The following is a 59,969-nucleotide window of genomic DNA, read 5'->3' on the forward strand; positions in this document are numbered from 1 at the left end:
AATATCTGTCAACGAAGACAGACACATAAATAACTGTCAGAATAAAATTAGGTTAGGTGTGCATGAAAATTTAAAAGTCGTAGCGTCGTAGTTCAGAAAAATTAGTGAGGATGATTGAACGGGTACCCCGGGATGAATCTTCTTCGACGGAAGAAGCAGCACCAACAATCGTAGATCAGATGTCCGATTACGAGTACTACGAAGAGGATGAAGAAGACGATCGAACGACCTTCTACGGAACGCTAGATCCGAAGCAATCAGTTTCTAAAATTCCTTGCAGTGTCTGTGGTGCATTGCTGCAATTCGCCGAACCGTGCATTTCCGGGTACCTGCCCAGTAGCTGTTTATGAATAAATCCAAGCAGCAGCTAATGAACCATCTGCGAGATGCCAGATTATATCGAGATTATATCCTCCATCAAGGATATGAAGTCACTCGTCCTGTTGCTGGTTGGTATCATTTTGTTAGACTTCAATTTAATAAAAAAATGTTATTAATTCCTCTTGTAATCCCTTTCAGGTGGATCTCCTCGATCTCCCGTGCTCTATCTGGCCGGGCCTGTCGGAAATTCTTGGACCCAAACGATCGATAATCGTCTTCGCGAACAAAGTCGACTCTCTTCTAAGGGACTGCCCCGGCTATCTGAACAACACTTGGAACAACTTTCCTGGATGCTGGCCGAACCACAACCGAAGAGGAAAAACTACGCAAGCACCAAGCACCGGATCACCCGAATTTGCCACTCTCATTGGTCAGGTTGGTCAAACCTTCTCCGACGATGCATGGTAAGTTCTGATTATTTATGGCTAGATTGATAGTGTTTTATTTTTCGTGGAATAAAAAAAAACATTGTTATAAAATTGTATCCTACTATTTTTATTTCCCTTTAAAATCGCAATTGTAATCAAGCAAACAAATAAAAAAAAATGAAAAACAGCCAGGATTCACAAAAAAAAATACCGATAAACGGTACACAATTTTTCCGAAGGATTGGAAAAATTTGACAGTTGTGGTAAATTGTACTTTGCCGATCTAACGGTAATTGAATGTTTTACCGAGATGTTTGCCGAAGGCTCGGCTGTTGGATTCTCGGCCTTTTTTTTTGCCGGACTTGGCGAAAAAATCTAAGTGTATACACACTTAATCTAGTTCGGTAAAATCTCCAACAGCCGATTATTCGGCATTTACTTTTGCTGATATCTCTGCAAAATATCTTTTTGTTAGCTGATATCTCAGCAAAATGTTATTTGTTAGCTGAGTTTCAGCAATTGTTTTACCATGGACCCAAAGGGTAAGGACCTCCATCACGCGATTTTTTTTGGTTCACCTAGTTGTTTTTTTTAGTGTACCTGGTGCACCCGGTACTAGAGCAAAAGACAGCAATTTGTACCAGAACAGGTGTCAAAAGTGACACAGACAGCACAACTGCCAGCAAAAGCGCCAGCCGTGGCAGTCAGATTGAGGTGTGTCATATCCCTTAGCACGTTTCTTTTTGTTTCGCCATTTTGAGATTTGAACTCGTGACTTTGGCGTGAGAGGCATGGATGCTAAAAAAAAAAAGCGGAACTAGTTTAAATAGTTAATTATCTAATCTAATGGTTCATTAGCTCCAGGGCACATATATTTGGATTGTCCCCAGGAGGATTGTCCGCAGGAGGATTGTTCGAAGAACGATTGTACCCAGGAAGATTGTTCGAATAAGAATTGTCCGCAGGAAGATTGTTCAAAGGAGGATTGTCCACAAGAAGTTTGCTCGGGAGAAGGTTGTTCGAAGGATTGTTCGGAGGAGGATTGTCCGCAAGAAGATTGTTCGGGAGAAGATTGTACGAAGGAGAATTGTCCGCAGGAAGATTGTTCGGAGGAGGATTGTTCGAAGGAGGATTATCAGCAGGATTGTCCGCAGGAATATTGTCCGCTACCGATGAGTCGAGGAGAAAGATTATCCGGAGGAAGAGGATTGTCCGCGGGAGGATTGTTCGAAAGAGGATTGTTCGAAGAAGGATTGTCCGCAGGAGAATTGTCCGCAGGAAGATTGTCGACAGGAAGATTGTTTGGAGGAGGATTGTCCGGAGGAGGATTGTTCGAAGGAGGATTTGTGAAGATCCATTTGCCACTCAGGAATCACCCAGCGCGCTGTTGCCGGAGACACGTCTTACCTCTTCGGGTTCTGGATGTGGAAAGCGCCGTGTCATGGCAATCGTCGTAGTGCGTGGCTGACTGTGTAGAGTTCGCACACACACACACAATCTCATCGAGCCATATGGTCGGGGGACCCAACTTCAGCCCATATTACACTATGGCATATTCAGCCCACACATCCCCCTTTCTCAGAATAAAATGAGAATGCAATCTCTTTCTCTTCTTTTTTTTTATGTACCTTTCAAAGTTATTTTTTTTTTCAAGATTTCGGTACTCTAGATTTTTTAAGCAAAACCAATAACAGTACTTTCCAAAATTCAGATGACTTGTATATAATACTTGAAATTCAAAGCCTCATATGGCTCATACTCTCACAGTAAAATAAATATTGCTCGTTTCTTCGTAATTTCTCGCGCTTCTTCAGCGAAAACGGCGGTAGGAGAGCGAGAAGTTTTTTTTTTTTTTTTTTTTTTGCGCAACACACAGTTAATGAAAGAAGAAATAAAAGTTAGTAGAATTTATTTCACCGCACCACATCTTTATTCGATTGCCACACCAGCTCATTCACCTCATAGACGCAGCGCACCCAGAAATTTTACACTGGGTACACAGAAAAACAAAACTACCCACCGTTTGGGTTTTTTAAACTCAAATTTGAGTTATTTGACCTCTGCCCGTTTCATTTCCTCTCGCTATTGTTGTCAAAAATAGAACGAAAGATTCGACTCAACCGTCTAGTTCCGTACGAGAAGCCAAAATTGAGTAATATGCGATATACCCAAATTTGAGTTAATTGAACTTAATTTTGGGTAGAAAAAATTGAAAATAACTTAGCGATGGGTAATTTTTTTTGCCGTGCTTAAATGCAAACTACTTTGAGCCGGTTTACCCAAATTTGGCTTATCGTACGGAACATGGGAGATGAGTGAAAAGAACTTAATTTTGGGTTGTTTTGAATTTCTGTGTAGCCTAGATTCCCTTTTATTTGCAAACTGTCAAATTTTCCAAAACAAAACAACTCGCGTTGGTCGCGTAAGTGAGTGGGGAGGATTTTGTTTATTCGACGTAAGTTTCAAAATTAAACGAGCCAGATTTGTTTCCATATCAAAAATGGTTGAAATTAGTTATGAAGGAAAAAGTGTATTTTACGTAGATGATTTAATTTAATTGTAGGCGGATCAACAGATTATCTGGTGGTGTTACTATCGATCAATCTAACATAATCGCTCAGATGAGATGGAGCCTTCCTTTCCCGTGCTGTTCGTGTAGCCTCTGGTGCCTTCAATGTCCGCATCGTATCCGTGCTCGTTGTCACTAGCGGTTTCGTTGGGATTGGCCGAGATTGAGTGGTGTCTGCTGGTTTGTTGCTGCGCCAAGAGGACACTCTCTTAGTTTGAGAGACATGCCGTTTCAGTACCTGTCCGTCATCATCATTCAGCGTAAGGCTACCGTTCCTTTCTTGAATTACTGTGTATCGTTTGGGGGCAAACCGCGAGTCTCCTTTAGCGCGTGTGTGTCGTTCGACGATAACTGTGTCTCCGGGTTTTACCTTGCACTTCCGTGCGCCACGTCGGGCATCTTCGCGCCGCTTACCCGATAGCTTCGATTCTCGGTCGGTTTTCTCGAGAAGGTCCTCGTCGAATGATGCTTTTGCGTGCTGTAAAAGAGGAAGACCGCGTTTAACTTTACGGCCAAGCATTACTTCCTCCGGTGGCACTTTCGTAACGCTGTGCGAGGCTGCGTTGTGCGCATTAACGGCTTGACGCAGCTCTTCGGTGAAATTTGTGTTATCGGAGGATGCCGCAACCATCGCTTTGTTAACCACTTTCATACATGATTCCACCAGCCCATTTTGCTGCGGGAATAGGGGAGTAGAATAAACCGTGTGAATTCCCCGTTTCCTGCAGAAAGTTTTATAATCCTCGCTGCTAAACGGTGGCCCATTATCGGTCTTGATGCATTTAGGGTATCCTTCTCTTTCGAACACGCCATCAAGTACTTTCCTAACGGACTCATAGTTGGTGGACTTTACCGGTTTGGCGAAGATGTACCTAGACCGGTAATCGACGATTACGAGGATCGAAATCCCCCCAAACTTTGCGTAGGGACCGTTGAAATCGAGGGCTATCGTTTCCCAAACGGTCTTGGGCATAAAAATCCGTTCCATCGGGGTTGGTTTTTCAGGTTTCCCGTTAATGGCACACGTCCTGCAACCTTCAACCCACTTCTGAACGTCTTTTGAGATTTCGGGCCACCAGACACGCTGTCTTATTATGTTCTTCATTTTAGGTGCTGCCGGATGGCCTTCATGCGCAACCTGAAGGGCCTTCGTCCGGAGGGATTTCGGTATGACAGCGCAACCCGTCTTAATGAGGATGCCATCGTGTATGCTCAGATCGTTTTCCACAGCTTTATACCTTCGCAGATCAGTAGACCATTTACCGGTGTCCAGAGCATTCAACACTTTTTGGAGTTTATCATCTGCTGCGGTAGCGATTCTGATGTCATGTTCGGTTAGAAATTCAACGCAGTTTGCCTCCAGACAAGCGACCTGCCATGGACTGGAATCCTCGTCGAAAGGGGCATCATCACCACAGTACAGCCTTGATGAGGAGTCGGCAATATTGTCTCGACCCCGTACGTATTCCACAGCATAATTGTACGGGCTCAACCGAAGCGCCCAACCATCGGCGCGGGTAAGCGCCCGCTTGGATTCTTCCCGATTGCGATTCAAGATGAACGCCACACCTTGTGCGTCCGTGCGCAGAGTGAAACTTCTCCCGAGGAGGAAGAACGAAAAGTGTTCGACGGCCCAAACCGCGCCGAGTGCCTCACGTTGATTTTGGGCGTATTTCCTCTCGGTAGCAGTGAGGGCTTTCGACGCAAAGCTTATTATTCTTGGTGCGTGTCCGTCGCTCTCTTGGACTAACACGGCGCCCAAAGCCACCGGTGATGCGTCGGTATATAGCACTGTTCTGTCTTTCTCGGAAAAATAGCCTAGTGCTATTGTATTTTCTACGATCTGCTGTTTGATTAGGTTGAATGCTTCTTTTTCTTTCTGTCCCCAAGTCCACGTTTTCGAAGTTGTCGCGGCCCACAGAGGACTTGAATTGTTCGCGAAGTTCTTCAGGTATGGGCTGACGAACGAAGCCAACCCCAGGAAGCTTCTAAGCTCTGAGAGTGTTGCCGGTTCTCTGAAGTTCCGTACGCTGCTGATCTTGTCCTCATCTATGTGGAACCCATCAGCATCCAGCTCGTGCCCCAGGAATTTGATCCTAGTTTGGTCGAACTCGCATTTTGCTGTGTTCAGGGTCAAGTTATTTTCCCTCAAGATATTTAAAACCTTAGCAACGGACCGTCGGAGCTCCTCTAGTGTCTGCGCGAATATTAGTACGTCGTCGATGTACACGATTACATTCCCTGCGTCCTTCAATATACGCGTCATCTCGCGCTGGAACACTTCGGGAGCGCAGTTGACTCCGAACATGAGGCGGGTAAATCTGTACATCCCTTCTTCGGTCAGAAAGGTTGTAAGGTTCCTCGATTCCTTCGACAGCTCAAGATGGTGAAACGCGTTACTCAGATCTAGTTTCGAGAAGCATCGTGCTCCATGGAGCTTGACCTTCATCTCCTCAATAAGAGGGAGCCGGAAATATTCTCGATTGATGGCTCTATTCGGTGCCCTCATGTTCACCACCAATCTGAAATCGGTCTTCCCTTTCGGGACAGCTGACATTCCGCTGATCCAGTTGGGTGCTGCAGTTACCTTTTCGATTATGCCGCGTTTCTCCATTTCACTCAGCCTTTGTCTTGCTGCCTCCCTGTATGCGGCGGGTACGTTATAATACGCATTTCTCACTGGGGCGATCGCTTTGTTCACGCTGAACTTGACCGTGACTCCGGGCATTTTCGGAAACTCACCCTCGTCGCTCAAGGCTTCGCAATTGTTGACAGCTGTACCAACCTGCAGTAACCGCAGGTCACTGGCCGTCGATCGGCCTAAAAGCGACCTATTTCCCTTGCGTATGACGTGAAATGTAGCAGTAACAGATGGCTTAGTAGCAGCCGTTACAGTAATCTTTGCTTGGAAAGAGCATTCCACAACCATTGAATCTTTAGAGCCATAAGCGTGTATTCCCCCTTTGGGTAGTTCAACCATCTTGAGTTTTGCTTTGCCTGAGTCAAATTCTCGCTTCAGATGCTCCCAATCCTGCCCACCGACAATATTGACGTCAGCGCCGGAATCGATTAAGAAACAGATTGGACTCGATGACTCCAAACTACAACTAATCAAAGTGTTCTCCAACGAGAGAGCGTTAACGCACTAAAAAAGGGAAAAGAAAAAGGTACGATTTGGCAAAGATATCATTCGTTTAATTCAATATCGTAATCTAAAATCGATTCAATTCTTCTGTACCTTCCGGTCTTCCATTTCGTCATCTTCGGACAGGTCGTTCTCCGGATCCTCTCGCTTGAATCGGACAGCACGTACTCTCTTGTTCTGGCAGGCCGCCTCAAAGTGGCCGCGTTTACGACAGTAGTTACAATTCTTCCGTAGCGCTGGGCAAACACCCTTCCTGTGGTAAGTCAAATTGCATTTCTCGCATCGCTGGTCTTGGTCTTGTTGCCGACGTTTCATGGATGGTTCGTCATCCCGTTCCTTCAAACTTTTACGCTTCCTGTCGGGCTTCCTGTTGCGTCCGTGGTTCGGGGCGTTTCGGTCGCTTACCTGGAACACATTTTCCTCCGCGGGCGGAACAGTTTCCGCTTCGTAAGCTTCGTCGCGGGTTGCTGCCTGGACGATGATGTTTGGTGCATGTCCGTATCGTCTAGCCATCTTGACTATCTCCTTGTTCCTCAAACCGCGTAGCAGCTGAGCTTGCACCATGCGTTCTTGCTCATCGAGCTTGAAACTGCACAACCTTGCCTTACACATGAGGCGGGCGTGGAAGGCAACCGCGGTCTCATCTTTACCTTGCGTCATGCGGATAAACGCCTCATTTTCGGCTGCCATGTCCGTCATTCCGCGGAAGTAATTCGTTTTGTTCTCAACGAAGGCCTTGAAACAGTTTACGTCATCCAGGTTTGCCGGACACAGTTTGCCGGCACTAACGATCTCTTGTAAGTCCGGTCCCATGGAGAGATACAACAGATTAGTCCTCGTGGCGGGGTCATTCGCGTTACTCAGCGTGGCCGCGATCTCAAAGGTATTGATATACCTGTTCCACTCTTCCCACAGCCTATTGGCAGGGACGCCGCTCGGGAACGGTTTTATATTGTCCCATCGGATTGTTAGCGGTGTTGCTCCGGTGCTGGTTGAAGGGCGTGGAAAATTCCAGGTCGTTTCGGGTTGGCGTGGAGACGATGGTTGGATTGATGACTCCATCCGCGTTACTAGTGTAGTTAATCCGATCAAAGCTCTTTCCATGCGGTCCATACGGTCGCGGTCGTCGTCTTTCGCGGCCGAGCTGGTGCTAGCGACGGTGTTGACCTTCCGGTGACCTTCCGTGTTCTCCTGCGTGGGTGAGTTGGGCTTCTTGTTACCTCGCAAGTCCGGCGCATGACAATCTGACTCCGAGGTTGGGCGGCTTTCATGATTGCTAGAGTCACGCTTGGGAGCCTCGTCTTCGCTTTCATCGTTGGTAGAACTTTGATCGGAATCAACGTCCTCGTCGGCGGAGCTAGAACCAGACGCGTCGTCTTCATCCGGTTTGTTGCCGTCAGAATGGGTTTCAGTTCCAGTTTCGTCAGAGCGTACTTCCTCGAAACAGGCAAGCTCGATGTTGCTACCGTCTGTTTCGGTAGAATCCGCCGTTAGGATATATCGCTTCTTGCATGCCATTTCTTCAATCCTACTGCCTGGATCGGTGTTGACTTTGAAGTTTGCTACGCAGTATCTGTAAGAGACAATGAGATGCGTACGCATGTCAAGATTTTGCCAAAAAAAAGAAAGTGCTTCCTTTAATTTCGAGACCGAGGTTAATGGTTTGACTGTTCTTAGAATCAGTATTTCGGGTTTCGGTCGTGGACGTCCTATTCCGCTACGGACATTATTTACTCGCTTTCCTTTCATTGGTTTTGGTTTGCTTTTCGGTTAGCGATTCCGAAGCGCTCTTTTTCATTTTTTTTTTCAGCGGTAAAGACTCGCTTTTCGATTAGCGGTTTCGATACGATTTTTGTGCTGCGGCTCCGACTCGCTTTTTTCACAGGCGTTAGTGATTCCGACTCGCTTTATTCAGCGGTTTCGATTCGCTTTTAACTCAACGGTTCCAACACGATTTTGTGATTCAGACTCGCTTTCTTTTCAGCGGTTTCGACTCGCTTTTAGGTTAGCGGTTCCAACACGATTTGTTCTGATTTTGACTCACTTTACTCGATCGATTGTGGTTCCGCGACTCACACAGGCATTTGGTAGTTCTCAAAATCGTCTTATTCGTGTAGTGGACGTGCTATTCCGCCGACTTTCCTTTCCCTGAATCCGGACTCTAGAGAACACGTGCCAAACATAACCTCGAATTTCACTATATAACTTTTTCTTTGCCGCTGGGTGATTCCTTGTAGCTTGTGCATGTTTCAATGAGTTCGAACTATTTTCCAAAAGACAGGTTCCAAATTTTTGTTGTACGAATTAGAAAAACCTGGCAGGATATAGCCAATGTGAAGATCCATTTGCCACTCAGGAATCACCCAGCGCGCTGTTGCCGGAGACACGTCTTACCTCTTCGGGTTCTGGATGTGGAAAGCGCCGTGTCATGGCAATCGTCGTAGTGCGTGGCTGACTGTGTAGAGTTCGCACACACACACACAATCTCATCGAGCCATATGGTCGGGGGACCCAACTTCAGCCCATATTACACTATGGCATATTCAGCCCACACAGGATTGTCTGCAGGAAGATTGTTCAGAAGAAGATTGTCCACAGGACTATTGTCCACAGGAAGATAGTTCGGAAGAGGATTGTCCGTAGGAGGATTGTCCGCACGAAGATTATTTGGAGGAAGAGAATTGTCCGCAGCAGTGATGGAAAAGTTCATCAAAGTTCCCTATGACTCGCGAACTTTTCCCTTGGTAAACTTCGTGAAATATCGCGAACTTTTCCAACACTGGTCCGCAGGAAGATTGATCAGAGGAAGATTGTCCACTGGACGATTGTTCGCAGGAAGATAGTTCCAGGAAAGATCTTCAGAGACAATCAATGACGTTCAAGGAAAACGTTGGGGAACGACACTCATCCTGATGCATGTTGCTTCAAAAAAGATATGGCAATACTGTGACGGCATGCGAGCGGAATTGAAAGAATTTTCGGAATAGACAGAAGGATCAACAGGGATATTCAGGATATACTGGAAAATAGACAAAAAATCGAATAAGGATGTATGGAGAAAAAATGTTCTGACTGATGTTCTGGATATATAAGCAGAATTTTATGGATAAATTTGATGGGGATACAGGATGCATCCGAATGTATCGTTACCCCTGGAACATATAAAGAGCTTCAGAGTTCCGGATAATCTTCTTCCTCCACGTACTCCTTGACTCGTCGGTAGCAGACAATTCTCCCTCAAACAATCCTCATGCGGACAATCCTCCTTTGAACAATCTTCCCGCGGACAATCATCTGACTGGCGGGATCTGGTCCATTCGGTCCTCGCTACACAAGGATCATACCTGGGTCCGCCTTGCATGATTTCTAGTTGGACCCCCAACAATTAAGTGATAAAACTGATTCCATTTTGATCAACATCAACAATGACATTAATCCTAGCTCTGAAGTTCAGATTAGGAAAAAAGTTAGGTTAAAACAAACCTCAGCTATTGTTGGTAAACAAACCAACAGCATTGTTGACAGCATTCCCCCATGCACTCAAAAATATAACTACCCACAAATGTAAAAAACCTACTACTGCGTGCACTTCCATTCTATTACCGAGAACCATGATTTTTCGATAAATTCCTTCCACGCTATTGGTCCTGACCTTTGGGTCCATGGTTTTACTGAGTCTCAGCAAAATAAATTGCAGAATTACTCGGCTGTTGGAATGTCGGGGAAAAAATTTAAGTGTGTACACACTGAGATTTTTTTTGCCGAGATGGGCACCACCGAGCAGCTCGGTAATCTATTTTGCTGGATCTCATTGAAAAATCTGCCGAGATTCAGTTAACAATCGGGATTTTTTTTAGATCTCGCGCTTTCCGGTCCTTCAAAGCATTCACCGCCGGCAGGGTCCCATCTGCAGTCAGTGTCGGCTTGACTGCTTCGCGACCTACTAGAAGTTGAATTGACGACTAGACTCAGTGAACTGTACGTCCGGTTATAAGCAGCATTTCCTCCTCCACTTCCAATTTCCCGTCGGAAAGGACATCTTTTTGAAAAATCTTGAAATTTGATGTTAACTTTTCTTCGCTAGTAAACTCGTTGGACCCATAACCTATTTGGAATATGGAGAGAGTCGACAAACAAACTACTCCAGTTGGCAGTTGGAACTAAAATGATAATTTTATTGTTGCCTAACATATTTCTACTATGATTAAATTGTTTTTGGAGATAAACGTGATTAATGTATTGGAAAACCCAACCTCCCATCAATAATCATCATGATTTTTGGGAAAATATACATGCCAAAATTTCGTACATCCTAAAACCCTTAAAATTGCGTTAAGGCCATATTTTCGGAGATAAACGCGATTAAAAATTCGGGAAACCCAATCAACCAAAATAACATGATATTGGGTTTTCTAAGGGGAAAAATACATTCCAAAATTTCGAACATCCAAACATCCCTAAAATCGCGATTAAGGCCATATTTTCGGAGATAACCGCGATTAAATATTTGGAAAACCCTAATAGAGTCACCCTAATAATCACCCAAAAAATCATGATTTTGGATTTTCTAAGGGGAAAATATACATTCCAAAATTTCTAAGATCCAAACACCCATAAAATCACGATAAGGGCATATTTACGTAGATAAACGCGATTAAAGACTTCGAAAATTCAAACACCCTAAAATATCATGATTTTAAAGGGAAACGATTAATTCCCAAATTTCGAACATCCAAACATTTTCGGAGATAAACGCGATTAAATATTTGGAAAACCCAATCACCAAAAAAAAAAATCAATCAACAACTCAAAGGTGCCAGTCGGTCTGAAAGGTTTCTTCGTAGGCATATTTACCTGGCACAAACCAGGCCAGTACCTTCTACTGTCTTCCGTACATCTTCTTCTAGTAACAACAGAACCCCCACGGTGTGAGCTATGAAAATAATTTTTGAAAATATTGCAAAATTCACTTCATTGTTGCGCATTAATGGAAGAAGAAAGCACACCAATATGAGTTCGTATCTTGTCCCTTTCTTCGTCCACCTGAGTTGCATCAATGGAAAAGTGGTGGTGTCGAAATTGAATTGTAATCGGAGATCGAATTAAGCTAGAATTACCACCTTTCTACTCGATTGGATAATGAAGATGGGAAATTGATCGGCAGACGATCGAGACGGGTGTTGTAAAAAGGGTCTAGGACCCCGCTTTCTTGTTTTGCACGGTCTTTATCCGTGTCTAAATTGATTGTGAGTTCGTGTCACCTTTGAATTGGGTAAACCTCGGCTGCATTATTTATTGGCCATAACTTGTCCAAACAGAGCAAGATCGATCGAGCTTATCTCGACGATCGCAGATCCCTTCTTGGGTGGTGTTCGAGGCTGCAGAAGACGAAAGGACACTTTTTCTTCAATCCCGTTATAATTTGGCACCGTTTAGCGATGGGCGAAAAGTGTGCTTCAGCGAGAAATGCTTTCCACAGAATTCGAATGAAAGAAACTTTTGTGGTCTGTTCAGTAAAAATGTGATCATTTCGGAACACCGAAAGGTTTCTCTTTGTACCATCAAATTTGAAAGAATGACATACTTGCAAGTCTTTTGTCACCGTCAAGCGGTGGTTTCAAATGACCGATAGCATGTGATTTTTTTTAAAAATATCACACTACCTGGAGAAGTTTGGCAGAATGATCTTTAATCTTTATATTCGCAGTGGTTGAAAGTCAATATCTGCTTAATATTTATCAAGCTTCTTGAAGTCGTTCCCATATGCAAACCCCAACCGGATCGAAGAAGTAATGACACCCACCGCACGCACAGCCCTGACGGAAAATCCATTTCCTCGATCGAAATCGAACCCCGTCGGGACAATTTTCCCCCGCCGTCGATGATAGGCCATGAAAGGAGAAAAAAAAAATGCAGACTCATTCAGGCGTTCAGTGTGCGATATAAAATGTACAAATGTATTTATGGTCGTTCTGGCCGGTATATGAGTACCAACACGACATGCATAAAGAGAGGGAAAACTCAAAGGGAAAACCCGCGTGACGGGGCCATCGCGCATCGAACCCTCATCTTTTGTGTTAAGGATGAAAAAAAGGGGGAAAATATAAATTGTCTGTTCGCCATCCATGCCATGCCGGCGAAGGCGATGGCGATGGCAGCGTGCGTCGTCGTCGACGTCGTATATGCATAAGTTAGGTTAGAACAACCCCTCCGGGTGAAGAACCAGGAGGGATGACGTGCGATCCAAAAGGAGGCCATAACGAGGCAGTGAAAGTTATTTTAGGGGCAACTGTGGGTTTTTCGCTGCTGCTGATTTGCAATAGAGGGGACTTGTTAGCACTCCTTCCGGTTGCCTTAATCGCGCCATCCTCCCGAGTAACGGCTGGTTTATCTGGGCAACGACGACGACGGCGACGAGACGATACGACGTTACGCTAATGAAATGGAAACAGGGGATTGATGCTGTGAGGGATTCAATTTGTGAAATCCTTTTTAAACTGCTTCGGGGTTTTATACGTTTGGTTATAAGGCACGCAATTCTGGAAGATTCTAACATGAATCCGGGATAAGTCCCGGTGCCAATAAATCGTTCGGCGAATGACAGCTGACTGTACTGTTTGTCGGATACTGGTGGTACTGGATGGTCGGGTTCTTAAATTGAGAAAAAAAGGGGTAGATGCCCCGAAGTGACCCTAACATTGAGCCCATGCCTAGGCTCCAGAATAAAATATGTTACATCAAATTTTCAATAACAACACATAATGGCTGTTTGTGTTGTCTAGATAACGCAATTTATATATATAAAAATGAATTTGTCTGTCTGTCTGTCTGTCTGTCTGTCTGTCTGTCTGTCTGTCTGTCTGTCTGTCTGTCTGTCTGTCTGTCTGTCTGTCTGTCTGTCTGTCTGTCTGTCTGTCTGTCTGTCTGTCTGTCTGTCTGTCTGTCTGTCTGTCTGTCTGTCTGTCTGTCTGTCTGTCTGTCTGTCTGTCTGTCTGTCTGTCTGTCTGTCTGTCTGTCTGTCTGTCTGTCTGTCTGTCTGTCTGTCTGTCTGTCTGTCTGTCTGTCTGTCTGTCTGTCTGTCTGTCTGTCTGTCTGTCTGTCTGTCTGTCTGTCTGTCTGTCTGTCTGTCTGTCTGTCTGTCTGTCTGTCTGTCTGTCTGTCTGTCTGTCTGTCTGTCTGTCTGTCTGTCTGTCTGTCTGTCTGTCTGTCTGTCTGTCTGTCTGTCTGTCTGTCTGTCTGTCTGTCTGTCTGTCTGTCTGTCTGTCTGTCTGTCTGTCTGTCTGTCTGTCTGTCTGTCTGTCTGTCTGTCTGTCTGTCTGTCTGTCTGTCTGTCTGTCTGTCTGTCTGTCTGTCTGTCTGTCTGTCTGTCTGTCTGTCTGTCTGTCTGTCTGTCTGTCTGTCTGTCTGTCTGTCTGTCTGTCTGTCTGTCTGTCTGTCTGTCTGTCTGTCTGTCTGTCTGTCTGTCTGTCTGTCTGTCTGTCTGTCTGTCTGTCTGTCTGTCTGTCTGTCTGTCTGTCTGTCTGTCTGTCTGTCTGTCTGTCTGTCTGTCTGTCTGTCTGTCTGTCTGTCTGTCTGTCTGTCTGTCTGTCTGTCTGTCTGTCTGTCTGTCTGTCTGTCTGTCTGTCTGTCTGTCTGTCTGTCTGTCTGTCTGTCTGTCTGTCTGTCTGTCTGTCTGTCTGTCTGTCTGTCTGTCTGTCTGTCTGTCTGTCTGTCTGTCTGTCTGTCTGTCTGTCTGTCTGTCTGTCTGTCTGTCTGTCTGTCTGTCTGTCTGTCTGTCTGTCTGTCTGTCTGTCTGTCTGTCTGTCTGTCTGTCTGTCTGTCTGTCTGTCTGTCTGTCTGTCTGTCTGTCTGTCTGTCTGTCTGTCTGTCTGTCTGTCTGTCTGTCTGTCTGTCTGTCTGTCTGTCTGTCTGTCTGTCTGTCTGTCTGTCTGTCTGTCTGTCTGTCTGTCTGTCTGTCTGTCTGTCTGTCTGTCTGTCTGTCTGTCTGTCTGTCTGTCTGTCTGTCTGTCTGTCTGTCTGTCTGTCTGTCTGTCTGTCTGTCTGTCTGTCTGTCTGTCTGTCTGTCTGTCTGTCTGTCTGTCTGTCTGTCTGTCTGTCTGTCTGTCTGTCTGTCTGTCTGTCTGTCTGTCTGTCTGTCTGTCTGTCTGTCTGTCTGTCTGTCTGTCTGTCTGTCTGTCTGTCTGTCTGTCTGTCTGTCTGTCTGTCTGTCTGTCTGTCTGTCTGTCTGTCTGTCTGTCTGTCTGTCTGTCTGTCTGTCTGTCTGTCTGTCTGTCTGTCTGTCTGTCTGTCTGTCTGTCTGTCTGTCTGTCTGTCTGTCTGTCTGTCTGTCTGTCTGTCTGTCTGTCTGTCTGTCTGTCTGTCTGTCTGTCTGTCTGTCTGTCTGTCTGTCTGTCTGTCTGTCTGTCTGTCTGTCTGTCTGTCTGTCTGTCTGTCTGTCTGTCTGTCTGTCTGTCTGTCTGTCTGTCTGTCTGTCTGTCTGTCTGTCTGTCTGTCTGTCTGTCTGTCTGTCTGTCTGTCTGTCTGTCTGTCTGTCTGTCTGTCTGTCTGTCTGTCTGTCTGTCTGTCTGTCTGTCTGTCTGTCTGTCTGTCTGTCTGTCTGTCTGTCTGTCTGTCTGTCTGTCTGTCTGTCTGTCTGTCTGTCTGTCTGTCTGTCTGTCTGTCTGTCTGTCTGTCTGTCTGTCTGTCTGTCTGTCTGTCTGTCTGTCTGTCTGTCTGTCTGTCTGTCTGTCTGTCTGTCTGTCTGTCTGTCTGTCTGTCTGTCTGTCTGTCTGTCTGTCTGTCTGTCTGTCTGTCTGTCTGTCTGTCTGTCTGTCTGTCTGTCTGTCTGTCTGTCTGTCTGTCTGTCTGTCTGTCTGTCTGTCTGTCTGTCTGTCTGTCTGTCTGTCTGTCTGTCTGTCTGTCTGTCTGTCTGTCTGTCTGTCTGTCTGTCTGTCTGTCTGTCTGTCTGTCTGTCTGTCTGTCTGTCTGTCTGTCTGTCTGTCTGTCTGTCTGTCTGTCTGTCTGTCTGTCTGTCTGTCTGTCTGTCTGTCTGTCTGTCTGTCTGTCTGTCTGTCTGTCTGTCTGTCTGTCTGTCTGTCTGTCTGTCTGTCTGTCTGTCTGTCTGTCTGTCTGTCTGTCTGTCTGTCTGTCTGTCTGTCTGTCTGTCTGTCTGTCTGTCTGTCTGTCTGTCTGTCTGTCTGTCTGTCTGTCTGTCTGTCTGTCTGTCTGTCTGTCTGTCTGTCTGTCTGTCTGTCTGTCTGTCTGTCTGTCTGTCTGTCTGTCTGTCTGTCTGTCTGTCTGTCTGTCTGTCTGTCTGTCTGTCTGTCTGTCTGTCTGTCTGTCTGTCTGTCTGTCTGTCTGTCTGTCTGTCTGTCTGTCTGTCTGTCTGTCTGTCTGTCTGTCTGTCTGTCTGTCTGTCTGTCTGTCTGTCTGTCTGTCTGTCTGTCTGTCTGTCTGTCTGTCTGTCTGTCTGTCTGTCTGTCTGTCTGTCTGTCTGTCTGTCTGTCTGTCTGTCTGTCTGTCTGTCTGTCTGTCTGTCTGTCTGTCTGTCTGTCTGTCTGTCTGTCTGTCTGTCTGTCTGTCTGTCTGTCTGTCTGTCTGTCTGTCTGTCTGTCTGTCTGTCTGTCTGTCTGTCTGTCTGTCTGTCTGTCTGTCTGTCTGTCTGTCTGTCTGTCTGTCTGTCTGTCTGTCTGTCTGTCTGTCTGTCTGTCTGTCTGTCTGTCTGTCTGTCTGTCTGTCTGTCTGTCTGTCTGTCTGTCTGTCTGTCTGTCTGTCTGTCTGTCTGTCTGTCTGTCTGTCTGTCTGTCTGTCTGTCTGTCTGTATACAGGGGTTTTTGGGGCCATGGTTCGAGACCTCTCCCCCTTCTGTAAGAGAACTAATCAAGCAAATGGAACCAAATTAGGCACGTGGGGGCGAGTGTGGGGGTATAAGGAGATAATCATAGGGGGTACGTACATGCTTTTTTTTAAATCTGCGCATAAACTCAAGCTAATATTGAATCCCGAGCAAGACCGGGCACACTCAGCTAGTGTTCTATAAAAACAATGAAGAACGCCATTTGTTTATTCAATTTTAAGATGCATAGACCAACATAGCAGTATTTCCTTACACGCTCCTTCAATGTTACTCAAAAGTGAGTAAAAATCTACTCTCTTTCGGTAAAAGTGGAACTACTCTAAAGTGAGTAAACCTATTGTTACTCACTTTTGAGTAATGCTAGCATTTGTCAAAATCAGAGTAACTTGTACTCAGTTCTGATTGGCGGTAAAAAAGTATGTCTGAGTAAATGTTACTCAGTTCATATCAAATTGAGCATTTTTCGAAATGAGTAATTAATTAATTTTATATTGATAAAATATGAAAAATTGAAACGATAGAACAAACAATTTTATTAAAATATAAAAGAGGAGACGTACATTTATATTTAAAAAAACAATGTTGTCTTATGAGGCTTCTCTAAATGCAACGACGAGGCTGGTGACCGACGCTCTTCAGTGATGTCTAAAAATGTTGTATGGCATTATCATGGCAATATGAGTGAGCACAGGGATCCCAATGTCCTTCAGAAAACGCTGATGTTCCATCTGCATTTCTATGCTGTCCACTACGTCCGATGTAACATCCCACATCAACATTTCCTAGATAACCTATTGCTTTTTGATAGGATTGAATAATATGCTTTTATTTTCAAATACTTCATTTTTCTTACCTTTCCAATTAACGAAACGAATCCTTATCTACCTCTGCAGCCACTTGATTCATTTCTTTATTCTAAATTTTCAAAACTTCAAAGGGAAATCGGAAGTTTAATCACCAACAAAAATTTTCACTTTTTTTACAAGTATTTGACATAAGCATGGTGAGTAACATTTGTGCAGGATTACTCAGAAATGAGTAAGCAATGTTTTTAGACAAACAGAGGAGAAGTTACTCACTTTGCTCAATCAATGCTACTCAGATTTTGACATTTTGTACAAAAATACCAAACTGAGTAGAAGTTACTCACTTTTGAGTAACATTGAGCGAGCGTGTAATATAAATTTTTCAGAACTCTTTTTCATTTTTTTGAGTAGGGGAAATGGCTCTAATGTTGACCTATGGATCTAAGATTGGGCCCATCGCAAAAAATCTGCTAGTTATCAATTTTATCTAGATGAACGCGTGATTGGGACGGTACTAATGGATATTTTTGGTCGCTATTGAAAATTTAGTCGATTACTAAATTTATGTATGGGCCCAAAATTAGGGGCATTTAGGCCGACATCACATCCATTTCGCCTATATATTATTTTCGATCTCATAGGCTTTCATTTCGATTTTTGAATTTTGTGTACGTATGTGTGTGTGTATTCAATCTAACCCCCACTGGTCGGCAGTGGCATTATGGAAGAAATCTGCTTGCAATAATCTTTGAGGTTACTATTTAAAGCAGCTTTAGTTCGGGACTTAGAATGTGATAGCTCTACTGCAAATCCAGCAACGCATTTCAGAATGCCTGGATTCACGTCCATTCCGAGGTCATTTTTACATGCAATAAGCCCCGCATATAAACATTACCATTATCAATTGAACAATGGCAATGCCAACACCCTTCCAGATTCAAAAACATGATGTTTTCAAATACAGCGCGTATTTAGTAATAGTGGAACAGCATTTTTAATTAACCTATAATTAGATTGATCTTACCGAACTCTCCGCCTATACGGTCAATCACTGGCATTTTTTTTTCAATTTGATGGCTATTATGTCTCTAGCATCTACGCTATGGATAGATGGGCAGATTCCGACTTCGTTCTCCGTCTTCTTCTGCTTGCAATTATACATACGTCGGAGCTGTAGTAAGTTGAAACCACCGAATCTTCAACATGTAACTGCACCGAAGAATTAATCGCAATCGAAATCGGAAAAGTGTCAAAACATAACACTACACAACCCGCCAAACTTTCTTACGAAACGCGGACTAAACTCAGTTTCAAAAGCCATTTGAAAAAGGCCCAAAATTAAAATCAAAACTACGCCGAGTGACAGATACGAGCGAAAAAACGACCGAGAGCAAAGCACACTTCGCTCTTCATCTCGATTTTTGAATTGTGTATTAAGGCTGTGTTCCATTTGATTAATTTTCACTTAAATTTGACAGATGGAAAATTTTCAAATAAACCTGCTATTCCAGCAGACTTATTTCTGACAGACAAGCAATCAACTTTAAAAGACGCTTTCTCGAAAATCGGCCGATCAACAATAGAGGGATTTTCGAACATCTTAATTTATTTTCGAAGTGTCAAATTTAAGTGAAAAATGTCCAAATGGAACACAGCCTAAAAATATTGAACTACCTACAGTGCTGGCAATAATAAAGTAATCACCGCAATTTGTATGCCTCTCCAAAAAACTTCCCAGTACTGTAGCTTTCCAGCATAGGCATCAACATTTTGTCAGCTGGTGAATCAAATTTTAAAGAATTATTGGTACAATTTTGAGCATGAACAGGATTTTCGAACATCGAGAATAACTTTCGAAATGTCACTTTTAACCACGAGTTAAAAACTATGTTCGAAAATCCCTGTGCTGTCGATCGGCCGGTTTTCGAGAAGAACTCAGCCACGGTTGTCAACATTTAACTTCTTGTCTGTCAGAAATAACCACGCTCGGATAGCAGGGTTAATCGATAACTTTCCATCTGTCAAATTTTAACCAAAAGTTAAAATAATCCACCAAATGGTTCAGAGCCTTAGTGTTCTAGATGCACTTCCACAGTTATTAAATGAGAGCATTCGATGCCTGCCACAACGGCGCCGGTGGTGTAGTGGTAAGTGTGATTACCTCTCACCCCAGCAGGCCTGGGTTCAATCCCAGTCGGCGCCGCCGGGATGTTCTGAGGCATAACATCTCTGATCACGCCTTCCTTCGGATGGGAAGTAAAGCCGTTGGTCCCCGATTCATGAGTTGATGGGTCGATAGGTAGGGTCCAGGTGTGGCAGCTGCCTTCCTGGCACGTCGGTAGCATTGGTGCTCAGCACGGAAAACAAGATCGACGGAAAAAAAACAAACCAAAGGAAAAAAAAAAAAAAACATTCGATGCCTGTACCATTTTTGCATTGGAATAATTGTGTGGCAAGTCCAATCATACTTCTATGGCCCAAGGAAGTCGAGAAATTTTCCAACCCGAAAAATTCCTAGACCGGACCGGGAATTGAACCCAGCCACCTCCAGCATGGTCTTGCTTTGTAGCTGCGTCTTTACCGACTGAGCTAAGGGAGGCCCCAATATATAATAATTACCTTATATTTTAGAAAATCCATTTGTGTAAGCGTTATTGCCTCTCACCCCAGCAGGCCTGGGTTCAATCCCAGTCGGCGCCGCCGGGATGTTCTGAGGCATAAGATCTCTGATCACACCTTCCTTCGGAAGGGAAGTAAGGCCTTGGATCCCCGGTTTATGAGTTGATGGGTCGATAGGTAGGATCCAGGTGTGGCCTCCCTGACGTTGGGAGCATTGGTGCTCAGCACGGAAAACAAGATCGACGGAAAACAAATGAAGGAAAAAAATGTGTGGGAACCAATGCGCTGACGACTCGTACAACTCATCCGAACCATAACCTCTCCGAGCACTATCCCGCTGTTTTGTCAACTCGCAGGATTATTGACTATGAAGGTTGGTTCTTTTGTTTTTCACCACTCCAATGGTTACATCCGGGAGAGATTGTTGAAGAGCCTCACACAGAGGAACAGTGCCATCTCTGTGGAAAATGGCCTGACGATATTTATTTGTCTGCATCAACAGGCTGTGTATATCCCCAATGATGATTTAAGTAACTTACAGAACTAACAATAAAATACATAAATACACACAATCATTCACGGTTAACTCTGCCAGAAAAGAACGATGAGAAGTATCTTCGTAGCAGCTGTCGAGGCATATGGAAATCGAAGATGCCCGAAACTCGATTGAACACTCGTTGCAGCCCACCTATTGCACCCTTCAAGCCATAGTTTGTGCGCTGAAGTGGCAATCTCAGCATAACGTTGTTACGTAGCGCACGGGGTTGGACGTTAATGTTGACTTGCCCCAAGATTGCACTGCAAACAATTCTACCTTGTAAAGTGTCCGCAATGAACAGGGCCCTAGAGGTGTCTCTTCTAGTTCGGAGAGGCTCCAGATCAATCAGCTGGCAACGACTTTCATAGCTGGGCAGATGAAATGGTTCTCTCCAAGGCAGCTTCCGCAGAGCGAATCGAAGAAAACGGCGTTGAACGGACTCAACTCTCTCAGCACTATTGTTGTAGTTTGGACTCCAGACCACAGAACAATATTCCAGAATGGATCGCACCAAGGAACAGTACAGTGACTTCAAACAGTAGATATCGGAGAAATTCTTTGCTATCCTGAAGATAAATCCCAATGTCCTAGACGCCTTGTCGACAACGTACGAGATATGCTGCTTGTACGTAAGTTGAGAATCCAGAATAACACCCAGATCTTTCACATGGTTCACACGGTCGATTACAGTGCCGATAAGTTTGTATTCAAATGTGATTGGTTCTTTCTTCCGAGTAAAAGTGATCACTGAACACTTAGTGGGGTTAACCACCATTCGGTTCAAATTACACCAGCTGGCAAAGGCTTCGAACTGACGTTGAAGGAAGTGACAGTCATCAATCGAGTGGATTCGTAGGTAGATTTTAAGATCGTCTGCATACGATAGTCGTGGGCCTTCGATGACCAAGTTCACGTCATTGAAGTAGAGTAAGAAAATCAAAGGTCCCAGGTGACTTCCTTGAGGTATTCCTGACGTAGGTAGATAGATATTGGACCGGTTGTCACCATCAGTTGCCGATGCTTTCCGTAAGATACGATGTCAAACACAGCAGATTTGTGGAAGTAGAACGACCGGAAGTGAAGCCGTGTTGATCACCTGCTTACAATGAGAGAGTAGAGGCTCCATGATGACTAACTCGAATAACTTCGAAACTGCACTCAACGACGTAATTCCACGATAATTGTCCACATCCCGTTTGCTGCCCTTTTTGTGGATAGGAAACATATGTGCGAATTTCCAACAAGATGGAAATGTACCACTCGAGATGGACAATCGAAAAAGGTGAAGCATGGGCATCAGCAAGCTGGCGATATGCTTTTTCAGGAATACGGATGGAACGCCATCGGGTCCTGGATTGAAGGACGACTTGAGTTGTGATGCGGCAGTGGAAATCATCTCGACGTTGACATCCATCATCGCACCCAGTGTTTGACCGTACAGTGGAACATTACTAGCTGCTAGGGTAACGTGTTCGTCAGGTAATCTCTCATTCGTGAAAACACTGGCGAACTTCTCAGAAAACAAGCGACAGATCTGCTGAGGAGTGGAAGCAACTGCTCCATTCAGCACCATTGAAGAAGGTAGGCCGGATTCCTTGCGCTGCTCATTTACGTAATTCCAGAATGACTTCGGGTGCGACTTGAGTTTCCTCTGAATCCCTCGTTGATATCGCGAATAGCATCGACGGCTAACTCGCTTGAACTCATAATTGAGCCTAACGTAGTGACGTTTCAGCGAAAGCGTACGATACTTAGTGAATTTTCTTAATGCGGCTCTCTTGCTCGACTTCAATCTACGCAGTTCACTCGTCTGCCAGGGAGGATGAGAAATTTTACGGTGAACTCTTTTCGGAACGTGCCTGTCAATGACATAAGCCAAGACATGTGAAAATGTTTGCGCAGCGGTTTCAACATTATCAGGATCGAGGATGCTCTCCCAATCTATACTAGATAACACGTTGACGATACTACGGTGATCGGCTTTTCGGAAATCGTATGACACGGTCGTGGAAATGTCGTCAAAGACCCGATCGTGATTGTCAGCAACAGTGACAACCAAGGGAGGGTGATGATGTACTTGCTTTACTAGTGGAGAAGGTGCCGTGGAGATGAAAGGAACGGTGTCCTGAACGCTAACGAAGCAGAGGTCCAGGCTACGGTTGTTTTCGTTGACTACGTGGTTTATTTGAGATAGTGTTGCTGTACTATAGCAGTCGAGAAGGCTAACTGATCCTGTATGAAATACAGAGTGTACAGGGTCTGGGTAGAGAAAGCCGCTGTAAGATGGTTTCCAGGAAACACCGGGTAGATTGAAGTCACCCAGAACGATTATCTCATCAGTTGGTGTCGCACTCTCCATCATGGTGAAAACGGACCGGCAACCGGTTGTCACGAACCCGGTCAGGTGCAATATACACCGCACATAGGTACTGTGTGCGATCGCTCAGTTCTACGGCCACCCAAACTTGTTCCACACAGTTCCACAAGACGTTTTCAATAGCTCTCGCCTTTAACCCGGAACGAACTGCCACGAGAACACCACCTCCAGTATTGATATGATTTATTGTTTGCTGCAGAGAAGCTAGCTAGCAGATCTGCACGACTTCTGTGCCTTTAAAGTGGACCCTACACGATTGCTTTTATTGGCAATAATCGTATTGTCAATACATTCTGTATTGACGTCAATACATCGAGATTGACAATATTTCTGAATTCACATCATCAATATTATTGTCAATAATTCCCCTTCGCGTCAATATATTGATGCGTGTGGGGTTTGCTTAAAATCACAACGTGGGATGATTCCGTCAATCTTGTCTTTAAGGTATACTTAAACCTTTACAACACCTATCTCATACAGCGTTGCCAAATTATTTTCTAACTTATCGGTATCAAATGTTTAAAGAAATCGGTATTTATAGGTATTTACGACATTAATTAATTTTATATTTTTGCCGTTTTGAAGGCGAAAATTAAAACTTGTGGACTAAGTACGAAAAATGCTTTACCGTATGCGTGATAATGTTTGCAAAATTGAGCAATGTAAAAATTAATAAAAATTCTCAAAAATTACGTTTTCGAGTTTTTTTTTATTTATTCAAAGGGGGCATGTTCCTCAGAGCTTTAAACTATGTTAATCATCGATCGAGTTTCCACTTGCTGCAATTACGGCCTTCACACGCTTCCGGAATGCACGACAGCTTCTAATAATGTAGTCTGGATCCATTTTTCTCCAGGTACGGGTCAATGTTTGTCTGAGGCTTGCTGTACTCGGGTGGCGTTTAGAACAGGTCTTGGCCTTGATGACGCGCCATATTGAGTAACCCAGCGGATTAAAATCGGGACTGGAAGGCGGCCACATATCCTTCGCCCCGAACGGAAGATGTTCCTGCAACCACATCTGAGTGTGGTTCGAGGTGTGGCACGGAGCCCCATCTTGTTGAAATACAACATTTGGCTTCGGACCGTACTGTTCTTTGATCCACGGAAGAACTTACTTACTTAAAATCCCGATGTAGACCTCCGTGTTGACCTTGTCGCCTTCTGGAATGAGCACCAGGTCCATTTTTTTTTGCCATGGGAAGCCACCAATCCAAACACCATAACGCTAGCAGGATGCGTCTTTTACCGGAAGAGAACTACCGGTCGGTTCTGGAATTTGATACGGGATCGACGATAAACATGCTCTCGTCGGTGAACAGGATTACCGGATTTTTTCGCTTAAGGAAGTTCAAGATTTTCTTGCATCGTTCGACTCGTAGCTCCCAGATGCGGTAGGTAATCATGTGAGTTTTTTTTTCCGTGCTCTCGACTTCACCCCGCAATCTTCCTTTACGATCTTCTGTGCCGTAAAGTCACTGATCCCGTGTTCAGTACTGAGCAGTACTTTCCTTATTGATAGCAGCGATAGCCCTCGGAACCCGAGCTGACCTCGGACAACATGTGGCCACCTTTGCGGATAGTTGTCCGTTCTTTTCTCGGTCTAAAACCTTTTTGACGGTCCACCGGGACACTCCCACGGCGATTGAAATGTCTTTTTGCGATATTTGCGCGTGGGACAAATTACGAATACGCTGCCACTTCGTCATGGTGCAACTGTCAAACTAAGTAAATCTTTTTCTTTTATACACAGCCTACTACGGTATGAGCTATAGGTTACGGAAATAAAAACTTCTGGGAGAACTCTCTAGACACATTCGGCAGAAGTTTAATTGAACTTCTTGGAGAATATGGAGGAAACTTCGGCGCTGTAAGAAACTTCCTAAGGTAGATTGGAAGAAATTTCTGGAGAAATTTGGAAGGCATACGGAACAGTCGGAAGAAACTTCAAGGAGTATTTGAGAATCCGGAAGAAAGAGATCACTTTAGTTCTTTATCCAGCAATTTTCCTAATATTCATAAAATATCCTTCGGAATATCCCATAATTCCTCGGAACTTCTTGAAAGTTCCTGCCATTTTCCTGAAATTAATGGCACTGTTTTGAAGTTCTCCGATCATCCTTGAAGTACTGGGAAACCACCGGAAAATCTTTTATCTTCTTTGAAGGTCTCTTGATTCTTGAAGATTTCAGGACTTCTTAGGTGCTCTCAGAATGGTCTTAAACTTCATGAAACATCAGCATTTTTTAAAAATTCTCGAAACTGCCATTATAAAGCACGGACCTTCCCTTAAAATGTTCCATCAATTTTCTAATGCCCATGTTACTGTACTTCCCGTACGTTTTAAAATTTTGTATGAACCTCTCTCATGAACTTTGCTGATGTTTTTGGAAATACCCAAAAGCTTTCCGGAACGCATTTAAAGGTTCAGAAACTCCCTTGAAATTAATTGATCTGTTCTGATGTTCTCAGAGCATCCCCTGAAACAAATGGAACTGTCATGAAAAGCATTAAATTTCCCTGAAGTTTCCCGGGTTCTCGAATTTTTACAGAACTTACCCTTACAAATCTTTAAGCTTACCCATAACTTCTGAAAAACTACTGAGTTTTCCTGAACCGCAATAAAACTGTGGAAGCATCTTGAAGTTCCGCGGATGTTGGAAAACTAAACTAGCGGGAGAAAACGGAAGAACCTTTCGAGCGAAGCCAGAAGAAGCTTCCAAAGGGAGTCGAAAAAACTTTCCAGTAGGAATCGGAAAATAACTTACGGGGCAAGCTGGAAGCAAGTTCCAACTTCAGGAAGTGAAAAAATGAACATTTTGATGGACCTATTTGTTCACTGAATAAAAGTATTTCCCGATTCCCAGGAATTACCGAGATGAGCCATCAGCTGTTTCTCGATTCCTGGTTAGTCAAAAACGGCGAGGAAATGGAAACATTAGTCGACAGAGTATCAAGCATAAGACATGTTTAGGAAAGAATATGTTTTGAGCAGGCTCAAAGAATTTGAGATATTCAAAAAGATTAAAGTCTTTCACAATAGTCTCTCTGACAGTTCAGCGTGGGCAGACAATCATTATCAAAAAATCGGTATAAATCGGTATAAAATGTCATAAATCGGTATTCTGAGAATCCATATCTGTGTACCGGTATCAAGTTGGAAAATCGGTATAAATCGGTAAATCGGTATATCTGGCAACGCTGATCTCATATGAGCGCAACAGCAGACCACCTGCATGGCAACTTCTTATATTCCGTAGCAGCCTGCAGCCAAAAATAAGGACCTAGCCTTTCAAAACTGCCCATTCAATACTCAAACCGTCGTCCAATCCGTCCATGAAAACTCTAATTGATCAATGATCTTAAAATTGCATTCATTGTGCACATAAAAGAAACGGAAGAATGTTTCAAAGTTTTGTTCCACACAAAACGAAAACGTTGACTTTTTAAATTGATCGGAAGGAAAATCGAACCAAGCTCAATCAAAGCAATCGTTGAAGGTGGTACGCGGAAGTAAACAAACCAGCCCTAACAAGTTAATTCTTCCTGCGCTTGCTGTGTCGATTGCATTTCCTTTCTTCGTTTGTTTGTCTTCATCGTTGGACATTTTTAGGACTAGCGAGCCAAGTCGTTGAAAAATCGTCACGGTGTACCCCGCATGAGACGTTTCGGTTAAATTTGTTCGTAATGCTCATCAGTTCTTGAGGGCATATCCTTCTTTTTCCCAATCGATCATCTGATGCGATGAAGACGCTCTTCTACAACAACCGGAAGTAGGATATGATTCTTTGGTGGTGGACAAAGCCTTCTACGGTGCTCGTTTTTCTATACAACCTTCGATACCACCTCCGAAGTGACGTTTTGTGTGTGTTGTTTGCAGTTGTTTTGTGCAATTCGACCCACCCCGCTGGGTTCATAATGGATATGTTCGGACAATAATTGCGATACGGCGACCCAGGAACAAGTTAGGATTTCACTGGACCATTTGGGATCGGAATGGATATTGTATAAGAAGAACGCACATGCCGAGCTTGGAATTGTTACGAGCTGCATGCAGTGCAATTAGGATTTCTCAATCCTTTGTAGTGTATTTAATTTCTTGAAGCTTAAGGGTAAACATTGCCATTCTTGAGCCGGCAAAACAATGGAAGAAGGAAGCAGAAACGTATCGAATTGATAATTCAGCTTTTTGTGGCCATGATTGATGGTCATTTATCTTGATTTCATGCTGGTGGGTAAATTTTGCTTGAGACTAACCAACCCTATGAACATTAATTGGATGTTAGTTTGACTGTCTTACTTCTGACTCAGATCTGACACTGAAAGAACCAAATTACCAGTACTATTTCTATAAAATGGACAAACTATCGGGATGATACTAGACTGGATAGTTCGGTTCTGATATTTCAAGCAAGTTCTTAAAAAGCAACGCTTGCCCAAATCGACCGCATCCTCCGAACATTCACCACATCTGCCATTTTGTTCCCAATCTTTTCCAAGCACAGTGACATGAACCGCTACAGAACCACTTTAGAGGCATCCTAAATGATTCCGAAAAGAAAAACCACAAAACCGTCCCCTCGACAGTCGATTTCTCCAATTGAATTTCCCATCTTCTCTTTGTGGCACACAAATAGAGCGTTCAGGGGGAGCGGGCCTCTAAATGCATACGCGTTCCGCACCTAAGGTTGAAATAATGTGGCAACAAAAATACGACAAGACGACGACACGAGGGGTAAAATATCAACACATTTGCTTATTATTTATTTGATCGAATCAAAAAGCCGAACAATGGAACGATATGGCACACTAGGATATGAATGGTTGTAACAAAAAGAGACAGAAAAGGGAAATGATGGTCGATGAAGGGGATGACAGTGTGAGAATGCGTATGATGAATATTATGGAAACTTGTAAGGATAAACCGCAAAGATGTGGAACATTAATTTGCAAAATAAGTCTTTTTTTTTAATTAAAATTAAGGAGACACGTGCATGAAAATAAGGATTATAAAAATTAGAAACTTTTTTTTAATTATCTAATCTTTAAAATTTTTATGTTTCAGCAGAGAAAATCGACTCCTCTGATCTGTAATTGCAATTCAACAAAATACAATTCTAGATAGAGCTGGAATTAGGGCCTAACAGCTTTGGTAAACAATGACTTCTCTTGATGATTTCTAAACATTTAAGACTCGCCCACGCAAACAAACATCCTCTTCGGGTAGAGAAAGACTTTCCCTATCCGATGGTTAGGTTGGTCTGCGTGGACGTGCCTTGAATTCCTAGAAATCATCGATAGAAGTCGGTGTTTACAAAAGCTGTTACGCCTTAATTCCTGCTCTATCTAGAATTACATAAAAACATTCTGGAAAAAAGTAACACTTCCATAAAATTTCAAACATATTTGAGGAATTTTTAACATCACTTCTAACTAGATCGGTTACAAACTTTTGCAATGAAAATTGACACTTATAAATTAGAAATTCCCTGCAGCTTCTAATAAAATACTATAGCTATAAAAAAGGAGAAATTTTGTACAAATTTGATAAAGTTTGTATTGGGATTTAGGGATTTTTTTAACTATCGGATAGGATTGAGCTGAAAGGTCTCAGAATTTTATGAAATTTTGCCTACAGGTAGATTTTATGTTTATTATGAGTTTATAAAATTCGGGCTGGTTAATTGTTCAGGAAAATTTCACGGATTTTCCCTCTGAATATTCATAGCTCATGAACCAAGCAGTATAGAAAGCTCGTTGTGCAATTAAATGATATGTAAAATATCTCAGTAATCCGTAAATGTACCTATTTATGAATTGTATTCACCTAGGACAGGACCCGCCAGCTGCTAGTGAAAAAGAAAAACCATTTGCCGGTCTAAAAAGGCCACTTTTAATTGGTTGAATTGACAATCGCCTACGTTCACACCGTTGATTTAGATGACAAGTAGGCATTTTTTGTTGGTTTGGCCGTGCTTCTAGCAGTAGAGGGATTTTTCTCATTCTGTTAAAAAAAGTGGGAGCTGAGGGCAAACAAACTTTTGCTTCGTTTTGTAGTGTTTTGGCTGGAAAAATGAAGTGTAAAGTTATCCAAAGTGGTCGCAGTGACATTTCAAATCCGGAACTTCATTTTTATCGGTTCCCGAAGGATCCAATTGTCCACCGGAAGTGAATTAAAGTCTGCGTGGGAAACGCAAACGAGAAAGAGCGTGCAGCGTAAGTGTAAATGAAATTAACTGAGTTTACTGTTACCAACATTTGGTTTGACTGATTATTGCATGCAGATTCATTTCCCGAATGGGAAGAGGAATCCAAATGAAACCTGGAACATTCCAATTGACGTCGCTCCGTTAGACGATGAGTGGCAGGATCTGAAAATGATTAAGAACGTTGGAGGTGATGGTCATACTCCGATTCTGATTCCAATAGGCTTCATTCCTTCGGACGATTTCGAGGTAATGATCATATGCCATGCGAGAAGGCGATACTACGAGTTATTCCTTCGGTGAATCCAATTCGTCGCAGTCTAGCTTGAGATGCTAGATTTTCCACCTGAGGGAGCAAGTGACGATAATCGATTTAAAGGTTAGGTAGGCCCACCGGCCGATAAATAAAGGATTTTGGAATATTTTACAGTAGGTAATCTGGGTATGAAAATTTCGAGCATCTGAACACCCCTCTTTTCGCGATTAGAGCCATATTTACGGAGATAAATCGATTTAAAGGTTTGGTAGGCCCATCGGCCGATATATAAAGGATTTTGGAATATTTTATCCTGGGAAATCTGGGTATGAAAATTTCGAGCATCTGAACACCCCTCTTTTCGCGATTAGAGCCATAGTTACGGAGATAAATCGATTTAAAGGTTTGGTAGGCCCATCGGCCGATATATAAAGGATTTTGGAATATTTTATACTGGGAAATCCGGGTATGAAAATTTCGAGCATCTGAACACCCCTCTTTTCGCGATTAGAGCCATATTTACGGAGATAAATCGATTTAAAGGTTTGGTAGGGCCATCGGCCGATATATAAAGGATTTTGGAATATTTTATACTGGGAAATCTGGGTATGAAAATTTCGAGCATCTGAACACCTCTCTTTTCGCGATTAGAGCCATATTTACGGAGATAAATCGATTTAAAGGTTTGGTAGGCCCACCGGCCGATAAATAAAGGATTTTGGAATATTTTATACTGGGAAATCTGAATATGAAAATTTCGAGCATCTGAACACCCCTCTTTTCACGATTAGAGCCATATTTACGGAGATAAATCGATTTAAAGGTTTGGTAGGCCCACCGGCCGATAAATAATGGATTTTGGAATATTTTATACTGGGAAATCTGAATATGAAAATTTCGAGCATCTGAACACCCCTCTTTTCACGATTAGAGCCATATTTACGGAGATAAATCGATTTAAAGGTTTGGTAGGCCCTACGGCCGATAAATAAAGGATTTTGGAATATTTTAAACTAGGAAATCCGGGTATGAAAATTTCGAGCATCTGAACACCCCTCTTTTCGCGATTAGAGCCATATTTACGGAGATAAATCGATTTAAAGGTTTGGTAGGCCCATCGGCCGATATATAAAGGATTTTGGAATATTTTATACTGGGAAATCCGGGTATGAAAATTTCGAGCATCTGAACACCCCTCTTTTCGCGATTAGAGCCATATTTACGGAGATAAATCGATTTAAAGGTTTGGTAGGCCCATCGGCCGATATATAAAGGATTTTGGAATATTTTATACTGGGAAATCTGGGTATGAAAATTTCGAGCATCTGAACACCTCTCTTTTCGCGATTAGAGCCATATTTACGGAGATAAATCGATTTAAAGGTTTGGTAGGCCCACCGGCCGATAAATAAAGGATTTTGGAATATTTTATACTGGGAAATCTGAATATGAAAATTTCGAGCATCTGAACACCCCTCTTTTCACGATTAGAGCCATATTTACGGAGATAAATCGATTTAAAGGTTTGGTAGGCCCTACGGCCGATAAATAAAGGATTTTGGAATATTTTAAACTAGGAAATCCGGGTATGAAAATTTCGAGCATCTGAACACCCCTCTTTTCGCGATTAGAGCCATATTTACGGAGATAAATCGATTTAAAGGTTTGGTAGGCCCATCGGCCGATATATAAAGGATTTTGGAATATTTTATACTGGGAAATCTGAATATGAAAATTTCGAGCATCTGAACACCCCTCTTTTCACGATTAGAGCCATATTTACGGAGATAAATCGATTTAAAGGTTTGGTAGGCCCACCGGCCGATAAATAATGGATTTTGGAATATTTTATACTGGGAAATCTGAATATGAAAATTTCGAGCATCTGAACACCCCTCTTTTCACGATTAGAGCCATATTTACGGAGATAAATCGATTTAAAGGTTTGGTAGGCCCTACGGCCGATAAATAAAGGATTTTGGAATATTTTAAACTAGGAAATCCGGGTATGAAAATTTCGAGCATCTGAACACCCCTCTTTTCGCGATTAGAGCCATATTTACGGAGATAAATCGATTTAAAGGTTTGGTAGGCCCATCGGCCGATATATAAAGGATTTTGGAATATTTTATACTGGGAAATCCGGGTATGAAAATTTCGAGCATCTGAACACCCCTCTTTTCGCGATTAGAGCCATATTTACGGAGATAAATCGATTTAAAGGTTTGGTAGGCCCATCGGCCGATATATAAAGGATTTTGGAATATTTTATCCTGGGAAATCTGGGTATGAAAATTTCGAGCATCTGAACACCCCTCTTTTCGCGATTAGAGCCATATTTACGGAGATAAATCGATTTAAAGGTTTGGTAGGCCCACCGGCCGATAAATAAAGGATTTTGGAATATTTTATACTGGGAAATCTGAATATGAAAATTTCGAGCATCTGAACACCCCTCTTTTCGCGATAAGAGCCATATTTACGGAGATAAATCGATTTAAAGGTTTGGTAGGCCCACCGGCCGATAAATAAAGGATTTTGGAATATTTTATACTGGGAAATCCGGGTATGAAAATTTCGAGCATCTGAACACCCCTCTTTTCGCGATTAGAGCCATATTTACGGAGATAAATCGATTTAAAGATTTGGTAGGCCCACCGGCCGAAAAATTAAGGATTTTGGAATATTTTATACTGGGAAATCCGGGTATGAAAATTTCGAGCATCTGAACACCCCTCTTTTCGCGATTAGAGCCATATTTACGGAGATAAATCGATTTAAAGGTTTGGTAGGCCCACCGGCCGATAAATAAAGGATGTTGGAATATTTTACACTGGGAAATCTGGGTATGAAAATATCGAGCATCTGAACACCCCTCTTTTCGCGATAAGAGCCATATTTACGGAGATAAATCGATTTAAAGGTTTGGTAGGCCCACCGGCCGAAAAATTAAGGATTTTGGAATATTTTATACTGGGAAATCCGGGTATGAAAATTTCGAGCATCTGAACACCCCTCTTTTCGCGATTAGAGCCATATTTACGGAGATAAATCGATTTAAAGGTTTGGTAGGCCCTACGGCCGATAAATAAAGGATTTTGGAATATTTTAAACTAGGAAATCCGGGTATGAAAATTTCGAGCATCTGAACACCCCTCTTTTCGCGATTAGAGCCATATTTACGGAGATAAATCGATTTAAAGGTTTGGTAGGCCCATCGGCCGATATATAAAGGATTTTGGAATATTTTATACTGGGAAATCCGGGTATGAAAATTTCGAGCATCTGAACACCCCTCTTTTCGCGATTAGAGCCATATTTACGGAGATAAATCGATTTAAAGGTTTGGTAGGCCCACCGGCCGATAAATAAAGGATTTTGGAATATTTTATACTGGGAAATCTGGATATGAAAATTTCGAGCATCTGAACACCCCTCTTTTCGCGATAAGAGCCATATTTACGGAGATAAATCGATTTAAAGGTTTGGTAGGCCCACCGGCCGATAAATAAAGGATTTTGGAATATTTTATACTGGGAAATCCGGGTATGAAAATTTCGAGCATCTGAACACCCCTCTTTTCGCGATTAGAGCCATATTTACGGAGATAAATCGATTTAAAGATTTGGTAGGCCCACCGGCCGAAAAATTAAGGATTTTGGAATATTTTATACTGGGAAATCCGGGTATGAAAATTTCGAGCATCTGAACACCCCTCTTTTCGCGATTAGAGCCATATTTACGGAGATAAATCGATTTAAAGGTTTGGTAGGCCCACCGGCCGATAAATAAAGGATGTTGGAATATTTTACACTGGGAAATCTGGGTATGAAAATATCGAGCATCTGAACACCCCTCTTTTCGCGATAAGAGCCATATTTACGGAGATAAATCGATTTAAAGGTTTGGTAGGCCCACCGGCCGAAAAATTAAGGATTTTGGAATATTTTATACTGGGAAATCCGGGTATGAAAATTTCGAGCATCTGAACACCCCTCTTTTCGCGATTAGAGCCATATTTATGGAGATAAATCGATTTAAAGGTTTGGTAGGCCCACCGGCCGATAAATAAAGGATTTTGGAATATTTTACACTGGGAAATCTGGGTATGAAAATTTCGAGCATCTGAACACCCCTCTTTTCGCGATTAGAGCCATATTTACGGAGATAAATCGATTTAAAGGTTTGGTAGGCCCACCGGCCGATAAATAAAGGATTTTGGAATATTTTATACTGGGAAATCCGGATATGAAAATTTCGAGCATCTGAACACCCCTCTTTTCGCGATTAGAGCCATATTTACGGAGATAAATCGATTTAAAGGTTTGGTAGGCCCACTGGCCGATAAATAAAGGATTTTGGAATATTTTATACTGGGAAATCCGGATATGAAAATTTCGAGCATCTGAACACCCCTCTTTTCGCGATTAGAGCCATATTTACGGAGATAAATCGATTTAAAGGTTTGGTAGGCCCACCGGCCGATAAATAAAGGATGTTGGAATATTTTTTACTGGGAAATCTGGATATGAAAATTTCGAGCATCTGAACACCCCTCTTTTCGCGATAAGAGCCATATTTACGGAGATAAATCGATTTAAAGGTTTGGTAGGCCCACCGGCCGATAAATAAAGGATTTTGGAATATTTTATACTGGGATATCTGAGTATGAAAATTTCGAGCATCTGAACACCCCTCTTTTCGCGATTAGAGCCATATTTACGGAGATAAATCGATTTAAAGGTTTGGTAGGCCCACCGGCCGATAAATAAAGGATTTTGGAATATTTTATACTGGGAAATCCGGGTATGAAAATTTCGAGCATCTGAACACCCCTCTTTTCGCGATTAGAGCCATATTTACGGAGATAAATCGATTTAAAGGTTTGGTAGGCCCACCGGCCGATAAATAAAGGATTTTGGAATATTTTACACTGGGAAATCTGGGTATGAAAATTTCGAGCATCTGAACACCCCTCTTTTCGCGATTAGAGCCATATTTACGGAGATAAATCGATTTAAAGGTTTGGTAGGCCCACCGGCCGATAAATGAAGGATTTTGGAATATTTTATACTGGGAAATCCGGGTATGAAAATTTCGAGCATCTGAACACCCCTCTTTTCGCGATTAGAGCCATATTTACGGAGATAAATCGATTTAAAGGTTTGGTAGGCCCACCGGCCGATAAATAAAGGATTTTGGAATATTTTACACTGGGAAATCTGGGTATGAAAATATCGAGCATCTGAACACCCCTCTTTTCGCGATTAGAGCCATATCTACGGAGATAAATCGATTTAAAGGTTTGGTAGGCCCACCGGCCGATAAATAAAGGATTTTGGAATATTTTACACTGGGAAATCTGGGTATGAAAATATCAAGCATCTGAACACCCCTCTTTTCGCGATTAGAGCCATATTTACGGAGATAAATCGATTTAAAGGTTTGGTAGGCCCACCGGCCGATAAATAAAGGATTTTGGAATATTTAACACTGGGAAATCCGGGTATGAAAATTTCGAGCATCTGAACACCCCTCTTTTCGCGATAAGAGCCATATTTACGGAGATAAATCGATTTAAAGGTTTGGTAGGCCCACCGGCCGATAAATAAAGGATTTTGGAATATTTTACACTGGGAAATCTGGGTATGAAAATTTCGAGCATCTGAACACCCCTCTTTTCGCGATTAGAGCCATATTTACGGAGATAAATCGATTTAAAGGTTTGGTAGGCCCACCGGCCGATAAATAAAGGATTTTGGAATATTTTACACTGGGAAATCTGGGTATGAAAATTTCGAGCATCTGAACACCCCTCTTTTCGCGATTAGAGCCATATTTACGGAGATAAATCGATTTAAAGGTTTGGTAGGCCCACCGGCCGATAAATTAAGGATTTTGGAATATTTTATACTGGGAAATCCGGGTATGAAAATTTCGAGCATCTGAACACCCCTCTTTTCGCGATTAGAGCCATATTTACGGAGATAAATCGATTTAAAGGTTTGGTAGGCCCACCGGCCGATAAATAAAGGATTTTGGAATATTTTACACTGGGAAATCTGGGTATGAAAATATCAAGCATCTGAACACCCCTCTTTTCGCGATTAGAGCCATATTTACGGAGATAAATCGATTTAAAGGTTTGGTAGGCCCACCGGCCGATAAATAAAGGATTTTGGAATATTTAACACTGGGAAATCCGGGTATGAAAATTTCGAGCATCTGAACACCCCTCTTTTCGCGATAAGAGCCATATTTACGGAGATAAATCGATTTAAAGGTTTGGTAGGCCCACCGGCCGATAAATTAAGGATTTTGGAATATTTTACACTGGGAAATCTGGGTATGAAAATATCAAGCATCTGAACACCCCTCTTTTCGCGATTAGAGCCATATTTACGGAGATAAATCGATTTAAAGGTTTGGTAGGCCCACCGGCCGATAAATAAAGGATTTTGGAATATTTAACACTGGGAAATCCGGGTATGAAAATTTCGAGCATCTGAACACCCCTCTTTTCGCGATAAGAGCCATATTTACGGAGATAAATCGATTTAAAGGTTTGGTAGGCCCACCGGCCGATAAATAAAGGATTTTGGAATATTTTACACTGGGAAATCTGGGTATGAAAATTTCGAGCATCTGAACACCCCTCTTTTCGCGATTAGAGCCATATTTACGGAGATAAATCGATTTAAAGGTTTGGTAGGCCCACCGGCCGATAAATAAAGGATTTTGGAATATTTTACACTGGGAAATCTGGGTATGAAAATTTCGAGCATCTGAACACCCCTCTTTTCGCGATTAGAGCCATATTTACGGAGATAAATCGATTTAAAGGTTTGGTAGGCCCACCGGCCGATAAATAAAGGATTTTGGAATATTTTACACTGGGAAATCTGGGTATGAAAATATCAAGCATCTGAACACCCCTCTTTTCGCGATTAGAGCCATATTTACGGAGATAAATCGATTTAAAGGTTTGGTAGGCCCACCGGCCGATAAATAAAGGATTTTGGAATATTTAACACTGGGAAATCCGGGTATGAAAATTTCGAGCATCTGAACACCCCTCTTTTCGCGATAAGAGCCATATTTACGGAGATAAATCGATTTAAAGGTTTGGTAGGCCCACCGGCCGATAAATAAAGGATTTTGGAATATTTTACACTGGGAAATCTGGGTATGAAAATTTCGAGCATCTGAACACCCCTCTTTTCGCGATTAGAGCCATATTTACGGAGATAAATCGATTTAAAGGTTTGGTAGGCCCACCGGCCGATAAATTAAGGATTTTGGAATATTTTATACTGGGAAATCCGGATATGAAAATTTCGAGCATCTGAACACCCCTCTTTTCGCGATTAGAGCCATATTTACGGAGATAAATCGATTTAAAGGTTTGGTAGGCCCACTGGCCGATAAATAAAGGATTTTGGAATATTTTATACTGGGAAATCCGGATATGAAAATTTCGAGCATCTGAACACTCCTCTTTTCGCGATAAGAGCCATATTTACGGAGATAAATCGATTTAAAGGTTTGGTAGGCCCACCGGCCGATAAATTAAGGATTTTGGAATATTTTATACTGGGAAATCCGGGTATGAAAATTTCGAGCATCTGAACACCCCTCTTTTCGCGATTAGAGCCATATTTACGGAGATAAATCGATTTAAAGGTTTGGTAGGCCCACCGGCCGATAAATAAAGGATTTTGGAATATTTTACACTGGGAAATCTGGGTATGAAAATATCGAGCATCTGAACACCCCTCTTTTCGCGATTAGAGCCATATCTACGGAGATAAATCGATTTAAAGGTTTGGTAGGCCCACCGGCCGAAAAATAAAGGATTTTGGAATATTTTATACTGGGAAATCCGGGTATGAAAATTTCGAGCATCTGAACACCCCTCTTTTCGCGATTAGAGCCATATTTACGGAGATAAATCGATTTAAAGGTTTGGTAGGCCCACCGGCCGAAAAATAAAGGATTTTGGAATATTTAACACTGGGAAATCCGGGTATGAAAATTTCGAGCATCTGAACACCCCTCTTTTCGCGATTAGAGCCATATTTACGGAGATAAATCGATTTAAAGGTTTGGTAGGCCCACCGGCCGATAAATAAAGGATTTTGGAATATTTTACACTGGGAAATCTGGGTATGAAAATTTCGAGCATCTGAACACCCCTCTTTTCGCGATTAGAGCCATATTTACGGAGATAAATCGATTTAAAGGTTTGGTAGGCCCACCGGCCGATAAATAAAGGATTTTGGAATATTTTACACTGGGAAATCTGGGTGTGAAAATATCGAGCATCTGAACACCCCTCTTTTCGCGATTAGAGCCATATCTACGGAGATAAATCGATTTAAAGGTTTGGTAGGCCCACCGGCCGAAAAATAAAGGATTTTGGAATATTTTATACTGGGAAATCCGGGTATGAAAATTTCGAGCATCTGAACACCCCTCTTTTCGCGATTAGAGCCATATTTACGGAGATAAATCGATTTAAAGGTTTGGTAGGCCCACCGGCCGAAAAATAAAGGATTTTGGAATATTTAACACTGGGAAATCCGGGTATGAAAATTTCGAGCATCTGAACACCCCTCTTTTCGCGATTAGAGCCATATTTACGGAGATAAATCGATTTAAAGGTTTGGTAGGCCCACCGGCCGATAAATAAAGGATTTTGGAATATTTTACACTGGGAAATCTGGGTATGAAAATTTCGAGCATCTGAACACCCCTCTTTTCGCGATTAGAGCCATATTTACGGAGATAAATCGATTTAAAGGTTTGGTAGGCCCACCGGCCGATAAATTAAGGATTTTGGAATATTTTATACTGGGAAATCCGGGTATGAAAATTTCGAGCATCTGAACACCCCTCTTTTCGCGATTAGAGCCATATTTACGGAGATAAATCGATTTAAAGGTTTGGTAGGCCCACCGGCCGATAAATAAAGGATTTTGGAATATTTTACACTGGGAAATCTGGGTATGAAAATTTCGAGCATCTGAACACCCCTCTTTTCGCGATTAGAGCCATATTTACGGAGATAAATCGATTTAAAGGTTTGGTAGGCCCACCGGCCGATAAATTAAGGATTTTGGAATATTTTATACTGGGAAATCCGGATATGAAAATTTCGAGCATCTGAACACCCCTCTTTTCGCGATTAGAGCCATATTTACGGAGATAAATCGATTTAAAGGTTTGGTAGGCCCACTGGCCGATAAATAAAGGATTTTGGAATATTTTATACTGGGAAATCCGGATATGAAAATTTCGAGCATCTGAACACTCCTCTTTTCGCGATAAGAGCCATATTTACGGAGATAAATCGATTTAAAGGTTTGGTAGGCCCACCGGCCGATAAATTAAGGATTTTGGAATATTTTACACTGGGAAATCTGGGTGTGAAAATATCGAGCATCTGAACACCCCTCTTTTCGCGATTAGAGCCATATCTACGGAGATAAATCGATTTAAAGGTTTGGTAGGCCCACCGGCCGAAAAATAAAGGATTTTGGAATATTTTATACTGGGAAATCCGGGTATGAAAATTTCGAGCATCTGAACACCCCTCTTTTCGCGATTAGAGCCATATTTACGGAGATAAATCGATTTAAAGGTTTGGTAGGCCCACCGGCCGAAAAATAAAGGATTTTGGAATATTTTATACTGGGAAATCCGGATATGAAAATTTCGAGCATCTGAACACTCCTCTTTTCGCGATAAGAGCCATATTTACGGAGATAAATCGATTTAAAGGTTTGGTAGGCCCACCGGCCGATAAATAAAGGATTTTGGAATATTTTACACTGGGAAATCTGGGTATGAAAATTTCGAGCATCTGAACACCCCTCTTTTCGCGATTAGAGCCATATTTACGGAGATAAATCGATTTAAAGGTTTGGTAGGCCCACCGGCCGATAAATAAAGGATTTTGGAATATTTTACACTGGGAAATCTGGGTGTGAAAATATCGAGCATCTGAACACCCCTCTTTTCGCGATTAGAGCCATATCTACGGAGATAAATCGATTTAAAGGTTTGGTAGGCCCACCGGCCGAAAAATAAAGGATTTTGGAATATTTTATACTGGGAAATCCGGGTATGAAAATTTCGAGCATCTGAACACCCCTCTTTTCGCGATTAGAGCCATATTTACGGAGATAAATCGATTTAAAGGTTTGGTAGGCCCACCGGCCGAAAAATAAAGGATTTTGGAATATTTAACACTGGGAAATCCGGGTATGAAAATTTCGAGCATCTGAACACCCCTCTTTTCGCGATTAGAGCCATATTTACGGAGATAAATCGATTTAAAGGTTTGGTAGGCCCACCGGCCGATAAATAAAGGATTTTGGAATATTTTACACTGGGAAATCTGGGTATGAAAATTTCGAGCATCTGAACACCCCTCTTTTCGCGATTAGAGCCATATTTACGGAGATAAATCGATTTAAAGGTTTGGTAGGCCCACCGGCCGATAAATTAAGGATTTTGGAATATTTTATACTGGGAAATCCGGGTATGAAAATTTCGAGCATCTGAACACCCCTCTTTTCGCGATTAGAGCCATATTTACGGAGATAAATCGATTTAAAGGTTTGGTAGGCCCACCGGCCGATAAATAAAGGATTTTGGAATATTTTACACTGGGAAATCTGGGTATGAAAATTTCGAGCATCTGAACACCCCTCTTTTCGCGATTAGAGCCATATTTACGGAGATAAATCGATTTAAAGGTTTGGTAGGCCCACCGGCCGATAAATTAAGGATTTTGGAATATTTTATACTGGGAAATCCGGATATGAAAATTTCGAGCATCTGAACACCCCTCTTTTCGCGATTAGAGCCATATTTACGGAGATAAATCGATTTAAAGGTTTGGTAGGCCCACTGGCCGATAAATAAAGGATTTTGGAATATTTTATACTGGGAAATCCGGATATGAAAATTTCGAGCATCTGAACACTCCTCTTTTCGCGATAAGAGCCATATTTACGGAGATAAATCGATTTAAAGGTTTGGTAGGCCCACCGGCCGATAAATTAAGGATTTTGGAATATTTTATACTGGGAAATCCGGGTATGAAAATTTCGAGCATCTGAACACCCCTCTTTTCGCGATTAGAGCCATATTTACGGAGATAAATCGATTTAAAGGTTTGGTAGGCCCACCGGCCGATAAATAAAGGATTTTGGAATATTTTACACTGGGAAATCTGGGTATGAAAATATCGAGCATCTGAACACCCCTCTTTTCGCGATTAGAGCCATATCTACGGAGATAAATCGATTTAAAGGTTTGGTAGGCCCACCGGCCGAAAAATAAAGGATTTTGGAATATTTTATACTGGGAAATCCGGGTATGAAAATTTCGAGCATCTGAACACCCCTCTTTTCGCGATTAGAGCCATATTTACGGAGATAAATCGATTTAAAGGTTTGGTAGGCCCACCGGCCGAAAAATAAAGGATTTTGGAATATTTAACACTGGGAAATCCGGGTATGAAAATTTCGAGCATCTGAACACCCCTCTTTTCGCGATTAGAGCCATATTTACGGAGATAAATCGATTTAAAGGTTTGGTAGGCCCACCGGCCGATAAATAAAGGATTTTGGAATATTTTACACTGGGAAATCTGGGTATGAAAATTTCGAGCATCTGAACACCCCTCTTTTCGCGATTAGAGCCATATTTACGGAGATAAATCGATTTAAAGGTTTGGTAGGCCCACCGGCCGATAAATAAAGGATTTTGGAATATTTTACACTGGGAAATCTGGGTGTGAAAATATCGAGCATCTGAACACCCCTCTTTTCGCGATTAGAGCCATATCTACGGAGATAAATCGATTTAAAGGTTTGGTAGGCCCACCGGCCGAAAAATAAAGGATTTTGGAATATTTTATACTGGGAAATCCGGGTATGAAAATTTCGAGCATCTGAACACCCCTCTTTTCGCGATTAGAGCCATATTTACGGAGATAAATCGATTTAAAGGTTTGGTAGGCCCACCGGCCGAAAAATAAAGGATTTTGGAATATTTAACACTGGGAAATCCGGGTATGAAAATTTCGAGCATCTGAACACCCCTCTTTTCGCGATTAGAGCCATATTTACGGAGATAAATCGATTTAAAGGTTTGGTAGGCCCACCGGCCGATAAATAAAGGATTTTGGAATATTTTACACTGGGAAATCTGGGTATGAAAATTTCGAGCATCTGAACACCCCTCTTTTCGCGATTAGAGCCATATTTACGGAGATAAATCGATTTAAAGGTTTGGTAGGCCCACCGGCCGATAAATTAAGGATTTTGGAATATTTTATACTGGGAAATCCGGGTATGAAAATTTCGAGCATCTGAACACCCCTCTTTTCGCGATTAGAGCCATATTTACGGAGATAAATCGATTTAAAGGTTTGGTAGGCCCACCGGCCGATAAATAAAGGATTTTGGAATATTTTACACTGGGAAATCTGGGTATGAAAATTTCGAGCATCTGAACACCCCTCTTTTCGCGATTAGAGCCATATTTACGGAGATAAATCGATTTAAAGGTTTGGTAGGCCCACCGGCCGAAAAATAAAGGATTTTGGAATATTTAACACTGGGAAATCCGGGTATGAAAATTTCGAGCATCTGAACACCCCTCTTTTCGCGATTAGAGCCATATTTACGGAGATAAATCGATTTAAAGGTTTGGTAGGCCCACCGGCCGATAAATAAAGGATTTTGGAATATTTTACACTGGGAAATCTGGGTATGAAAATTTCGAGCATCTGAACACCCCTCTTTTCGCGATTAGAGCCATATTTACGGAGATAAATCGATTTAAAGGTTTGGTAGGCCCACCGGCCGATAAATTAAGGATTTTGGAATATTTTATACTGGGAAATCCGGGTATGAAAATTTCGAGCATCTGAACACCCCTCTTTTCGCGATTAGAGCCATATTTACGGAGATAAATCGATTTAAAGGTTTGGTAGGCCCACCGGCCGATAAATAAAGGATTTTGGAATATTTTACACTGGGAAATCTGGGTATGAAAATTTCGAGCATCTGAACACCCCTCTTTTCGCGATTAGAGCCATATTTACGGAGATAAATCGATTTAAAGGTTTGGTAGGCCCACCGGCCGATAAATTAAGGATTTTGGAATATTTTATACTGGGAAATCCGGATATGAAAATTTCGAGCATCTGAACACCCCTCTTTTCGCGATTAGAGCCATATTTACGGAGATAAATCGATTTAAAGGTTTGGTAGGCCCACTGGCCGATAAATAAAGGATTTTGGAATATTTTATACTGGGAAATCCGGATATGAAAATTTCGAGCATCTGAACACTCCTCTTTTCGCGATAAGAGCCATATTTACGGAGATAAATCGATTTAAAGGTTTGGTAGGCCCACCGGCCGATAAATTAAGGATTTTGGAATATTTTATACTGGGAAATCCGGGTATGAAAATTTCGAGCATCTGAACACCCCTCTTTTCGCGATTAGAGCCATATTTACGGAGATAAATCGATTTAAAGGTTTGGTAGGCCCACCGGCCGATAAATAAAGGATTTTGGAATATTTTACACTGGGAAATCTGGGTATGAAAATATCGAGCATCTGAACACCCCTCTTTTCGCGATTAGAGCCATATCTACGGAGATAAATCGATTTAAAGGTTTGGTAGGCCCACCGGCCGATAAATAAAGGATTTTGGAATATTTTACACTGGGAAATCCGGGTATGAAAATTTCGAGCATCTGAACACCCCTCTTTTCGCGATTAGAGCCATATTTACGGAGATAAATCGATTTAAAGGTTTGGTAGGCCCACCGGCCGAAAAATAAAGGATTTTGGAATATTTAACACTGGGAAATCCGGGTATGAAAATTTCGAGCATCTGAACACCCCTCTTTTCGCGATTAGAGCCATATTTACGGAGATAAATCGATTTAAAGGTTTGGTAGGCCCACCGGCCGATAAATTAAGGATTTTGGAATATTTTATACTGGGAAATCCGGGTATGAAAATTTCGAGCATCTGCCCACCCCTCTTTTCGCGATTAGAGCCATATTTACGGAGATAAATCGATTTAAAGGTTTGGTAGGCCCACTGGCCGATAAATAAAGGATTTTGGAATATTTTATACTGGGAAATCCGGATATGAAAATTTCGAGCATCTGAACACCCCTCTTTTCGCGATTAGAGCCATATTTACGGAGATAAATCGATTTAAAGGTTTGGTAGGCCCACCGGCCGAAAAATAAAGGATTTTGGAATATTTTATACTGGGAAATCCGGGTATGAAAATTTCGAGCATCTGAACACCCCTCTTTTCGCGATTAGAGCCATATTTACGGAGATAAATCGATTTAAAGGTTTGGTAGGCCCACCGGCCGATAAATAAAGGATTTTGGAATATTTTACACTGGGAAATCTGGGTATGAAAATATCAAGCATCTGAACACCCCTCTTTTCGCGATTAGAGCCATATTTACGGAGATAAATCGATTTAAAGGTTTGGTAGGCCCACCGGCCGATAAATAAAGGATTTTGGAATATTTAACACTGGGAAATCCGGGTATGAAAATTTCGAGCATCTGAACACCCCTCTTTTCGCGATTAGAGCCATATTTACGGAGATAAATCGATTTAAAGGTTTGGTAGGCCCACCGGCCGATAAATAAAGGATTTTGGAATATTTTACACTGGGAAATCTGGGTATGAAAATTTCGAGCATCTGAACACCCCTCTTTTCGCGATTAGAGCCATATTTACGGAGATAAATCGATTTAAAGGTTTGGTAGGCCCACCGGCCGATAAATTAAGGATTTTGGAATATTTTATACTGGGAAATCCGGATATGAAAATTTCGAGCATCTGAACACCCCTCTTTTCGCGATTAGAGCCATATTTACGGAGATAAATCGATTTAAAGGTTTGGTAGGCCCACTGGCCGATAAATAAAGGATTTTGGAATATTTTATACTGGGAAATCCGGATATGAAAATTTCGAGCATCTGAACACTCCTCTTTTCGCGATAAGAGCCATATTTACGGAGATAAATCGATTTAAAGGTTTGGTAGGCCCACCGGCCGATAAATTAAGGATTTTGGAATATTTTATACTGGGAAATCCGGGTATGAAAATTTCGAGCATCTGAACACCCCTCTTTTCGCGATTAGAGCCATATTTACGGAGATAAATCGATTTAAAGGTTTGGTAGGCCCACCGGCCGATAAATAAAGGATTTTGGAATATTTTACACTGGGAAATCTGGGTATGAAAATATCGAGCATCTGAACACCCCTCTTTTCGCGATTAGAGCCATATCTACGGAGATAAATCGATTTAAAGGTTTGGTAGGCCCACCGGCCGATAAATAAAGGATTTTGGAATATTTTACACTGGGAAATCCGGGTATGAAAATTTCGAGCATCTGAACACCCCTCTTTTCGCGATTAGAGCCATATTTACGGAGATAAATCGATTTAAAGGTTTGGTAGGCCCACCGGCCGAAAAATAAAGGATTTTGGAATATTTAACACTGGGAAATCCGGGTATGAAAATTTCGAGCATCTGAACACCCCTCTTTTCGCGATTAGAGCCATATTTACGGAGATAAATCGATTTAAAGGTTTGGTAGGCCCACCGGCCGATAAATTAAGGATTTTGGAATATTTTATACTGGGAAATCCGGGTATGAAAATTTCGAGCATCTGCCCACCCCTCTTTTCGCGATTAGAGCCATATTTACGGAGATAAATCGATTTAAAGGTTTGGTAGGCCCACTGGCCGATAAATAAAGGATTTTGGAATATTTTATACTGGGAAATCCGGATATGAAAATTTCGAGCATCTGAACACCCCTCTTTTCGCGATTAGAGCCATATTTACGGAGATAAATCGATTTAAAGGTTTGGTAGGCCCACCGGCCGATAAATAAAGGATGTTGGAATATTTTTTACTGGGAAATCTGGATATGAAAATTTCGAGCATCTGAACACCCCTCTTTTCGCGATTAGAGCCATATTTACGGAGATAAATCGATTTAAAGGTTTGGTAGGCCCACCGGCCGATAAATAAAGGATGTTGGAATATTTTTTACTGGGAAATCCGGATATGAAAATTTCGAGCATCTGAACACCCCTCTTTTCGCGATTAGAGCCATATTTACGGAGATAAATCGATTTAAAGGTTTGGTAGGCCCACCGGCCGAAAAATAAAGGATTTTGGAATATTTTATACTGGGATATCTGAGTATGAAAATTTCGAGCATCTGAACACCCCTCTTTTCGCGATTAGAGCCATATCTACGGAGATAAATCGATTTAAAGGTTTGGTAGGCCCACCGGCCGATAAATTAAGGATTTTGGAATATTTTATACTGGGAAATCCGGGTATGAAAATTTCGAGCATCTGAACACCCCTCTTTTCGCGATTAGAGCCATATTTACGGAGATAAATCGATTTAAAGGTTTGGTAGGCCCACCGGCCGATAAATAAAGGATTTTGGAATATTTTACACTGGGAAATCTGGGTATGAAAATATCGAGCATCTGAACACCCCTCTTTTCGCGATTAGAGCCATATCTACGGAGATAAATCGATTTAAAGGTTTGGTAGGCCCACCGGCCGATAAATAAAGGATTTTGGAATATTTTACACTGGGAAATCTGGGTATGAAAATATCGAGCATCTGAACACCCCTCTTTTCGCGATTAGAGCCATATTTACGGAGATAAATCGATTTAAAGGTTTGGTAGGCCCACCGGCCGATAAATAAAGGATTTTGGAATATTTTACACTGGGAAATCTGGGTATGAAAATATCAAGCATCTGAACACCCCTCTTTTCGCGATTAGAGCCATATTTACGGAGATAAATCGATTTAAAGGTTTGGTAGGCCCACCGGCCGATAAATAAAGGATTTTGGAATATTTAACACTGGGAAATCCGGGTATGAAAATTTCGAGCATCTGAACACCCCTCTTTTCGCGATAAGAGCCATATTTACGGAGATAAATCGATTTAAAGGTTTGGTAGGCCCACCGGCCGATAAATAAAGGATTTTGGAATATTTTACACTGGGAAATCTGGGTATGAAAATTTCGAGCATCTGAACACCCCTCTTTTCGCGATTAGAGCCATATTTACGGAGATAAATCGATTTAAAGGTTTGGTAGGCCCACCGGCCGATAAATAAAGGATTTTGGAATATTTTACACTGGGAAATCTGGGTATGAAAATTTCGAGCATCTGAACACCCCTCTTTTCGCGATTAGAGCCATATTTACGGAGATAAATCGATTTAAAGGTTTGGTAGGCCCACCGGCCGATAAATAAAGGATTTTGGAATATTTTACACTGGGAAATCTGGGTATGAAAATTTCGAGCATCTGAACACCCCTCTTTTCGCGATTAGAGCCATATTTACGGAGATAAATCGATTTAAAGGTTTGGTAGGCCCACCGGCCGATAAATAAAGGATTTTGGAATATTTAACACTGGGAAATCCGGGTATGAAAATTTCGAGCATCTGAACACCCCTCTTTTCGCGATAAGAGCCATATTTACGGAGATAAATCGATTTAAAGGTTTGGTAGGCCCACCGGCCGATAAATAAAGGATTTTGGAATATTTTACACTGGGAAATCTGGGTATGAAAATATCAAGCATCTGAACACCCCTCTTTTCGCGATTAGAGCCATATTTACGGAGATAAATCGATTTAAAGGTTTGGTAGGCCCACCGGCCGATAAATAAAGGATTTTGGAATATTTAACACTGGGAAATCCGGGTATGAAAATTTCGAGCATCTGAACACCCCTCTTTTCGCGATAAGAGCCATATTTACGGAGATAAATCGATTTAAAGGTTTGGTAGGCCCACCGGCCGATAAATAAAGGATTTTGGAATATTTTACACTGGGAAATCTGGGTATGAAAATTTCGAGCATCTGAACACCCCTCTTTTCGCGATTAGAGCCATATTTACGGAGATAAATCGATTTAAAGGTTTGGTAGGCCCACCGGCCGATAAATAAAGGATTTTGGAATATTTTACACTGGGAAATCTGGGTATGAAAATATCAAGCATCTGAACACCCCTCTTTTCGCGATTAGAGCCATATTTACGGAGATAAATCGATTTAAAGGTTTGGTAGGCCCACCGGCCGATAAATTAAGGATTTTGGAATATTTTATACTGGGAAATCCGGGTATGAAAATTTCGAGCATCTGCCCACCCCTCTTTTCGCGATTAGAGCCATATTTACGGAGATAAATCGATTTAAAGGTTTGGTAGGCCCACCGGCCGAAAAATAAAGGATTTTGGAATATTTTATACTGGGAAATCCGGGTATGAAAATTTCGAGCATCTGAACACCCCTCTTTTCGCGATTAGAGCCATATTTACGGAGATAAATCGATTTAAAGGTTTGGTAGGCCCACCGGCCGAAAAATAAAGGATTTTGGAATATTTAACACTGGGAAATCCGGGTATGAAAATTTCGAGCATCTGAACACCCCTCTTTTCGCGATTAGAGCCATATTTACGGACATAAATCGATTTAAAGGTTTGGTAGGCCCACCGGCCGATAAATTAAGGATTTTGGAATATTTTATACTGGGAAATCCGGGTATGAAAATTTCGAGCATCTGAACACCCCTCTTTTCGCGATTAGAGCCATATTTACGGAGATAAATCGATTTAAAGGTTTGGTAGGCCCACCGGCCGATAAATAAAGGATGTTGGAATATTTTTTACTGGGAAATCTGGATATGAAAATTTCGAGCATCTGAACACCCCTCTTTTCGCGATAAGAGCCATATTTACGGAGATAAATCGATTTAAAGGTTTGGTAGGCCCACCGGCCGATAAATAAAGGATTTTGGAATATTTTATACTGGGAAATCCGGGTATGAAAATTTCGAGCATCTGAACACCCCTCTTTTCGCGATTAGAGCCATATTTACGGAGATAAATCGATTTAAAGGTTTGGTAGGCCCACCGGCCGATAAATTAAGGATTTTGGAATATTTTATACTGGGAAATCCGGGTATGAAAATTTCGAGCATCTGCCCACCCCTCTTTTCGCGATTAGAGCCATATTTACGGAGATAAATCGATTTAAAGGTTTGGTAGGCCCACCGGCCGAAAAATAAAGGATTTTGGAATATTTTATACTGGGAAATCCGGGTATGAAAATTTCGAGCATCTGAACACCCCTCTTTTCGCGATTAGAGCCATATTTACGGAGATAAATCGATTTAAAGGTTTGGTAGGCCCACCGGCCGATAAATAAAGGATTTTGGAATATTTTATACTGGGATATCTGAGTATGAAAATTTCGAGCATCTGAACACCCCTCTTTTCGCGATTAGAGCCATATTTACGGAGATAAATCGATTTAAAGGTTTGGTAGGCCCACCGGCCGATAAATAAAGGATTTTGGAATATTTTATACTGGGAAATCCGGGTATGAAAATTTCGAGCATCTGAACACCCCTCTTTTCGCGATTAGAGCCATATTTACGGAGATAAATCGATTTAAAGATTTGGTAGGCCCACCGGCCGAAAAATTAAGGATTTTGGAATATTTTATACTGGGAAATCCGGGTATGAAAATTTCGAGCATCTGAACACCCCTCTTTTCGCGATTAGAGCCATATTTACGGAGATAAATCGATTTAAAGGTTTGGTAGGCCCACCGGCCGATAAATAAAGGATTTTGGAATATTTTATACTGGGAAATCCGGGTATGAAAATTTCGAGCATCTGAACACCCCTCTTTTCGCGATTAGAGCCATATTTACGGAGATAAATCGATTTAAAGATTTGGTAGGCCCACCGGCCGATAAATAAAGGATTTTGGAATATTTTATACTGGGAAATCCGGGTATGAAAATTTCGAGCATCTGAACACCCCTCATCTGAGTATGAAAATTTCGAGCATCTGAACACCCCTCTTTTCGCGATTAGAGCCATATTTACGGAGATAAATCGATTTAAAGGTTTGGTAGGCCCACCGGCCGATAAATAAAGGATTTTGGAATATTTTATACTGGGAAATCCGGGTATGAAAATTTCGAGCATCTGAACACCCCTCTTTTCGCGATAAGAGCCATATTTACGGAGATAAATCGATTTAAAGGTTTGGTAGGCCCACCGGCCGATAAATAAAGGATTTTGGAATATTTTATACTGGGAAATCCGGATATGAAAATTTCGAGCATCTGAACACCCCTCTTTTCGCGATTAGAGCCATATTTACGGAGATAAATCGATTTAAAGGTTTGGTAGGCCCACTGGCCGATAAATAAAGGATTTTGGAATATTTTATACTGGGAAATCCGGATATGAAAATTTCGAGCATCTGAACACCCCTCTTTTCGCGATTAGAGCCATATTTACGGAGATAAATCGATTTAAAGGTTTGGTAGGCCCACCGGCCGATAAATAAAGGATTTTGGAATATTTTACACTGGGAAATTGAAAATTTCGAGCATCTGAACACCCCTCTTTTCGCGATTAGAGCCATATTTACGGAGATAAATCGATTTAAAGGTTTGGTAGGCCCACCGGCCGATAAATTAAGGATTTTGGAATATTTTATACTGGGAAATCCGGGTATGAAAATTTCGAGCATCTGAACACCCCTCTTTTCGCGATTAGAGCCATATTTACGGAGATAAATCGATTTAAAGGTTTGGTAGGCCCATCGGCCGATAAATTAAGGATTTTGGAATATTTTATACTGGGAAATCCGGGTATGAAAATTTCGAGCATCTGAACACCCCTCTTTTCGCGATTAGAGCCATATTTACGGAGATAAATCGATTTAAAGATTTGGTAGGCCCACCGGCCGATAAATAAAGGATTTTGGAATATTTTATACTGGGAAATCCGGGTATGAAAATTTCGAGCATCTGAACACCCCTCTTTTCACGATTATAGCCATATTTACGGAGATAAATCGATTTAAAGGTTTGGTAGGCCCACCGGCCGATAAATTAAGGATTTTGGAATATTTTATACTGGGAAATCCGGGTATGAAAATTTCGAGCATCTGAACACCCCTCTTTTCGCGATTAGAGCCATATTTACGGAGATAAATCGATTTAAAGATTTGGTAGGCCCACCGGCCGATAAATAAAGGATTTTGGAATATTTTATACTGGGAAATCCGGGTATGAAAATTTCGAGCATCTGAACACCCCTCTTTTCACGATTAGAGCCATATTTACGGAGATAAATCGATTTAAAGGTTTGGTAGGCCCACCGGCCGATAAATTAAGGATTTTGGAATATTTTATACTGGGAAATCCGGGTATGAAAATTTCGAGCATCTGAACACCCCTCTTTTCGCGATTAGAGCCATATTTACGGAGATAAATCGATTTAAAGGTTTGGTAGGCCCACCGGCCGAAAAATAAAGGATTTTGGAATATTTAACACTGGGAAATCCGGGTATGAAAATTTCGAGCATCTGAACACCCCTCTTTTCGCGATTAGAGCCATATTTACGGAGATAAATCGATTTAAAGGTTTGGTAGGCCCACCGGCCGATAAATTAAGGATTTTGGAATATTTTATACTGGGAAATCCGGGTATGAAAATTTCGAGCATCTGAACACCCCTCTTTTCGCGATTAGAGCCATATTTACGGAGATAAATCGATTTAAAGATTTGGTAGGCCCACCGGCTGATAAATAAAGGATTTTGGAATATTTTATACTGGGAAATCCGGGTATGAAAATTTCGAGCATCTGAACACCCCTCTTTTCGCGATTAGAGCCATATTTACGGAGATAAATCGATTTAAAGATTTGGTAGGCCCACCGGCCAATAAACAAAGGATTTTGGAATATTTTATACTGGGAAATCCGGGTATGAAAATTTCGAGCATCTGAACACCCCTCTTTTCGCGATTAGAGCCATATTTACGGAGATAAATCGATTTAAAGGTTTGGTAGGCCCACCGGCCGATAAATAAAGGATTTTGGAATATTTTATACTGGGAAATCCGGGTATGAAAATTTCGAGCATCTGAACACCCCTCTTTTCGCGATTAGAGCCATATTTACGGAGATAAATCGATTTAAAGATTTGGTAGGCCCACCGGCCGATAAATAAAGGATTTTGGAATATTTTATACTGGGAAATCCGGGTATGAAAATTTCGAGCATCTGAACACCCCTCTTTTCGCGATTAGAGCCATATTTACGGAGATAAATCGATTTAAAGATTTGGTAGGCCCACCGGCCGATAAACAAAGGATTTTGGAATATATTATACTGGGAAATCCGGGTATGAAAATTTCGAGCATCTGAACACCCCTCTTTTCGCGATTAGAGCCATATTTACGGAGATAAATCGATTTAAAGATTTGGTAGGCCCACCGGCCGATAAATAAAGGATTTTGGAATATTTTATACTGGGAAATCCGGGTATGAAAATTTCGAGCATCTGAACACCCCTCTTTTCACGATTAGAGCCATATTTACGGAGATAAATCGATTTAAAGGTTTGGTAGGCCCACCGGCCGATAAATAAAGGATTTTGGAATATTTTATACTGGGAAATCCGGGTATGAAAATTTCGAGCATCTGAACACCCCTCTTTTCGCGATAAGAGCCATATTTACGGAGATAAATCGATTTAAAGATTTGGTAGGCCCACCGGCCGATAAATAAAGGATTTTGGAATATTTTGTAGTCGGTAATCTGGGTATGAAAATTTCGAGCATCTGAACACCCCTCTTTTCGCGATTAGAGCCATATTTACAGAGATAAATCGATTTAAAGGTTTGGTAGGCCCACCGGCCGATAAATAAAGGATTTTGGAATATTTTATACTGGGAAATCCGGGTATGAAAATTTCGAGCATCTGAACACCCCTCTTTTCACGATTAGAGCCATATTTACGGAGATAAATCGATTTAAAGGTTTGGTAGGCCCACCGGCCGATAAATAAAGGATTTTGGAATATTTTATACTGGGAAATCCGGGTATGAAAATTTCGAGCATCTGAACACCCCTCTTTTCGCGATAAGAGCCATATTTACGGAGATAAATCGATTTAAAGATTTGGTAGGCCCACCGGCCGATAAATAAAGGATTTTGGAATATTTTGTAGTCGGTAATCTGGGTATGAAAATTTCGAGCATCTGAACACCCCTCTTTTCGCGATTAGAGCCATATTTACGGAGATAAATCGATTTAAAGGTTTGGTAGGCCCACCGGCCGGATTTTGGAATATTTTATACTGGGATTTTGGAATATTTTATACTGGGAAATCCGGGTATGAAAATTTCGAGCATCTGAACACCCCTCTTTTCGCGATTAGAGCCATATTTACGGAGATAAATCGATTTAAAGATTTGGTAGGGCCACCATTGAATATTCGAAGAGTATTGTGGATTGAAGCCGCAGGCATACAAGAAAGAGACATTTCAAATAGTGTAATATGGTCTGGTTGTTCATAATCGTAACCGTTTGAACCAGCACGTTATGATTTCGCAGTGCAAGTGTAAGTTTTAAATACACATTTTAATTATATGTTTTGTGATATTTTCGTACAAAACTAACAATTGGAAAATATTTTCTGTTACAGATTACAAAATGAGTAAAATAAGATGTATTCGCCCATTCAAAGACATTCAGTGTTCGAAAGAGCTGCGATATCTCACGGATGGTATCATCCAAAAACTAAAATCAATTGGATTTTCCAAGGTATCCACACTGAACACCAAGGATTTTCGTGTTTGTTCGTCTTGCCGTCTATATATTGATTCAAGAGCTCACCTCACCCAAAACGAGGAACAAAGCGTAGCCGGCGGCTCAAGGATGCCAACTGTTCAGACCATACCTGATGTACCTGTTTCGCAAAGCTATGAAAGTTTGGTCACGATACCATCAGAGTCAACGCTAAGCACAATTAAATCAAATGAAGACTTCACGATGCCTGTAGACGTCGAAATATTCAACCGAGGAATAGCAGCTATTCGTGTTTCGCCTATAGATTTAGGTAAGGTTAAAAATGTTCACTATCCTGAAAAAAAGTGCGCTAAAATCGTCGAAGGTGTACGAAGAAATCTTTTTAAATTAGACGCTAAAACAGAAAAAGCAAACGAGTTTGATGAAGTCATAGAAAATATGAAAATTAATTTTTTTAATTCAGCCACAAGGCAAGAAAAACTATCAATTTTATCATCGTTGCCAAAATCATGGTCAGTACAAAAAATTGTAGACGAATTTAAAACCAGTAGAAATATGGCATCAGATGCAAGAAAGGAAAGAGATAATGTATTTGATTCATCTCAAGGTTCAAGCTCTGGAAAAGCTTTGAGTAATGAAACAAAAGAACTGGTTTTGAATTTTTTTGAGGACGATGATATAAGCCGTGCAATGCCAGGCCAAAGAGATTTTGTTAGCGTAAAGAAAGGAAATAAGAGATTAGCTGTTCAGAAAAGATTGTTAATGATGACATTGAGAGAAGCTTTTAATCGCTTTAATGAAATGTACGTCAATGAAAAAATAGGGTTTTCATCATTTGCAAGCCTCCGGCCAAGGCAATGTAAACTATTGACTATCACAGGAACACATAATGTTTGCGTTTGCACTACGCATGAAAATGTCAATTTAATTCTACATAGCATAAAAAAATACAATGTCTTGAATGATCTAAAAACATTAACGAATAGATTACTTTGCGAAAATAAGACAACTCATTGCCATCTACGAAGATGTAAAAACTGCCCAGATACCTCAGTTTTAGAAGACAGTTTATTGAAACAACTGGAAGAAAACTTTGTTGAAAAGCTTTCATTCGAACAATGGGTTACCACTGACAGATGTGATTTAGAAACTATTGTAAAGCAAACCGATGAGTTTGTTTCATTTTTCAGCTCAAAATTAGAAAGTTTGATTCTGCATGATTTTGTAAAAACCGAACAATCCAATTTTTTGAAAACTACACAACAAAACTTGCAAGATGGTGAATTTTTAGCTATTTGTGACTTTTCTGAAAATTACAGCTTCGTTTTGCAGGATGAAGTTCAATCACACCATTGGAACGTGCAACAGGCCACAATCCATCCTTTCGTAATATATTATACTGAAAATATGCAAATTAAACATTTTAGCTTCATTATAATTTCTGAAGAACTAAGACATGATTCAGTCACTGTCAATTTGTTTATTGGTAAAATGATAAACTTTTTACAAATTGATCAAAATAAAAACATAAAAAAAAATTATTTTATGTCAGATGGTGCTGCTTCACAGCATAAAAACCGAAAAAACTTTTCTAGCCTTTGTAAATTTAAGTCAAAGTATGGTATTGACGCTGAATGGCATTTCTTCGCAACATCGCACGGAAAAGGTCCATGCGATGCTATTGGAGGTACGATAAAACGCATGGCTACCAGAGCAAGTTTAGCCAAAGAACGCGAACACCCGATAAAGACTGCAAGAGAGTTGTTTAATTGGGCAAACAAACGAAAAGAAGAAGAACTTACAAAGTTGTCATTTTGTTATTCTACTACAGAAGAATACGAAAATATGTCTTTGCAGCTAAATAATCAATATAATAATGCAAAAACAATTCAAGGAACTCTAAAATTCCACTCATTTCTTCCTCTATCAGAAAATACAATAAAGGCAAAGCTTTATTCAAACTGTCCTGACAATGATGCCAAAATATTCAATATTGTTAAGAAAGTTGTGTAAACAATAATTTTATAAAAATACAGGAATAAAAATAAACTGATGATATCCACCATATAATGTTATTTTTTATTGCGCACAATCACCATCCCTGAAAAATAAGCTTAATTCGCTCTTTTGAATCTTGCTAATTGAGGAGCTTACATTTGCAGTTCTCAAAAAGGTGTATCTCGAAATCGAGTTGTCTCATCGGTTTGATGTCTGTGGCGATGTTCGGCAATAGAGAGAAAATATGCACAGTATAAACACATCCAGTTTAAATGGATTAAACTGTTAGGCGATATGCAAGAGTTGAATGCACATTTTCAGCACAACGCACCAAAAATCACTTGAAGAAATCATTGTTCCTGATAGTGGGATTTTGTAACTTGTTTTTCAAAATACTTTTAAGGCAGAGAATTTCACTCGAATCTTTAAGCTGTCAGTGTCATTTTAACTCAAAATTTTCCAATCTTTCCGAAAAAAAACTTTTCAAGCTGGAAAAACACGGAGTACATCCGAAAAGGGCCAAAACTTATTAAGTTATCAAAAAAAACAATATTAAATCAGTAATATCTTCTAAACGGTGCATCTTAGAAAAATGTTACCGAAGTACTTTTTGTTTGCAAATTTAATGTACTTTCATAAAATTAGGGTGACAAACTTTTTTGACTTTTCTTAATAGCTTTTTTGAAAATTGTATTTTTTTAAAAAACAATTTTTTTCATCGTAACCTATTTTTCTCCAGAACAGCCTACTGTGTACTAGATAGCATTTTCAGTCAGCTATAACATAAGGATAATAAAAAAATTATTGACATGTCACTTTAAAGGGAAAATTTATATTTTAGTTCAAAACACAAATACCAAACTTTTTTTTACCGTGCATATTTTTTCCATATAACACCAACAATTGTCTAAAACTTCGCCCAAGACACCAAACCAATCGGACAAACCGTTTCCGAGATACATTTTTTGAAGATATCATGTGCATTTTTCATAGGCCCTTCTCATAAGTAAGGCTAGATTCAAAATGGCGAACCAAGTATGCAAAACGGCGTTTTTCTTCCCCAAAAACTTGTATGCAAGGTTTCATGCAAATCAAAAAAGATGAAAATTACTCGTTGCTTTAATGATATGGAACCGCTCAGCAACAAATTATCTCCGTGACGCTGAATGGTACTTGCGGAAGCCATCGGTGGTGCACCTTCCGGTTTCTATTGTGTAACGCGCACCTCCTCCACCCTGAACCGAGAGCAGTCCGGGAGCTCGCATCTGGCGGCCAATCACCTCGTTCAGCTTCGTGTTGAACGTCCGCAGCTTATCGTGAGTCGCCATTTGTGCTTCGCAAATCTATCTCAACTCTCGAGCCTTGTAATCTTTGAAGCAATTCTCCAAACCGTCCTTCTGCAACTCGGGGTTTTCCTTTTGGTATTCTTCCTTTTGCAGTTCGAGCTTATTTTGGTAGTCCTGATATTTCCGAGGATATTCCTGGGTAAGCTTGGCCTGGTCCTGATCCTGTGGGACTTCCTCCAAGGACATGCAGTGACTTGGTAGGAATGTTGAATGGAAAAATCAATAAATCATAGCCTTCTACAAACTGTGCCATCAAAATGGTAAGTGTCTAATGTCAAAAATGAATCAGCAGTCGGCGTAACTATGGCGAGCGTAATACCCCGTACAGACTATTACCCCGTTCACATTACAGCCTATATCACGTAATATAGACTGTCTTGCAATGAGCACTCATACATAGGATTTCCAGTGAAAACTAGATGTATGAGTGCTCATTGCAAGACAGCGTAAATCACGTGATATACGCTGTAATGTGAACGGGGTATATGGCTTATATCGTGTAATATAGGCTGTCTTGCAATGAGCACTCATACATAGGATTTCCAGTGAAAACTAGATGTATGAGTGCTCATTGCAAGACAGCGTATATCACGTGATATACGCTGTAATGTGAACGGGGTATTAGGAGGACGTCCCTTTCTAGCAATTGGGTAAATATATTAAATGATTAATTTCACCATAATCCCTTGAATTTTTGGAATAGTTATAATTGTATGCTCTATGTGTCATTATAACATTCCACAATTCTTTAAAAACTTTTCAAAGATTTATGTGAGAAGAGAACGAGCAGCCATCTACGATCTACGATCTTTCGAAAACTGTCTGGACAGCCCCTAGGCGCAATTCAACAGTACAAAGTAATCCACCAGATGGCATAATTCAGCATTCATTCGGATCGTTGTCGAATCAGAAAGAGTATTTTACAAATTGACATTATTTTATATTTCCACCAAAATACTGTACCAACTACAATAAGGACATCTTCTGTACAAAATATACCTCAGTCACGAGTAAGTTCTGCTTTTATAAAAATACTAATATTTCGTCTCTAGCTCTATTAACTGGTTCCAACATATCACTTAACAACGCTCATTGTTATTTACACAAAAACCACCATTTTATCAAATCACTCTAATAACCGTACAGGTGCGACGCGGCCGTATACATCGGCATTAGCATGGCGGCCGGCGCCAACCCATACGTATACCGCTCCTGTGGCATGTGCGTTTTGGTGTGCTTCTTGAGGTGATCCCGTCGGCCAAACTTCTTTCCGCAGGTCTGGCAAGCGTACGGCCGAATTCCGGTATGGATCCGCTTGTGACGGGTTAGTTCTTCATTACGGGTAAACGTCTTGCCACAGCTCTGTTCGTCACACTTGAAAGGGCGCTCTCCTGTGAGGATTAGATACAAATTTAGTTTCACAATTGAAGTTTTTTTTTCATTCCGAAGAACCTACCGGTATGAATTCGAATGTGACCCTTAAGCTGGCCATTGTTGGAGAAGGCTACGTCACAGTGAGGGCACTTGAACTTCTTCGGTCGCTGCTTGCGACTGCTCAGCAGCTTGGCTTTCGCATCTTCACTAAGCACTCGGAAGTACTCCTGTTCCATCTGATCGTACGTCAGTGGATCGATCGGTAATCCGGTAAAGTTGAAACCTGGCGGTAGTAAATCAACTCCCAGCTTCTGTTGGTTGTAGAAATAATAGTAGGAAGCCAAATCCGCTGGATGACCGAGAAACGCGGCACTGATATCCAGTTCGGGTGTTCCGGGCAAAGGCCCCTTCGAAGGACTAAACGGAGGCGACTTGGGCTCGGACGAAACGGGACTTTCCATATCCAAACGCGCTCGAACTCTCAGCTCACATGGTTCACTTTTAATCGATCCTTCACTTCCACAATCACTGGATGTGTTAGGACTCGTGCTGGCCTTGTTCACAGCTGCGGCATCCCACGGCCGAAACAGTCGCGAGTAGGTTTGCGGAGGTGCAATAGATTTCACCGACATGGTTCAGAAATAGAAACCCTCAAGAAGACCACTCGAAACGTCAATCGTGCGCGCGCGCAAACTTAAAAAACCATATCCTCAATCACACTGTCGTTGTTTACACTTGGCTATCCGTCTGCAAACTGAACAGTCTGGACGCAAAATCAACAAATTTAACACAAAACCAAACAATAGGGACGACACACAACCAGCCGGGGATGAAGGGACCACAAAGACGACGATGACGATAGCATCCCTTTGGCCGCAGCCAAGAAGATTTTTTGTCACTTTCTTGTACTCGTCTAATTGAAACATATATAGGGAGAGAGGCAAAGTCGTCCCGCATGAAAAAAGGGCGAAACACGAGGGGGAGAAATCAATGTTTACGAACGAACGCTATAATAGGGAGAATACGGGTGGAAAGATGGAATTGCAAGATAGATGCAAGCGGAAGAGCCCAAAGAGGGAAAGTTGCCTCCTCCCATTTTTCGGAATTCTCGCTTTGGTGTGGATATTCGCGTTTCGATGTTCCCCCTGGTTCCAGGATAATGTGTAGGGAATTGTAACAGGGAAGATATATGGAAATGGCGGTGTGGTGAATTCTTGGTTGGGTTGCAGGGAGGTTGTGGTGAAACTTGCCATTATGATGGGATGAGTATAGGGTGGAAAAGGGATTTTTTTTCGTAATGTTCAGTAATTTGCATCAACTGATTACACCACTAGATTTGAGTAGAGTGAATTTCTATTTTCATATTTATGTAGGGCTCAGACCTAATTTTGGGCCTACTAGGCACAAGCCTCTATTTTCACTGCAGATGACTTCTAAATTTAATTTACCTTTTTGTACGTACCCTAAGATTTGTAAAAGAGAAACAAATTGTTGAGATATTGTTAAAAATCTAAAGCGAACCCACTCGTATCAATATATTGAGGCGAAGCAGAATTATTGAATATAATATTGATGATGTGAGTATAGAAATATTGTCAATATCGATGTATTGACGTCAATATAAAATGTATTGACAATACGATTATTGCTTGCTTGAGCTTGAGCTTGAGCTTGATTGACCGCCCACGGTTGCTACTCTGTTATTGCCAGATCAGCTGTAATTACACAGAGAACCAATAGACGATGCTTGGGACTAGCAATCATCCTCAATGTATAAAAACTGGTGATCTTAAATTAGGCAATACCAGCGCCGGCCGCGCCCGAACACAGGTCAAGAAAGGAATGGGAAGGATTGTGTTGACATGACACTCGCTTTGATGGAAGCCGAGAACACCTCTGCACTTCCACGAGGAATCACTGGGTTTGCAGCAGGGTTCGTTTTGGTAAACGATAAGCTGAATTGATGTCCTAACGATCATATAACGCGAAGGAGCTTGGGACTAAACCCACGGTCTTCTGCTCAGTAAGCAAAAACGTTTGCCACTAGGCAGACGAGCACCTTTTTAATCACCGAGTTGCTGTTATTACCATGTAGTCATATTACAAATAAAACGATTGACGAATCTTGAATGTGGATGGGCCTGAGATTAGACTCATGATGTTCTGCTCAGTAAGCAAAAACGGTTGCTCTAAGGCCACCGAGCCCCTCATATCACATAATACCGTTGCTCAAATTTGTGTATCCATTCAAACCCGGAACCAACGACAACAACTAGTTTCGCAAAATACACGATACACAAGCGATTTTACCATAAATCTCTTTGATATGTAAGGACCTGGGACCGCGTTTTTCTGCTCAGTAAGCAGGACACTGTAACCGACGATCTTTAAAATCCGAAAACT

At 41.5% G+C, this 59,969-nt stretch overlaps 2 protein-coding genes across 2 annotated transcripts; both read right to left on the reverse strand.

Annotated features, from left to right (window-relative positions):
- Positions 1–3,353: 3,353 nt before the first annotated feature.
- LOC135702143 (uncharacterized protein K02A2.6-like) lies at positions 3,354–56,174 on the reverse strand. Its single transcript, XM_065223135.1, has 5 exons — positions 56,044–56,174; positions 6,557–8,036; positions 3,842–6,463; positions 3,557–3,796; positions 3,354–3,506 (listed from the first exon to the last, which is right to left on the reverse strand). The coding sequence occupies exons 1-5, from the start codon at positions 56,172–56,174 to the stop codon at positions 3,354–3,356; spliced, it is 4,626 nt and encodes a 1,541-aa protein (XP_065079207.1).
- Positions 56,175–57,323: 1,149 nt separating this feature from the next.
- On the reverse strand, positions 57,324–58,207 carry hkb (huckebein). The gene is made up of 2 exons (XM_065223103.1): positions 57,649–58,207; positions 57,324–57,583 (listed from the first exon to the last, which is right to left on the reverse strand). Exons 1-2 carry the CDS (start codon positions 58,196–58,198, stop codon positions 57,324–57,326), a joined length of 810 nt encoding a protein of 269 aa, XP_065079175.1. The 5' UTR covers positions 58,199–58,207.
- Between the last annotated feature and the right edge of the window lie 1,762 nt (positions 58,208–59,969).

The sequence above is a fragment of the Ochlerotatus camptorhynchus genome, unplaced genomic scaffold, assembly GCF_037179485.1.
Source record: "Ochlerotatus camptorhynchus isolate MF236.1 unplaced genomic scaffold, CSIRO-AGI_Acam_v1.1 ptg000185l, whole genome shotgun sequence".
Lineage (NCBI taxonomy): Eukaryota > Metazoa > Arthropoda > Insecta > Diptera > Culicidae > Ochlerotatus > Ochlerotatus camptorhynchus.

What these genes read in the sequence shown, in the direction of transcription:
- hkb (XM_065223103.1), bottom strand. Translation starts at nt 58,198, where the DNA reads ATGTCGGTGAAATCTATTGCACCTCCGCAAACCTACTCGCGACTGTTT. An exon ending in TCACATTCGAATTCATACCG is followed by an intron (nt 57,584 to 57,648) that starts GTAGGTTCTTCG and finishes TAATCCTCACAG; the next exon opens with GAGAGCGCCCTTTCAAGTGT.
- LOC135702143 (XM_065223135.1), bottom strand. Translation starts at nt 56,174, where the DNA reads ATGGCGACTCACGATAAGCTGCGGACGTTCAACACGAAGCTGAACGAG. An exon ending in TACACAATAGAAACCGGAAG is followed by an intron (nt 8,037 to 56,043) that starts GTGCACCACCGA and finishes TGTCTCTTACAG; the next exon opens with ATACTGCGTAGCAAACTTCA. An exon ending in ACGAAATGGAAGACCGGAAG is followed by an intron (nt 6,464 to 6,556) that starts GTACAGAAGAAT and finishes TCCCTTTTTTAG; the next exon opens with TGCGTTAACGCTCTCTCGTT.